General features: G+C 40.0%; 3 protein-coding genes across 5 annotated transcripts in view; 2 read left to right on the top strand and 1 right to left on the bottom strand.

Annotated features, from left to right (window-relative positions):
• Positions 1 to 7,896, top strand: part of cpsf2 (cleavage and polyadenylation specific factor 2) — a 7,927-nt gene extending 31 nt beyond the window's left edge. The window contains exons 1-14 of the mRNA XM_008397459.2: positions 1 to 578; positions 978 to 1,137; positions 1,228 to 1,333; positions 1,417 to 1,546; positions 1,639 to 1,754; positions 1,886 to 2,073; positions 3,123 to 3,413; positions 3,516 to 3,616; positions 3,903 to 4,106; positions 4,191 to 4,343; positions 4,438 to 4,660; positions 5,440 to 5,754; positions 6,003 to 6,137; positions 7,480 to 7,896. The exon at positions 1 to 578 is cut by the window's left edge and continues 31 nt beyond it. Coding sequence (XP_008395681.1) covers positions 430 to 578; positions 978 to 1,137; positions 1,228 to 1,333; positions 1,417 to 1,546; positions 1,639 to 1,754; positions 1,886 to 2,073; positions 3,123 to 3,413; positions 3,516 to 3,616; positions 3,903 to 4,106; positions 4,191 to 4,343; positions 4,438 to 4,660; positions 5,440 to 5,754; positions 6,003 to 6,137; positions 7,480 to 7,572 — 2,364 coding nt within the window. The 5' untranslated portion in view covers positions 1 to 429 and the 3' untranslated portion in view covers positions 7,573 to 7,896. The remainder of the gene's footprint in view (positions 579 to 977; positions 1,138 to 1,227; positions 1,334 to 1,416; positions 1,547 to 1,638; positions 1,755 to 1,885; positions 2,074 to 3,122; positions 3,414 to 3,515; positions 3,617 to 3,902; positions 4,107 to 4,190; positions 4,344 to 4,437; positions 4,661 to 5,439; positions 5,755 to 6,002; positions 6,138 to 7,479) is intronic.
• Positions 7,897 to 21,060: 13,164 nt separating this feature from the next.
• Positions 21,061 to 56,243, top strand: slc24a4b (solute carrier family 24 member 4b). 3 transcript variants are annotated; one of them, XM_008397465.2, is made up of 18 exons: positions 21,065 to 21,237; positions 21,552 to 21,856; positions 29,001 to 29,108; positions 41,858 to 41,934; positions 43,127 to 43,201; positions 43,290 to 43,374; positions 43,490 to 43,593; positions 44,509 to 44,583; positions 44,673 to 44,698; positions 45,225 to 45,278; positions 48,564 to 48,655; positions 49,983 to 50,152; positions 50,312 to 50,453; positions 51,105 to 51,271; positions 52,059 to 52,173; positions 52,694 to 52,806; positions 52,910 to 52,975; positions 53,259 to 56,243. In XM_008397465.2, exons 2-18 carry the CDS (start codon positions 21,694 to 21,696, stop codon positions 53,406 to 53,408), a joined length of 1,782 nt encoding a protein of 593 aa, XP_008395687.1. In that variant the 5' UTR covers positions 21,065 to 21,237; positions 21,552 to 21,693; the 3' UTR covers positions 53,409 to 56,243. The 3 variants fall into 3 exon arrangements, with proteins under 3 accessions (XP_008395688.1, XP_008395687.1, XP_008395686.1); XM_008397464.2 differs by having other exon boundaries at positions 21,065 to 21,427; XM_008397466.2 differs by having other exon boundaries at positions 21,061 to 21,856; positions 50,318 to 50,453.
• Positions 56,244 to 67,825: 11,582 nt separating this feature from the next.
• Positions 67,826 to 71,521, bottom strand: part of tmem121ab (transmembrane protein 121Ab) — a 61,876-nt gene continuing 58,180 nt past the window's right edge. Inside the window, exon 2 of the mRNA XM_008397467.2 lies at positions 67,826 to 70,605. Within this exon, the coding sequence (XP_008395689.1) occupies positions 68,819 to 69,763 (945 nt within the window). The 5' untranslated portion in view covers positions 69,764 to 70,605 and the 3' untranslated portion in view covers positions 67,826 to 68,818. The remainder of the gene's footprint in view (positions 70,606 to 71,521) is intronic.

The raw sequence follows: 71,521 nt of genomic DNA, 5'->3' as shown, positions 1-71,521 counted from the left end.
AAACCCGCTAACAGAAAAGTCTTGATTTTCAAGTAATAATAAATAATAACTTTAAGGTTACTTTCTTATATTCAAAAGAAGGATATATTTATTTAACGTTATATTCTGTCGCTCTTTTGACGTTTTCAGCTTTCTTTTAGTTATCTACCTAGCATGTAGCTAGCATGCTAAATAGCCGTTGCCCGGTAAACGGCTAACAATCGTTGTCAAAGCCAAACTGGATTAATGTTTTATCTTGCTACATACATTTACGTTTATTCTCATGCAGCTCACGTTGTATTCCATTTTGTGGAATTAAGCTTTTAAAAAAAACACTTTTGCTTGCCTTTGAATGACTCGTTATAGTTGGCCTTTGTTATAGAGACCCAACAATTAAAGTTGGATTGATGAAGACGGGTTTGTGCTTTTGTTGAGAAAAGTAAAGGAAAAATGACTTCCATTATCAAGCTGACAGCCGTGTCAGGGGTCCAGGAGGAATCGGCTCTTTGCTACCTGCTGCAGGTGGATGAATTTCGCTTCCTCCTGGACTGTGGATGGGACGAGAACTTCTCAATGGACATTATTGATGCCATGAAGCGGTGAGTATGATTACAGATGTCAAAGTTTTATTTATGTATTGCATTTCGACTTTAATAGAACACAGAAAGTTGTTGCGTTCTTTTATTTTCAGTGGGTTAGATCATTGTTCTCGTACATGTTTTGGATGATATAAAAACTAAATCTGGAAGGTGCATCTGATCCAGAAGGCTGTTGCCAGAGTTCTGAACGATACGTGGAAAATGGGTCAGATTACACCAGACCTGGAATCTCACTGCTCATAAAAGGACAGGATTCAAAATCTTGTTCCTCAAAAAATAAATCACCCTAAAAAATGTTTTAAATGTTATATATATAACTTTCAAGAGCTAAATCAAAATTGTTTGTAGAAAGCTTCTAACTTTTTTTTTGTTATCTCTGTATTGCGTTTTTGCTGTCAGATATGTTCACCAGGTTGATGCAGTCCTGCTGTCTCACCCTGACCCCATTCACCTGGGAGCCCTGCCCTACGCTGTGGGCAAACTGGGTCTGAACTGCACCATCTACGCCACCATTCCTGTCTACAAAATGGGTCAGATGTTCATGTATGATCTATATCAGGTACAGTACTGCAAGTTAAGGTTTAAGGTAAATAAATGTCATATTTGCAAGAATAGGACTGATTCCTTGAATGCTTATTTCTTGTTCTAGTCGAGAAACAACAGTGAAGATTTCACGCTCTTCACCCTGGATGACGTGGACAGTGCTTTTGATAAAATCCAGCAGCTGAAATACTCACAGATTGTCAATCTGAAAGGTGAGACGAAAATCAAGTGCCTCGTTTTCTATAACCTTTCATAAGAAGATGATTTTATAAAAGTTATTTTCTTTTCGTTGCAGGAAAGGGGCACGGTCTGTCGATCACTCCTCTCCCAGCCGGACACATGATCGGAGGCACCATTTGGAAAATTGTCAAGGACGGGGAGGAGGAAATAGTTTATGCAGTGGACTTCAATCATAAGAGAGAAATGTAAACGGACACAAAAACATAGTTGTGTAAGCAAGATCTTAAGCCGTACATCAGTTGCTAATTTGCGTGCTCTTCTACTCTGTCTGTTCCAGCCACCTTAACGGCTGCACACTGGAGAGCATTAGTCGACCGTCTTTACTCATTACAGATTCCTTCAATGCTGCTTATGTACAGCCACGCCGCAAACAAAGAGACGAGCAGCTGCTTAGTGAGTAATACGCACAGAAGTCTTTACAGTAAAAAGCACCTTCGGTTCAGTAAGCATGAAACTATATAGAAAACTCTGTCTGTGCCTTTACTAATGGGCTGTATCATCATCCTCCTTTAATACCCACAAAGCGAACGTAATGGAGACCCTCCGTGGTAATGGTAATGTCCTTATTGCCGTGGATACGGCCGGCCGCGTGCTGGAGCTGGCACAGCTCCTCGACCAAATTTGGAGGACGAAGGACGCTGGGCTCGGCGTTTACCCGCTAGCGCTGCTCAACAACGTCAGCTACAATGTGGTGGAGTTCTCCAAGTCCCAGGTACCAATCAGTATCACACTTTCATACAATTAAATTTTGGTTTTAATGAAGTCCAAAAGATATTAAGTATTTCAGTTGTAGCACAGATATGAGCATGAATGTTGTTGTGATCAGTTTTCTTCCTTAGATTTACAACAAGTAGTTTATAACAAATAGTGATTAAAAAAATTAAACAAAACATGGCTGCAAAATGAAAGCTGAAGCAAAATAGCTAAACAGCTGAAAGTAAAATATTCCCAATAAAACGATGCACACAGATATTGGATAAAGCTATTCAGTTAAAAACATTTTTAAACTCAAATCGAAAGCCATATGCTTATTTAAAAATTGCAGAATAATAAATTGTGTATTTTAAGATCTCAGAAAAATTCTAAGTTGAAAAAAAAAAGTGTCTTCAATTTGCTTTTAAGAACCTTCTGTCTTCCTCTGTATGTTATGTAAAGATGTTCCAGAGCTTCCATATGCTTTACTTATAACTACTGGAATATTTAATAAACGGCTACAAAGAGATACGAGTATTTCTGGAAGCTGAGCCTAATATACTTCGTAGTGTAAGTGAGATCTTCTAAGACCATTAAGAGCGTTGCAAACAAGAAAAATGGTTTCAAATTAATTGCTGAGTTTAACAGGTAACCATAGCAGAACTGAACTTTTAAGTATTGCAACTTTGTAATTGTTTTTTGCAGACAAAGGAGCAGAGCAGGGATCCAATCTGCGAGTAACAAAAGCATGGATTAATAACTCTGTTGTCTGTATTGGCTTGAGAGAAAATTGGCCTTCCTCTGAAAATGTTTTCCTAGTAATAAAATCCAGTTCTGGTTAATGATTTAGTGCGTCTTGAAACTGAGGTTCAAATTAAAAATGTCTTCTTGTTTGCAGGAGTGTTTTAGGGTCTTTCTATCATCTTTATTGTAAGATTTTTTTCAAGCTTTTCCACACTTAGAAAACAATTGCGTTGTTTTCATTCCATTACTATTCATTATGTTGTCTTTCTATCTGTTTATTCTTTTTTTTTTTTTTTCTTGTAAAAACCAAACCCGTCTCTGTAGGTGGAATGGATGAGTGACAAACTCATGAGGTGTTTTGAGGACAAAAGGAACAATCCGTTCCAGTTCCGACACTTGAACCTTTGCCACAGTCTGGCAGACCTGGCCCGGGTACCCAGCCCCAAGGTGGTGCTTTGCAGCCAACCGGACCTTGAGTCTGGCTTCTCCAGGGAGCTCTTCACCCAGTGGTGCCAAAATGCTAAAAATTCCATCATCCTTACCTACCGCACCACGCCTGGCACCCTGGCCCGCTATCTCATCGACAATCCTGGAGAAAAGATGCTGGATTTGGAGGTGAGAGGGGTTTTCGTGCAGAATCTTCCCTGAAAAATGCTGCCATTTGTGCCGATGTTCCAGCATCCCAGAGTCATGATTAACTTCTTCTATGCACATCAGGTCAGGAAACGAGTAAAACTGGAAGGGAAGGAGCTGGACGAGTATGTTGAAAAGGAGAAAGTAAAGAAGGAAGCGGCTAAAAAAATGGAACAAGCCAAAGAGTAAGTTTGAATAATCTCTGAATCTTTAAAGTATGGTTACAGGTTGTTTTTTGTTTTTTTGTTTTAACATGGAATGTAATTATTAAGTAAAATATCTGTGAAAGTTGTTAATTATTGTGTTTAAAGAGGGACTAGTAAAGTCCATAATGTATACTTTTTGATCTAGTAAAAGTACTAGAAACTCAAAAATGGGCCCCTGATTACAAATGGAAAAATGTCGTATGATGTACGAGCTATAAGAAAGAACTTTAGATGGAATTAAGGTGTTTTTTATGGCTTTTTTCAGGGTGGATGTGGATTCGAGCGATGAGAGCGACATGGAAGACGATCTGGATCAGCCGGCTGCGGTGAAAACCAAGCATCATGACCTGATGATGAAGGGCGAGGGGAGCCGCAAAGGAAGTTTCTTCAAACAGGCCAAAAAGTCATACCCCATGTTCCCGGTGCACGAGGAGAGAATCAAATGGGACGAGTATGGAGAAATCATCAGGTGCTGAAGTCTGAATGCAAATCGAAGGAAGTAGAGATTTTTTTTTTTCACCAAGTAACCCATTGTGGGGTTTTTTTCTTAAAGGATTGAAGACTTTTTGGTTCCTGAACTGCAAGCCACAGAAGAGGAGAAGAACAAACTGGAATCTGGGCTGACAAATGGCGACGAACCCATGGACCAGGATTTGTCTGTCGTTCCTACAAAATGTGTCTCAAGTGTTGAGAATTTTGAAATAAAGTGGGTGATTACTCACAAAGTGAACCACACCAGTATAATCTCCATATCTATAAAACTCTTACAATGACCCTGTGTTTCTTCCTCTATGTTATAGAGCGAGGGTGACGTACATAGACTACGAAGGTCGCTCCGATGGCGACTCCATAAAGAAGATCATAAATCAGATGAAGCCCAGACAGCTTGTGATCGTTCACGGGCCACCAGAAGCAAGTCTAGACCTGGCCGAGTCCTGCAAGGCTTTCAGCAAAGACATCAAAGTTTACACACCCAAACTGCAGGAGACTGTGGACGCCACCAGCGAGACGCACATCTACCAGGTCAGTCTCAGGAAACTCTGCTTTTAAAGATGCCCACTGGAGAACCTTTACTGTGGTTTGTTGATTAGGTTTGATAGTCTATCAGGTCAAATCCACATAATGTTTGAGATTAGACTGTGACAAAAGGTAGAGGAGTTGAACTATGAGTTGTGTGTTTCTTCTGCTGTGAAACAAATTCAATTAAGTTGCATTTGTTTTTTCATTAACGCAGCTTCTTTTGTGTAGCTGTGTAACCTTCTCAATCGCCGCAGTGTCTTTCCAAGTCTTAAATTAATGTATCTGAAATTAAGACCTGCCTCAAAATGTCTTGCCTTCTTTGTAAAATATGTATGTTTACCTTAAATACAGTAATCTCTGGACTTTTTGTTGTGGCAGGACTATTTAAACTTGCATATTTTATGTAGTTCATTTTTCTCGTGGGACTTTTCTGTCAGACCACAAGCTTGATTGCTTACATTCTGTGACTCCAGGTGGTTGAGGCTACCGCTAACTAGATGCTAATAGATTCTTACCAGCTAGCTAGATAGCTTTTTGTAAACCATTGCCAATTGGCTGGATGATGTATGGCTCATTTCTGTTTCCAACCTGTGTGATTCTACATGCATTCTGTGCAAAGAATCTTGTGATTATTACTTTATAAAATGTGCAATTTTCCTTTTGTACATCTCTGTCATGATACAAGTCTTACATTTTATTCATTATGGTCTTAAAAGTCCTAAATTTGAGTTGGTGAAACCTGCAGAAACCCTGTAATCCTCTCCCTTCATCTCAACTTAAAGGTGCGGCTGAAAGATTCCCTGGTGAGCTCTCTGCAGTTCTGCAAGGCCAAAGACACGGAGCTGGCCTGGATCGACGGCGTGCTGGACATGCGCGTGGCCAAGGTGGACACTGGCGTGATGCTGGAGGAGGGCGTGAAAGAGGAGACGGAGGACAGCGAGGTTCCCATGGACACCGAACCCGAGCTTGGCATCGACCACAACGCCACGGCCGTGGCGGCGCAGCGCGCCATGAAGAACCTGTTTGGAGAGGACGAGAAGGAGATGTCGGAGGAGAGCGACGTCATTCCCACTCTGGAGCCGCTGCCTCTCACTGAGGTGGGCAGCTGTGGTTTTTCTGTTAGGAAAGCTTCTAGTACACAGCACTGAGTACATTCTGTAAATTCAACATTAACATTTGCATTTATTAAGTCTAAATATTTCTTTCCGACCAAAACAAAAACAAAAAACGGACAGTTGACTTGCATCTTTGAGAAGATATTTTCTTGTGATTTTAATTGTACATGTTCAGAATAGTCTATTAAAAGTTCAGTCTAACTGAGTCAGCTATTTCCTCCTCTCCTCAGATTTCAGGCCATCAGTCTGTGTTCATCAACGAGCCTCGGCTGTCTGACTTCAAGCAGGTCTTGCTGAGAGAGGGCATCCAGGCTGAATTTGTGGGTGGAGTTCTGGTGTGCAACAATGTGGTGGCCGTCCGCAGGGTGAGCGTCCAAACCCCTCTGTCCGTATCCTCTTTTTGATCATGCGGGCGGTCAGTCAGCGTACAGAAGACATTCAGCACGACAGATGTCATTTGACGCAGCTTGTCAGCCTTTTCCTTTTGATCATCACTGTTCATTTCATGAAGCATTGAGTTTGAGCACAACGGGCTACTGTTATGGAAAGTAGCCTGAGTTGTTGGTGATGAAGAAGAAGTTGACATGAGAAATAATTGTTGTAATTCTTGGATAAGGATATTAAAACAAAGTGGAGGAGAGAAATTCCTGGAGTTCCTGGATTTCCAGGAATCAGTTTCTGGATCCCTGCATCTGGTGATCAACCAATTTATTTTGTCCATCAATTTTTTTTTATCCGTAGTTTTTTTTTCCATGCACTGCCCCCATAAAATATAGAAGTTTACATACAGTGAATAAAAAAAACGTGTTTTTTTTTCCTTCACTGTATGAAGTTTAATCGGAACAAATTTCTCGTTTTAGATCAGTTAAAATGACCAAAATTATATCTGTTTTCTAATTGCCACAATAATGAGAGAACAAAAATGTCGGTAATTTCTTTTTCAGTGTCTTCTTGTGTGGCCATTATTTCTTTTCCCCATCTGTTCATTATTATTTCATCTGTTTTTCCATCATTCCACCTATTTTTAAATCCATCTATAATCCATCTTCCCTTCCTTTTTAATTGTTCTTTTTGCAGATCCCATATTCAGACTTTTATGACTTGAAAATATCTCTTCATTCTTTTTCTGGAATTTTGTATTTCAACTTTAGGAACTGGCTCAAAAGGAAAATTAATTATGAAAGTTGCATAGGAAGCCTTTTTTTAAGACTTCATGTTGACACCAGACTTGTTATAAGACACTTTCATTAAGCCCGTACAGTTATAATGAGTTATCTTAAGAGACAGAGGAGCAGAGATTACCTAAGTAGAATATAAAATACCCAGTGGCACATGAAGATATCTCACCTTAGGTGAAAGATCAGTCAGGATTTAACCAGAGTACAAGCTGAAGCCAGGATGCTAACAACAAACTGCATAATTGACAAGAACCTAAAATAGATGCAACACAGAAAATGAAATCAAAGAGAGCTGTGACCAGTAACAAAGCTTTTTCGGATGCTATTTAAATGGGAAATCTTGATCTGAATTCATGAGACACTTCCAAAAAAAAACAAACGTCTGCACAAAAGAATAGCGAACAAACCGTAAAGATGTTTTTCTCTGCAGCGATCTGCTGCACAAGGTTTGTTTATCTCTGCTGAGAGATGCAACCTCGTTGCTTCAGGGCTGAGGTGACCTGTGAATCTTTCTGTTCTTTTTGCTCAGACGGAGCCTGGACGCATCGGCCTAGAAGGCTGCCTGTGTGACGACTACTATAAGATCCGGGAGCTGCTGTATCAGCAGTACGCTGTTGTGTAGCAGCAGCAGAAGAAGAAGAAGAAAAAGACCCCCATGGATGCAGAAAACGGCATCTTTGTACACAAACTTTAGAAGGACTTTAATACAGTCTATGCCCTGTGGATTGTTCCATCCTCACTGTAAAACCTTTTGTATATTTCCCCTTTTATACATTAGTTCCAGACGTTTTTTTTATTGTTTACATTTATAAAGTGAAAGGCAGATTGTGTACCTTTATGGACTTCTTCATATGAACACCTGTGAAATTGTCACATTTCTATGAATCCACCCCCTGGGAAGCTATTTTCCACTTACTGTCAGTAAATTGTTTGTCCTGCAAACGGATCATTGTGTGTTTGTCTCTATTATATGTGTTCAGCCAATTTTATTGTGGTAATTTGAACAATATTGTCACTAATATACACTTTGAACAGTACTGTCCCTCTTTATTGTAAAGATGGTAAAGTAATTATTGCAGCAACTTATGGTCACGCTGAAATTTTGTCATAAAAGAAAAAAACATGCATTTTATGCACATAAAAAAAAAATCAAGAAAAAAATGTTTTATAAAGTAACCATTGCAGCAAATATTGATACTCTCAATGAGCCTATAAACAGTAAATGTAACACTTTTCTTAGTTTAATTTACTTGTTTAAGTTTATGAGTATCTAGGTAGATATTGTTACTAGTATTTCATAACCTGTTTCCCAGAAGTATAGATATAATAACACTCGGATTGATTCCTTTTAGAAAATAGCTAAAGAAAATGTTAAGGGCGTAGAAAGAAATATCTTGGCGTCAACAAGTTCACCCAATCATTAGGTGATGTCTGCATACCATTCAGATGCTTGGGAGTCGGTAAAAAGTCTTTTCTGTCCCACCATCATAAATGTAAACATGTGAAGTTTGCAGAACTTTAACTAAATCCCTGTGCTTCAATCCAATAAAAGTTTGGTTTCTAAGAAACAAACACTTCAAGTGGGTTTATGGTGAAACAAAGGGTTAATATGTAAAAAGTAACAAGTACGGTGGAGGTGCCGTTACACTGTGGGTCTGTTTTTATTTTTTCAAAGTCCTGGTGACCTTTTTAGACTGTGTGCTAACAGGAACTCCTTTTAGTATCCCACAAAACGTAAAACATTAGTATACCCTGTAAAATGGGCATTTGGTTGCATTTGATCTTCCCACAGGATAATAATTAAAAAAATAAAGCCAAATTAACAGAAAAAAGGGTTCACCAGACATAAGATCAAGCTTCATTCATAGCCATTTCAGTCCACAGATGTACAAAAGAAGAAGAAGGAAAAAAAAACTGGAGTGATCTGAAGAGAGAGCATATGAGAGGATTCAGGACTCTGGGGAGATTATGCAAAGAGGAAAGAGCAAAGACCTTTCTGTCTGCTCAAACCTTGTGAAGTTAGAGGAAGTACAAGTGCTGCTCCTGGTTGAAGGTGATTGCTTAAGCGACAGCTGTACATAAAGCTTATATTGAAGGTACTGGTGTGGATGAGATCTTTCCACAGTAGAACTTTTCTTGCACGTTTTGTTGAAAGTCTTCTTCTGAAGCCCTCTCTCGTTGAGTCCCTCAAGGCTCTGTTCTTGTGTCCTTACTATTCTTACTCTGTATGATTATTCTGGGCAGTGTTTTAAGAACTACACAATAAGAAAATGTTTAAATTCGCTTTCTCGTGAGCCATTTTTTTTGTCATGTTGAAATCAAATCCTCAACAAAAGAGCAATAGTCATCTTTGATCCTAATTAGTTCTCACAAAAGCACTCAATCCTAAGCAGTTGAGTAATATTTTATTATTGAACCCTATTATTTAAAGCTAATCATTTTAATTCACCTTAGCATAGTTGCTGAGCATCAGGATTCAAACCGACGGGCACACTTTGGCAGGCCCCTTTTAAATTTCTTCAGAAACGTTCAAGAATTTTATTACTGTGCACGTTTTAAAATATGTCCTTTCATTTTTCTAATTAACTTGTATTATTACTGTGTACAAGCTTTTTCTTTGGGGACTTTATGCACAGGATGTTTACGGCTGTTTAAATATGTGCAATAAACAGAAGCTTGATCTGACTTTATTCGAGCTTCACGTCCTAACCAGGTGAACTAGTTGCTGCAGCAACAGCAGATGGAGACATTTTTCAAAGACATCGAACCAGCTTCTGAATACCCCTATCAAATGCAGCCAGGCCATCTGTAGCTACAGTGATGGGATGGCATTGTCACTAAAGTCATAACCAGGATTGGATTTAATTGAGCCTGCTGTTGAGAGCCGGGATTAACATGTAATTCATGAAATGTTTTAGCAAAGGAAAATAAATAGGTAATAACTTGAATTCCCCTGACTGTTTGTCTCTTATATCTTCTAGAATGCGCCTCGTCTGAGCTGCTGTGAGGTGTAGCAGATTAGAAAGTTGGTTTGCTGAGGATGGAGGTTGGCTGGCGTGATGTGTCCTCTGCAGCAGCAGTGGTGGTGGTGGTACAGTGACTCGGCTGATTACCTTCGCAGCCTACTGTGAATCCCTGGAGTGGATCCTTACCGCGGGCAGCTGTGGAATACCTCTTTCATGGATACACCAAAAACAAACCTCTTTCCTTCCCCCCTCACCTCAGCCTCTCACATCATCACACACACACACACACGCTTGCAACAGGATATGATAGCATATGAAGTAATCACAGGGATGGGGAGGGAGGATACACATACCCACACACACACACTTGAGTAGTGAAAGGAATTGTATGGGAGTGTGTATGTGTGTGGTTGAATGAGTTAGGCTCAAGCACGGCTGACTGGATGACGTGCAGCCCTGGTTTTATACAGTTGCATAAGGCACAGTTTTGCACTTTAGAAACATTAAAATTTAAATGCTCTTTTTTTCTTTTTTTTTTTTTTAATCCCCGGCTCGCTCAGAGACGCACAACAAAAACTTCCGTGTTCAGGAGAGCGCCCATGATGCTATTGTTTATTTGCCCCCACCTCCCCTGAACCCAAGTAACCTGTGACAGACTGGAGCAGAGAGAGAGAGAGAGAGAGAGAGAGTGCAGATGAGGAGGAGCTCTTTGTGCCACAGAGCATGCCATCCTCTGCCCAGTCACCGCTTTTCATTTTGATAATTGACCGCCAACGCCAGAAATGTCCATCAGCTAATCCTCTTAGCTTTCATAATGCTGACTCCGTCACAGAAGCCCCTGTTTTAATGTAACAAGCAGCTAAGCCCGCAGCACAGGGCAGAAACGCCTTGGGGGCACAGAGGCTACTCTGCCCCCTGGAGGCCACCGAGAGACCCGCTTTCAGCTCCACAAGTGCGCTGTCAATCTGTCGGACTGAGTCAAATCATGATTCCGTAACCTGGCTCCAGGGTGAACACACCACTGTGCCTTTCACACTGTACACGTTGGCACAAAGCTGCACTCAAACAGAAAGCATCCAGTTCCTGAATGTCCATTCATCTGCGCATGTTGGAGAATGAATGAGAAAACGAATGAAGTCAATCCCGTTATGAGTTGCACGTCTCTCTTCTCTAAGCAGACCACGTCATACCGGTGACATCAGTGTGGAAATGTGAATAGGGGACAAAGTCCCCAAAAACCGCACAGCTTTCAAAAGAGACATAAGGCACAAAAATCCCATGATGCGGTGCTAAAAAAAAAAAATGAAGCTGTCACTTTGCCCAAATGGACATCATGAAGATTTTATTATTATTTTTGGGTTTAAAACAATAAGCAAGAGTCAGAAATTAACAGCAGGCCTATGACGCTTTGAGAATTGAAAAACATACTTACAATGGACTTAAAACTCCCCAGCTTAGTTTATTAAAAAAAAAAAAAAATCAGAAATGTGTCTTTGAGAAGGATGCTAATAGAAATACATTCTTAGAAAGATTTTCAGTCAGGAAATCTGAAATAAGTCATTTTGGTTGTGATTCTCTTAAGCAAGTGGCTTTTCACACTTAGACACACAGCAGGAATACTCATGAGAACAAATACATAAAGACACTTGCTTTCCAGATTATCTACAGCCCACAAAACGACAGTTGCCATGTTGCCTTTTGATAAAACAATGGTCTTTGTTGGATGCATTCATGACTAGGACTGATCCTGTCTGAGTCCCTTGCTGAGACATGTGCTTGTCTCAATGATTATGCGTATGTGGCTAGATATTTAGGACAGATCACATGAGACTGTTTTGCCCAGCCAAGGTACAAGCAGCACATTCTCTTCCTCTCAGAGCAAAACGAACCAGTCGGTCGTCCGTAACTTGAGGTGATGCAAGCCATAGGATCAGGAAAAGCGTTTTTTTATTTTTTTTTATTGGACAAGGGCAGCATCGGCCTCTTAGCGAGCTGCACACAGCCTGACGAGTGGTCACAGCCAGTCAGCAGAATGCAACCTGGTCAGCCTGCTCTTTCCACTCAGCACATCAGAGCGACCCGGCTTGATCTGATGTGACACACATGACACCACCTTGAGAGCTGCGAGGAGACCCTGCCGATGATTAATTCCAGCTCAGACACCACAATGGAGATCAGCTTCCCCGTGTTTACCCTCGGAGACGCCTCTGCCAAACTCAGGACTCCGGCCTACACTACAGGCTGAGTAAAGCCAGGCCGTGAATCATTTTGCACCGAGAGACGTGGATACGAAAACAAGCAGTGTCCAGAGTGAGGAGCGTGAATCCGGAGAAGTGACTCAGCTCTGTAACAGTTTATCTGAAAGAAGCTCAGTTTAGATCCAATGCAATGGTTGTGAGCAGACCCAGAATAGGTAAAGCTAAAACTTCCCTGGTTTGTTTAAATTGTAAAAGGGAAGTTCGGCCGTTGTTTTAATTAGCCTATCCCAACATTTCCACAGTTTTGTTGTCCAAATATGCCAAAAAAAAATATTTATTCCTTTTCTATCTTCGGTCTGGCCTTGAATGTTTTTCTTAGTGAGCAAAGGTTTCCTCCTTGCACAACTTTCTCTGCAGTCTCTTTGTGACGTTACAGATATTCAATTTCAAATCTATCAGTTATGCATGCTGCAAACCTGACATATGGAAGAGTGGGAAGAATAAATGATAACTGAAATTAAGTCATGTAATTGACAGCAAATATGTTGAATGAGGTGTGTGAAGGAAAACTAACACATCTCTAGAGTGAAACACAGTGGAGGGAGCGTCATGCTGTGGAGGCGCTTTCTTTAGCAGAGAAAGGACGAAGTTTAGATAAAGCTACGTAGGGCAAATAATTTTAGTCTTTTAGAGAGCAAAAAACACTTAAAATGAATCCAGAGATTGGATCAAAGCATATGTCGGCGATCGAATGGCCCAATCAAAGTCCATCCCGGAATCTAACTTTCCAATCAGTTCCAATCATTTTTGCAAAGAATGCAAATGATTGCCACACTTTTGTATTTGTCAAAAAAAAAAAGTTTTAAACCAGGCTTCCTTTTCCTTCCGTTTCACAATTATGTAATACTTTGTGTTTGTCTGTCACATAACATCCCAATAACACACTATGTAGAGGTATGTAAGTGTTATAAAAATACTTTTGGAAGATTTGACCACAGAGCTTGTGATGGTGCTGGGGATCATTGTCAGTAGACAACAGTTCCTTTGCCAGCGACTTTGCCAACCCCAACTATGACATTGGTACTAACAACCTGATCCCCTCCTACTGGTTGTAAAATGATCAACAGTCAATTCCCTTTCTCGTCACAACATGGAGAACATTGTGAGCGGTGCTGACCGAGAGCGCTGTTACGTATGCGCTCAAAGCAACCAGCAGCACAGAACTGCGCAATTTAACACACGGTAGCCTACGGGGTGTTATGAATGTCATGATCCAGGCCGAAACTGACTCAGACTCTCAGCTAAAAATGTCATCATATGTCCTCCGCAGTGTGGAAGAAAAATAACTCATATTTGCAAAACTACATGGAGAGTTTCAGAGCCGCAGAAAAAAAAAAAAAAAATTAAAGACGCATGCAAAGCTCGCACTCACAAATAGACAGATGAACTCAATATTCAACTAGAAACTCTTTTTAAAAAGTCACTCTCCATGCCTGCTTATGAATATTTAGACTTTGACATTAACAACTCCTACTCATCGCCCTCCTACACTGCAACTAAAACTTTTGTGTCCAATATGTAGCTTGCACAGGGTGATGAAAATCACACAGCAGGGAAATCTACAGGCCGTTCTGATTTTATTGCATGCCCCCCTTCAGCTTCAAGAGATTGCTTTGTAAGGACTTACTTTCACTTGTCCTCTGTTTCAGAGAACAGCTTCCTACATTAATATAGACTTTGTGGCCTGTCTTCGCGGTACTGATCCTATCTTTTCAGAATGAATGGCCAGCATGTTCTGAAGTGAGTCTGAATGGGGCTCTCCACTCTACATTTCCAAGGGGAAAAGGTTGCTCTTTGCCTGTCTACCCATCCCTTTCTGCCCTGCAGAGAAAAGAATAATGAAGTTATTTATGTGCTGCTCATTACAAAAGGTTAAGTCTCTTTAAGATATAACCAGGATTTTTTTTTTCAGTCATATGGCCGATGCCTTAAGAATCGCCGAATGACTTAATTCCTTTTACGTTTCCTAAACTGAATAAAAGCATTCAGGAAAACTGAACTGATGTCTGAAAGAATGAAGCTGATTATCTTAAGTGAAAATAGTTTATTGTATAAATTTTCTGTATAGATAAACAATTATTTAGTTTATCTAGGACAGAGATAATCTGTTAAACGCTAAAATAATATTCCGATCAGAGGTATTTGCTAGTTATGTAGTAATGATATATAAATTGTTGCATAGCAGCAGCAATGGAAAGGGCTCCACAAAGGAAAGATGAACAGCCAGGGGTCATGCCATTTGATTTGTTGAACTCAGTTTATACCCAGAATTTTATGTGGCACATAATAGTCTTCCTCAGAAGATGGAAAAGCCTCTAAAAGAGCCTTAAAAAACCAAGATATATTTATTTGTGAAATCTTTTTAATAATCTGTGAAAAAGATCACTTGATAAATCCGTCAAAAGCTGTTTTGAATACTATAGAACATATATGTTTGACAAGATGTGCTTTGCAGGGAAGCTTTACACAAACGTTACCAATGGCAAACTATTTCTTCAACAGGACGCTAAATGAAAGGTATATCCTAGCAGGACTTTATAAATGAGCAATGCTAACCAAGCAAGTTTTTTTCAAATGCTAGGCAGCAGGGGTGTATGTTAGCAAATGACATGCTAATTGTCCTAACTAATAGGTAACTGCAAGGCCATTTAACACTACATAGGAAATAGGTGAGTTATTATATTTTTGTTTATTACTAAAATACCTTAAGATGATGAAATTGAGAGAACATATATTTGTATATATACATTTCTTTTCTTTTTTAAAATTGTTTAATATATATTTTAGCATCCTAGTCCACACTCCATTCCAGTAGATGGCAGTAATGCACATCTAAACGTTGCTTGCCAAAAACCACAAAAAAGGAGAAGAAGAAGTGAGTTATTGGCTAAATTAAAAGCTAACTATATGTGTGTCAACTGGAAGTTATAGCTGCATGTTAACTTCCCTAATTATTAACTATTTGCAACTTAGTTTATTTGCTACATTCAAACTGTATACTAAGTGCTCTAAGCATTGGTCAGTTGCAAGCTACTTCCTAGCTTGGCAAGTTATTTTATTGAATGTAATGTGGTTACAGGCCTGCCTATTATATATTCAACCTAATGTAATTGCTAGCTAGGAAAGTTGTTTAATTAAATTCAAGCTTGATGTTAAGTGGGCCAGCTATTTTCTAATTGCAAGCTTGTCAAATCATTCAGTTTTTCTTCTCTGGTTAGACCCAAAGTTCTTTGTGGCATGTTACAGTCTTCCTCAGAGATGAAGAATCCGTTAAATTGAGCCTTACACAATCTGATTTATTTGTAATACCCTCTGATTTGGGACTTTGTTTATCACCACATTCTGCTGCTGAATTACTTTCACAAAAAAAAAAAAAAAATCTAATGAAAGGTTTTCTTCAGTATTAAAAATAAGTCAGGAGCCACCTACTGCACTCTATTTCAATGCCCATTTTGTGTTATGTAACAGATTTTTCAAGAGCTAAAGCAACTCAGCAGGCATGAAAATCACATAAACGATCAATTTGCTCCCTTGCAAGCATATGACACTGCATTGCATACATTAAAAAGCAGTGAGCTTTGGGGGTTGTCTGACTTGCCTCATATCAGCAGTCAGAAGGGTGAGTTTTCATGTTTTGACAGATCAAGAGGGTAATAGAGAGATAACTGTTGCAGCCAACAGTACACAGACAGAACTGACTGTTGCTCGATTCTGCCCTGTTTACTCTTCACACCTGAGCAGGCATACAAATAAACCTGAGGTGGTGCCGTGAAATGCTCAACACTCATGATGAATATTTCATGTGTTCTGCAGCTGACTGAGACGCTTTTACAAGGAGTAAAAATTGGCATTTTTTTTTATCTTGCTAAAAAAAAAAATCTACATTTTTTAAAATAAGAAAGGCTTCTTTTGCCAGCTTGAACAGCGACCTGTTTTAATCCAAAATGATCTTAACAATAGTTGGCAGATTGAGACAAGAAAAAGCTTCTGAAAAAGGGATATGCTCCTCTCCATCTGTCTAGAAGCTTCTGATGATTAATAAAATATTTTTTTTTGCCTGGACTATCGATGTAAAATTTCTTTTATGGGCCCTGTGTCGCACCGTTTAGCTATGATTTTGTGTTTACGATGTTTTCAGCAGATGGAGTTTGATTAGAATAGAACGGCAGTGGTCTAAGCTAAACAATACAATTCTGACTCGATTAGTATTTGTTCTGAAAAATCCAACATGTTGACTTCCCATTAGTTTTGCAAATATCCTTATTTTTGGTACATAGTTTTTTTTTTTGGTTTGTTTTTTCTCCACAACAAAACTAAGTGAGCAGACTGACAGAAACAAGGTCAGTCAAAAATATTACACTTGATTTACTGGGGTGGGGTTTTAAGATCCTCTTAAAAAAAAGATAACATTTAAAAAATGGGAAATAATAAAGCAAATAATTTTAGGAATGTTATAAAGCAAATAAAACACCACTTATACAAATAAAAAATAGAGAAAAAGTGGTGGTTGGTGCTGCTTTTGGTATCATTTGTTGAAATTACTGTTGAATTCTTAATAGACAGGCTCATGAGCCTCTTTTATTGTTATTTTGGATCAGAAGCTAAAAAGCTTGAGTAGCACTGGCTTAGAGAAAATAGATATAAAATTGTCCAGATGATTTACTAAGTAGGGAAGTTATTGATGACAAAATGCTCTCCTCAAGCTATGTGCTAACTAAGCAACTTCTTTGCTAGTAACAGCAAGAGGTTTTATTGAATGCTAAGAAGTTAGCGAAGAAGCAAGAGAATTATTTCAAACTCACTGAAAAATGAAATGCATGAAGCGCGCTGATTCACAATGGCCTTATTGTCAAAATATCTCCACAACAGCAAAAACAACAGTCGCTTATTAAGACTGGAACATAATCAGTGCAAACCAGCGAATAAACAAGATGAATCATCCCAGCAAAAATGTTGCTGGAGCTGAAGTGAGCAGTTCTGAGTCAAACGGGAATTGTTGTGTGACTATCATTGTTAAGTGCTTCACCTCTAGCCATTAGTCATTTGCACTTCAAGTATATGACACACGTCTTGACATTTATATCAGGACAACACATTAACGTCACTCCAGCTGTTCTTGGGACGTCTCTGAAGATCCATTTATTATCTCTTCTGCAGATCAGTGGCTGTTCTTTCGGACCCACTGTACACACAGAAAGACGTGTAAGTTTGACTAAGGCAGGGAGTCTAAAGCAGTGGCTAAATCTCTGTAAGCAGGCACTGGCACTTCTCCCCAACTGCCTTCCCTACTGTGTGGACAGGGGCCTGCAGGGGACTAATCTCTTGGCACTGGCACGAGTCACACATGTTGTATATGTGCGCAAACGGAAGACCCAGTCTGCTAAAGACGAGTCCTGGCGACGAATTTGGAAAGCTCTGACTAATGACCCGCAACGCCTTCCATGTTCACCCCTCAGACAGCCTCTTGGATGCTTTTTGGAAATGACGGTTAATGATTTTGGAGAGCTGCCTTGCACTGTACTGACAAGGACAGTCCTGATCTTATGTAACTCTTTTCCGCAGAAGATTGTAAAGGTTTTGATCCTTTAAATTTCGTTTTTTTTTTTTTTTTTTTTTCTTTGCTTAAGCGATCAGCAGCGTTGGTGGTGTGAAGTTGACCAATCCATGCGTGGAGCAATATAAGCAGCATGCACATTCCCTGCATGCTGTGCTGGCAAAGCTGGAGGCAGCAGAAGACCTCTGTGCATACATGAAGCACAAGAAAGCCTCACAACCCCCTCACTTGTGTGTTGGTTTAGTTGTGTGACAGTTGTTGTGCTCAATTGCTAAAGTACTGTCTTAAAATTTACATAATGCAGATAATTATTACCCTCATTAGGCTTGTTCTCGCTATGAATCTACAGGCAGCAGGTTAGCTCAGTTCGGCATGAGGAAAACTTACATCCCCTCAAAGAAAGTTGTCTTTTGACCCTTGTTAGATTTAATTAAACTTGGAAAACAAGTTAACATGTTAATTAGCGGGCTTAAAACGAAGTGCGCGTAGGTAAAGTTTATTTATTTGTGTTGCCCAAGAGCAACTTCAGACTTGGTGTTTGCCACTACTTTAAGAATTAAATAAGCCGACGTCTCAGCTAGCTCTCGGCAAAACTGCAAGTAAGCATATTTTCCACATGGTAGATAGTATGCAGTACTTGAAGTTATTAAATGCTACCCTTTGGGAATGGACTCCTTTTTCCAAGAGAGGCCTGATAATTATGGCAATAACAGACAGCTGAGCTAAATGTACGTAACTATTAACGAGAAAGTTGTTTCCAGTTATTTTTAGGCACAGTCTTAAACCTCTGCTTTACTCTGAATGTTGACTACTCAGTAGATTCCAAAAAAGAAGCCCAATTGCTTTGTTTAGTTAAAACCCTGCAATTCAAGCTCGTGCCATCTAACGCCACATAACAGTTCCCCCTCACCATTTGCATTTGGCTCACTGGACTCTGCAGAGTCCTCAGCTTGACTGTATTGGTGACACACTTGAGAGAGTGCCAACTACTAAACAGTAGTACAGTAGTCAGAGGGGGAGCATTGATGCCAAATTGAACTTGAATCTGCTTCAGCAGCTTTTTCACCCATTTATTTATTTTTTTGTCCAGTTTTTTTTTATATACCTGCACATAATGACATTGTGCAGAATATTATGGTACCTCATTGCAGCTAAAATAACATTTTATGCACATGAAATGGCTTTATTGTTATATTTTTAACAGATTAATACAAAACAAAGTAGCTTAATATCCAATTAAAACAGACTTATTTCCAATGCTGTCTTCTATGTTTGAGTTTCTTGACTTTAAGATGTCTGTATTTATAATAGAAAGGTTGTGACAGATGGATAGTTGGATTTGCAGCTACATGCACACTGTTGTGCTGGAGAACTTGATCCAAAAAGCCTGATTTACCTTTCTATCTGTAATCTAGCGGCTGAAATGTGCTTTCCTCTATAGAGTGGCCAAACTGAGCCGTAGAGATGAGCTGAAGCGGCCCTGCTTCTCTGCATCAAAATGAGTGGCGTAGTTCTTAAGGACGCCTCTTGGGCATCTCCCCTGGGAGGTTTTCCGGTCATGTCTCTCTGATAGGATGCCCAGCTGGAAACTCTGTACTTACTGGATGTACTACATCCTATCTGGCAAGGGAACACCTTGCCATTCCTCAGAAGTATCCGAGGAGAGTTGCTGGACAGAAAGATGTCTGGGTTTTTCCTATTCTGGATCTTTCACATCTGCAACCCGATCTTGGGTAGGTGCAAAAGTCAACAAGCACATGTGGGACGATCGCTCTAAAAGACTCTTGAAAGCAAAAGAAAGAAAAGAGATGACTTAGCGATGATTTCTTTGCAGAGTGGTGAATGTGGTAAAAATTCATATCAAACAGTCAATTTAAATGCATCTTTTTCTTACTGGAAGTATTCACATATTCACGGTCTTCAGCTAGTCTGCAGCTTCTTGCAGCGACTCCGTTGCAATATAAATTTTTTGCATGCTCAGTTCCAACAGATCTCTCCATATAAACCAATGAAAAGCAACTAGAATAAGCCCTTTTTTTTTATCACGGCAGTTAAAACCTTGAGGCCATGAAAAAAAAAAAACATCTCCTTTTAGATTTGTGGGGTAATGGAAGCATTGATGCTTCTGAGCTAGAGGATCTACAACCTCAATTATTCAGATTTATATCAAAATGGGGATTGCAGGTGACTTGCAGGCCAGTTATTAAAAGGGGATATGCTCAGGGACCCAGAAAGATATTGGATTTGGTTTCATAATGCAGCTGTAAAGAGATACGGATGATTTTGTCATTAGCGGCACTGCGAAGCTCCGGCGGTGTGAAAGATCACCATGTTCTGGGCTGATCAATGGCGAGCAGCGCGGCGCTTTCAGTGCAGACAAGCAAGAGCTGAATTTGTAAAAACTTTTCCTGCACACATAGTTTTTAAAGGCAGTTCAAAGAGTCGAGTCTGAACACAGATAACACGACTCTCCGAAGTCTGAGGTTGTACAGGACAATGTGCAGATATTTATTTGGAAACATAATTATTTCAGACCCATAACCTTTAAGACATGAAGGTTTTCCTTAATATCCACCTGTCAGCATACCCCCTTTGAGAATATAATTTCTCTTGAGGCCCTGGATGTTTTTTGAGTCACCTCCAGATTTGATAACGAGGGAAGAAATAAATAACGCAAATTGAAACCTCAATTAAGTCCCCATGAGAATCCCAATCCTTTTATTGAGGTTTTCTTCTCGATTACGTTTTTTTTCCCCACCGTGAATAGAAGCAAAGGCGACCAGCAATCGAATCAGGTTGGAGGGATTTTATCCAGCTTATCTCATTAAGGGGATCTGAAGCTTATTTGCTTAATCTATAAAAGTAATACTGAAAATATATGCTGCTTACCTATGACAAGTAAACATGAAATGAATGAATGAATGAATAAATGAAGTACAAATTCTAAAAAACCTTGATGCTTTCAGTTTGAAAGACTAAAATCTGACTCCTGCAGGAAATAAATTGTAATAATATAGTATAATAATATAGATAGTTTAAAGTTTTTTGAAAAGAAGTCTAGCAGATGAGTGGCTCAGCAGCATTCACCTTAAATAAAACCTTTCGGTGATGATTCGTAATTCACGTTCTTTAAAAAATTAAGAAGAGAGCTGGTACGCCATCTTCTGTAGCACTTTATTTGTTTGATTACATGAAAAATGGTGCTGTTATTGTTAAGAATATCCAACTATTCCTGAGCTGGCTCTCCAGTATCTGGGAATCCTAACAGTCGCTTGTCCTCAGCAGTCGCAAAGTTCGCTTGTACTTAAGGCGTGCTCTGCTCGGTCGGCTCTCGTCGCCCGCCCGGTTGTTTTGCACGGAGAGGGAGTTCATACGCGGGGAGGGGTGGAGGCGCACGGCACGACTGCTGCCCGATTTGAACAATTATCCCTGATGAGCGCAGATTGGTTTCACTTAACAGGCGCAGGTGCGGAGGATTTGCGATGCGGCGCAGCTGAACGTTTTTCCAGGTTTGTGACTGAACACTGGCGCATCTTATGTTGAACGTTAACTCTTCAGCGGACACGGACTTTATTTCCCCCCCCCCCCTCTCCACCCTCCTTCGGGACAGGATGCGTGCTACAAAATGACACCCCGTCCAGTCTGGCACACTCGAGCCGAATTCAGGAGCATCGCTGAATAAATTTTGGACCCACGCTGGTAAAAAATTTGACCGCGCTGTCATTGCTCTGTCCAGCCTAAAAGGCTCATCGGAAGCTGCGGGGGGGGAGGAAAAGGGGAAAAAAAAAAAACAAAAAAAAACTATTCGCTTCACTACTCTTAGGTCTGCGCACTTGGACGACTTGAAATGAGGACCACATCCCGGCTGTACTCCGTGTGAAGAGACGAGCCGGGCGGCAGCTTTCCCTTCCGCTCTCAAGGACGCGCCAGAATAAAGTGGCCCCCGGCCGAGCGAGCTGCGGAGCATGGAGCGGGACGACTCCGAAACCGTGTGCCCGTCCAAAAAGACGATAATCGCGAAGATCTTCAAAGTTCGCAAGAGGAGGGAGATGCTGTTCGTTCAGGTCTGCTTCATCTGCAGTGTCCTCTTCGTGGCATGGAGCATGTCGGCGCTGTTAACTAAGACAGGTGAGTGTGTGTGTGTGTGTGTGTGTGTGTGTGTGGGTGACAAGAGGGGGATGCACCGGGGGCGAAAGGGGAGCATCAGACATCTGCAGAGTGATCATGCTTGGCCGTATCCATAAAAAAAATGTATCATTTTTGCTTTAATTTCAAGGACAAATAATGAAAAAGATTCGTTTCTTTCCCTTTAGGAACACTCTGTCCAACCTGTGCATGCAGTTCATCTAAATGACGTGTCATTCAAATAACTGTTTAGAGTTTCTGAAGCTGCACATGCTGTCGGCTCTCAGCTTTTTAATGAAAGTACATTCTGTGTGCCGCAGTGTGCGCGGCGGCACGTTTTTAAACTGACAGGCACGTTTGTAATTACAGCATGCTCCTCACCCACGTGAAGATTTTTTTTTTTTGTACTTAAAATGTTAATTTGCATTTCGACCTCATTTTATTATCATTTTTTTTTGTCTTGCCTTTTTCTTTAATGCGTATCAGATTGTACCGTTTCCAGGCGCGTCATCTGTGGAGCGTCAAGATCATGGTTAATGCTGGCATCATCGCGTCTGGCCCGGGGCTTCACGCAGACACACGCACATTTTGCACACACTGGTTCACGAAGATGATCATGCTCCTTTTGCTTCCGCATGCTGATTTTTACGCAGAGGCCACCGACGATCACTAGGATGGGGGCGGGAAAGGAGGGAGGGACGTAGAGAAGGGGTTTGCGATTTCTTAGGATTTTTTTTTTTTTCTTCATTGGCGAGCACACTGAGGAGAAGGATTCCGACGGTGGTGATGATGATGATCATGTCTCGTGTGCGTGCGCGAGCGCAACCCAAACATGCCCTCTCGTGTACAGGAACTCTCGCGGCAGGCTCGTGCAGAGCATCCCACTCAGCCCTCACGCGGTTATGTAATCTGATGGTCAACCTTGACATTTTTGCTGGTGAAAGAATGAGACGCAACTGGGATTTAAGGTTAACTACACAATAGCCATCCCTAGGGAAACTGATCGTATGATCTCCTGGATTTGTGGCAGGAATTTTGACAGCAGTCGATTTATTTGTGTTTTTTCTTGTACTTGGGGTTTCGATGAGAGCATCTAGCTGTAGCCGTCTTATTTTAGGGAAACCTTTCAGATATGATGAACAGTAGGAACTTCTAATTCTCCCAAATGCTCTCGGGTCCCTCAGAGTCATGGACTATATCTAAAATATGCTTTTCCATAAGCTTTTGTCCTACTTCTTGTTGGCATGAAAATATCTCATCTGAAGACCAGAACATGCTAAATGGACTTCATGTCACTCTGATCATAGGTGTTTGCGATACAAAACATATTTGATTTTCTGAGCTTTTTTTAAGTGATTTATATCCTGCATTTAAGTGAAACCTTAAGAATAAAAAAAATGCAGTATCCTAGTTGCAAGTGTGGATATCCTTTGCATAAACCCTTTAGTTTATGCATGTATTACATAAACAAAAGGTTTGCAAAACCACCTTTTCAATTAAAGTCCAACATTGTCCTTTGGAGTATAACCTCTATTGCCTAGAACCAGATCTGACAAAACATGATCTTATTGTACATTTGTCAGTAATTTAACACTGAGGGGAGTGTTTACCTAATGGTTTGTGACCTCAATCAACCTCCTGCATTCTTTGTAAATCTGGCCTAAAAGGTATTGAAAGATGGATAGAATCACCCTAAATTATTGGCTTAAATACAAGATTTGCCACAAGAACAAGACTCTCCAAAAGAACGCAACTTCTATTGTTGTGCATGGTGTTGGCAGCATTATGATCTGAGGTACTAGATTAAGTGAATTAAATTGTGTGAACGGTTCCAGCCAGTTTTGGTTTAATCCTTATGTCTGCCAGACTGATGAAGACCATTTTTTATTTAATTTTTTTTCCCACCGTGTCTCAGTGAGTCATGGCATGCATCTAAATCAGCAAAGAATGAGTTTAACATTTGAAGTTGTGAAATGACACACAGAGTTAAAAGCTGGAAAAACCAGCATAGACTTATTATGGGGTGCTGAACTGAATCAAAAAAGGGGGTTGAATTAAATAATGTGAAATATTGTGGATTTTTATTTATTGAATTTCCCAAAATTAGTTTTTAGTTAAATTGGACAGGTAATATTAAAATATTTGCTCACATAGCTTTATTTAATTTCTTTTGTAGATTAGAAAAATCCTGGTGTATTAAAAGGGGCGTGTACATTTGAGGGCTACTAACCCACGGTTAAAACAAAGGCCACTTTAAACTTTAAGAACCACTGAAACTGTAAAATTACAAGCACAGAAATGAAATCTTGAGTGACGTGAATTTTTGTTCTGGTCCTTGTCAAACGTGAGATTTGCTTAGAGTATTTCAATAATGTATGGAGTCCTCTAGGGAACATGGAGATTAAAAAAAAAAAAGTTTTCTCTTGCGTTGGACTATTTCTGAGTTATTATCACGGGGTAATAAAGTCATCTGACAGTTTTAATTGGTTCTCTCTTGTGTTGGTCTGAATGATTTAAAGGACTGTTTTTAATGCGCAGTTCCTTCTCAACCTTACAGTGAATAAATCGATTTTCAATCGATTTTTTGCAATAACGAGTTGACTGTAAACACATTTTCACAGAGGCTCTTTATTTGAAATTTCAAATTGACATTTGTGACTGTATACAAAATAGACCAGCAAATATTGCAGTAAGTATATTGCAAGGAAATATACTTGCAATATACAAGTATATTTGTATATTAGAGGCGGCGGATTCCATTCGCCGCCTCTAATGGAATCCAGAGGCGGCGAAGAATAAATGTTCTGGGTTTGGTGCAATGGTTGTATTGTTGGTGCTCTAAGCAAGACACTGTTAATCGGTTATGCTTGTAAATATCCATGACAAAATTTTTTAGATTGTATCAAAATGGCATAAAGGTTCTTAACATCTCTTGACGGTTTCACAATGCTTAAGACTGACTACTTTGTTTTGGTTGCAATGTGGAAAATGTTTTTACCCATATCTTGGATCAGGTTAGAAAGGGCATCTGATGGTCCCGTCTCATCGGGAGACATGCCTGTTTAAAGCTGGGGATGATTCACATAACTGTGAAAACTTGATTTCAGGGGTGGCATGTATAAATTAAGAGCGGGACATGGACTTGAGCCTTGGGGGGGAAAAAAACATGGATTTTGTTTATTGCTCAAAGATGTAACTGCAATGCCTAAAAAAATAGAACTTGCTGGTTAAGGCTCTAGATGAGAACCTGATGTGCTTTCTGTTGGTCCTTTTAGCCCCTACTGCTCGGCAGTTCTGGGCTAAAGGCATTCAAACACTTGGTGTACCTGATTTCGGACCCTTAAGGCAGGGGTCACAAACTCCAGTCCTCAAAGGCTACACCATCCTGCAACTTTTTGACTCGACTCTGCTCCAAAATGTCTGAATTTCCTCACCAGCATTCATTCCTCTCTGCAATAGGCTGGAAATGAGCAGTTTATTTGATCCAGGTGTGTTTGAGCAGAGACGCATCTAAAAGTTGCAGGACGGTAGCCCTTGAGGACTGGAGTTGGTGACCCTTGCCGTAAGGGATTACCACAAGTGTTTTGTTAATTACACTAGAAACAAGAGGCTTAAAAGATTATTCTGAAATTATATTATGGATTACAGTGGAATGAATCCCCTATGGTTTGTTCTAGAAGCCGTTGTTGAGGCCCTATGTTTTCGTTTGATCTTCTGACTCTGGACCACACAAAGCTGAGCATGAGCGCCTTTTTGACGCTGACCGATTGGACTTCCAACCTTTAGAGAGGATTTGGGATGGACAATGAAGCCATGGTGGCAGTTTACCATGGACCAGCTGTACCAATGTTTTAAAACCAGTTTTCATTTTACCATTTTTTTGTAGTAATGTTTTATTGAGATTGCAGTTATGAGAGGGGGATTTTTTTTCTTATCGTATGAGACAGTTGAGCAGTGCTGCCCCTCCTCTACTTGTTGCTGCACACTCCCATGACTAAAAACACCTCCCACATTTTTCTCTTAAAAGGGGGGGGCGAAGTTTCCCATTTCCCGCCACCAAAAATGGACATCCACTATGTAAGCTAAAGGTGATCACTACATAATTTTAATGAAGCTTTGTTGTTTTTTTTTTTAGATGCTCGCCAATAAATCCAATCTAAGAATTTTTGGGTCTAACACAAAAAAAATAAAAATAATCAAATATTACCTTTGTCCCTACTTGTGACTGGTGGCAAATGATTTGCCGACTGGCCCAGATGGACAGGATGTGCTGTACTGCCTCTGGGTCGCATCTTCGTGGAGCAGGGGTGGGGCTCAACATGCTGTCACTCCCGCTGATCGCCGCGTGCATATGCACATGTAGCAGACCTGCACGCGGGTGGCAGGAACAGGTGTGTTGAGCAGCGGGGCATTGCTCTGACGGGTAGCTGTGGCAGGTTGACTGTCTGAGCAAAAAAAAATTATGGTAGCAAAAAAATGAGGTGTGCTTGTTCACATCGTGACTTTTGATGGATGGTTGACCTTGGTTTATCTACCTCCTGGGCTTTTCAGACAGCGAGAGGATGTTATTAAACCATTACTGGCTGCGTCGGATGTTCAGTATTGTCAACCGCAGGCAAATTCACAGATTTTTCTCAAAGTGGGTTTAGACTACTGAATATTATTATTTTTTTTTTTGCATGGCAGTCTTTGGTCATTTTAGGTTTGCATTATATGAACACGTCTCACACGATGGAGGTATGCTTGACCTCACTTTTTGTTGTCGTATAATCTTGCACTTGAAACGTTTTCTAGAATATATTTATTCAGTGGGGTGGGGGATCCCATGGTAAAGATCTTCATGTTGGGTAAATTTCCCCTTGGTCTTATTACATTTTAAATAGTGGGTTTTGTCTATACAGGCCATATTGAATCCTTTATTACTCTTATCCTCCCAACTGCCCTCTCAAAGGCTTTACATTATTTAGTTTTTCAGTTTTTGGGTATAAAAGCACCACAGTTACAATTTCCTGGTTTAAAGTGTGCATGATCATGATTCTGTGAATATAAACAAATGAAAACACTGTCTGTAGGAGATCTGATGTTGCATAAGGCAGCAGTGTCACACAACTGGCTATAGCTCGTATTATAGCGCCGACTCCCTCTCTGTCTGCCCAGAGGTGCTGACAGGATCACATCCTTAAATGAATGCAACTTGGTGGTGAACTGGACAGCTCAAACTGTCACCCTGCGTTGACGCTTTAAGTGGAAACGTCATAGTTGTGAGCATGTGGTTTCACAAGTAACTGGTATGGAAAACTGCAATTTGATGAACTGTTTTACTAAATGTAAAATTACTGTGTATGTCTAATCCAGTTTTCTAATGTCACACACACACAGGCCACATTATTTACTATAAACTGGGCTAGTGATAAGATATAAAATTTAGATGGCTTTCAATTGAACATCTGATCAAGAAGGGGGAGGCCAGAGATGTCAGACCAGCCAAATGACTTGACTGGTGAAAATGGGTTAAACTGACAGCCGGAGGGTTTGGTCTTGGAAAGCAGCAAATTGTGGGAAGCGGTAGCGTCTCATCAAATGTAATTTGATTTAGTGGCTTCTGAAATACTTTTGGATTGGTCTTTGAATCTAGAAAAAACTATTTGTGGCAAGTTGAGCACTGCTGTTCTTGTCTGATGCCTGGAAATGAGGATTTAATTCTATAATACTGAACATTTTTTTAGACGCTTTTTGAGACGGGGTTATACCTCGAGCAGAATTTGATTTGGGAGTCAAACTATTAAACAGCAATCCCCTGCATAATAATTGATTTATGGTATGTTTTAACCAATGAGCCAAAGAATACAGAATCAAATGTATTGTGAAACTTGGATATCAGGTACTTAAAAAACTACCAGTCTTGTCAAAAGCCTAATCAATTTTGTAACCTGTATCTTTTTTTTTTTTATAATTTTTTATTTTTCAGAAAGTTTAGTACTGGAGTCATGCACGAGTTGTGTATGTGTGTATTAAAATCGATACAGAAAATCTAATGGGGTGACTTATCCTCTGTAGGTTGATTTGCGATTAATTCCCCTTTTGTTTTGTCGGTACACCATTTTGTGGCCATCTTGGCTGTTCTGACTTCTTGCATGACAAAAATGTCATTTTAGTATGTCAATCACTAAGTGGAACGTTTCTCAAAAAATAAGTTTTGAGAAACTTATTTGTGCAGTTGTACATATGTGTAGATGCCTTTCAACCTTCAGGAAACTTAATTTGTGGAAAGATATTTTTTTGTAGAATTCAGGTGGTTATACCATTGGATTATCTTTGAGACAAACCAGGAGATTTTGGGGCGGGGGGAAATGACATTGGCTGCAGGCAAAGAAATGTTGAGCAATAAAATTTGTAGATGGGTCCAAGTTCTGAAATGTGTAATCTTGTTTTTAAAAATGGAATTTATGCAATTCAGCTTGGAGCTGGAAATATCTACATACATTATGTGTATTGTATAGTTTTTGTTTAATAATCCATGAGTTGAAGCTAGACAGAAGCAGCAAGATTGATTGGCTAAGCTCTGGATGAATTAAACACTGCCTTATTAGTTGTCTATATTCCCTTGTGAGCAGTACAAATGTGCACACAGCATCACTGTTTCATCATCTTGTGCCACAGTCCAGCATTGGCTTTGCATCACAGCGTTTTATGAAAATTGCAACTTTAAAGTGATGCTCGGTGCGTTTGAATGACTTTACATAATAGGTTTGAGATTTTTTTTTCTCCCCCTCTTGTCCTCATTAGAGGCTTAAAAGCAGTTTTATTTGTATATATATAAAAAAAGCCTCCACCCCTAAAACATAATGGCACAGCTGTATTTTGACGTCGTGTTGGTGCTGGATAAAAATTCCGCATCTACGTAAATGAGAACTTTTAAAGGATTAAGTGAAAATAAACCTTGGTTGGATTAATGAGCATGATCATGGATTCCTGCGCATGAAATGTGCTGTAAAACATCAGCTGTGTTAATTTTTTGTTTGCAGAATTGAGTTAAGGTTTCTTTAAAACTACAGGTTCTACAGTTAACTTTTAAATGCATGACATGCTGCAAGAATTGAATGTGTATCTGCTACTGTTGGCTAATCAGTTCTGTCTCTTTTTTAAGGGCATGGGATGATTGTGGAGGGACATCCAGACCTCGAACACTGGGGTAGAAGACTAATGGCTTCCAGATCTGAAAATGACACGGAGCCAAAGAACTGTTCAGAGCCAGGTACGTTCTTAAAGTTTCAAATACATGAACTTCATTTGGCTACATTTCAGCCATAGGTGGAAACAGATCAAGCTTGACGGAGAAAGTGATTGCATAATGCTGGCCCTGTTGACTGGCTTATGGAGAGCCAATGTTGCTTCAAGCTAGGCTGCTCTGAAACCATAATCATATGTTTTAAGCACAGATAAGGATGGATGTATAACATTATCACACCCCTATAATCTTTATTCTAATCTAAACAAGGATATTTTTCTTTCTCTTAAACGGCCGTATTTCATCTCTTTCTCCATGTGGGTAGTAGTTGGATAGTCTAGATAATTCCGATGTGCTGTTTCCATTTCATATTTTATACTTCCAGTAACTCATAATTTTGTGCCAACAAAGTTGACATTTTCAAATGGAAATGAGGTCTCAAAGCTGACCCGTATTTAGGTGTAAATGCTACTAAAATGGGCAAGAGAAATCAACTAATGAGCACTTTTGATCCTCATGGCCATTTTGCATGACTGCAACTAGAGTTGCGAAATCACTGAATATCTGAATTGCTGTTGGACATTTCTTAACTTTTCATGAATGACATGAAAAGAACTCGAATGTGCAGATAAACGCTCTGAAGTTGTATTTACTTTGACTCAGAGTGCAGCTCTTCTGACCTTTCTGTAAATGTGGATATTTTGGGAACTCGTGCGCTTCACTGCCTGCTGACCTGCTTAAACGTTCGTTTCCTAATTGGGACTCGAACATGGCTAGAATTTTCTCCTTATTTTCATTTTAACCAATGAGTTCATGGATTTTCTTGGTCACTTGGATCGACTCAGTCTGGCAAACTTGTGTTTTCCTCAGACCCTGAGTCACATGTGCTCTGTGACCCCTGCGTGATTCAGTAGAAAGAGAATGGCAAAGCTGCCAGGCATAGAAGTTAAGTCCCAGCTAACTACTTATTTTATAAAGATTTCTATAAATAACACCCATCCTGTAGCACAACTCAACAGGCTGAAGAGGATTTGGAGACGACTGTGAAATAACCTTCAGACCTGTTTTATTACAGATGAATTAAAATCCACAGGATGATTATTCTGCATGATGCATCTCAACAGGTACTTGTGTCGACCTGCGACGCTGATGAGCCTGTGGCAGAACGCTCTGGGCCATGGATAATTCGGAAGCAATTTCAGATGTTTCATTTACTCACTTGGTGAAGTTTACCAGGTTATTATTTCATTACTGTTCATAGGAGGCAGGATATTGAAGAGATTATAGAAATGTTTCCTGCTGTTGATGTGTGACGGAGCAAAAATGGCATTTCTTTATCACCGTTAAACAATAAAAATGTGTAAATGTTTTTCATTTTTTTCCTTTAAGGCCACACGGTCTGAAAACTTTAATCACAAGACTCTTAAGTTTTGCGCACGTCGACTTTCCCGACTCCTTAGCACAAGGGGCACCGGCTGGGCCGTGACATTCCTCAAATTTCTCCTCTCATCCCACCGCCGCCCTGCCTTGTCGGTTTAAAGCTGGTCATATGACTTTTATTCCTGTCTCGTGAATAATCCTGTTAAAGTTGCAGTAAAATTAAAGCGCAACCACTGTTCTCATTTGTGCAGTTGCGTGAAAGCAAGACGTGCATTTTCGTCTGGCGTTGTGCCATCGGCCTGTTCTTGCGTTCATGTGTTTGTCCTGAACTGTTGATGCAACTATCACTTTTGGGAAAATGCAGTCAATGAATAAATCTACAGGCAATCGATATTCATCCACTAGAAAATATGAGCTTTTATTGCCTTGTGGTAATGGCCACAACAGAAGCTGAATGGATGAAGATAATTTCTAAAGCTGTCCACCATAATGGAAATGGGGGGCTGTTGGTAATGCATGCAGATGTTTTAAAGACTTGGCTGCTTGTTAATAACATTCTGTGCACAAATTGAAGTTCACAATTTTTACTTGAGTATAAAATAACACGATGATGTTGATGGTTCGCTGACATTGTCGCAGTTGAGGATTGAAGATGCAGTGTTTAGGCAGGTAGTTTTCCAACCTTCAGCATCAACCTTTTAACAGCTTCACTTCTGGCATTGTAGCGACTTAAAAAAAAAAAAAAAGAAAAATTCTTCCCATAGTTTTTTTTTTTCCCCCTACCCTCTGTTGGGAGCAGAAATGAGGTCACGCTGAGAACAGCTACTGCAAAAAGGGTTTGCTTTAAACTCAGATGAAAGGGGTTAGAGTCAACATCTTGAACTACACCACCTTGGTGCCCAGCATGCCATTACTAAAACTGTTATCTTGAATTTGAGTTTTCCAAAAGGTTGTCAACATTTCAAAAGGGGGCATATTCCAGGAGTGGTTAAAAGCGCCCAAAAAAAAAAAAAATAGAACACATTGTTCTACTTTTGAACGCAACTTTGCCGTTTTGGTGAAGTCTGCTCTAGTTCGTCTTTATTTGCCAGATTGAATTATCCCAAGCTTGATACAAATCGACATTCTGTGGTGTAAGATGAGCTAAGCAAAAGTGCAAAAATATGAAATGACAAGCCTCAAGTGTTCCCATGTTTTTGTCTATACATATAAAAATGCTTTACTGAATACTGCTGCACCTTATTACAGCAATATGTAGTAATATTGAAGAATTTTGAGTATTGGTCTTTCTACTTGAGCTCTATGCTGAACATTAGGCCCAGATAATGAGTGGTTTATTAGCGACGGAGGGGAAAAATGCAAAATTGGTTGGCTTGACACCAAACCCTTCATCTTTCAAATTAGCCAGCTTTGTAGTGAATCTCTAGTTTCATCCATGCAAATAATCAATCTACTCCAACAAAGGTTGGAGTAATGTATGTTTTTTTTTATTTTTTTTTTTTAACACTTTTGTCCCAGATGTATTGCGCATCTTAAATTCAGTATAATGAGGCATTGGTTTGAAGACTTGCATAGATTTCCCAGAGCTATCTTGGGTTTCAGCTACTTCCTCATCGTTATTTCTGATCAGCAGGGGAGCCTTTTCCGGGGTTCCTGGTGTGCTAATGTTTTTTCTTGCTATTCCTAAGACTCGGTCTGCTAAGGCAGCCATTTATCGTAAGTGCCTCTTTATATAGGTCACTGAGTAATCACTCCTGGAAAACAAAGTGCTATACTAACTGCTTTTTGGGCTCTTGCTTTATAAGTGCACGCTTCCACAGACCTGTCAGATTGAAATGATTACATTGTAAGTTTCTCCAAGCCAGAGGTTGGGATGATTGTAAACCAGAGAAGCCTGGCTAACTTCCTATGAGGAAACAATCAATACTTGATGTCCTCTTTAAACCCGTGTAAGATTTATGTGAAGTTTTAAAATTGCAGCCATAATGTTGGACTTCCTGGAGATCTTCTCTGCTAAAAACAAATTTTATTGCTTGGGGTTGAATGAAGTGGGAAGGTCGGGGTGTTTAAGTGTTCAAGTATGAACGTTGAGTGTCCATGTCGCTGCCGGACGACCAGGCTTATTTCCCTCCACCTGCCCTTGAGAGGATCCTCCTTTCTATCTGCGTCTGCTTTATAGTCCTTCATTGCTTGATTTAAAGCCACTAAAGGCAAAATCTTAAATAATGGACATTTTAATGCCGTTTAAAAAAAAAAGAAAAAGCCTTCCCAATACTTTACTGATGAAATAATGCAACACAGCTAAAGTTGTCTAACATGCTAAAATGTGAAATCATGGTTATTCCCTATTGTGGCTACATGTTAAATATAATCTGTGCTGCTCTCCTGAGCTCATTCTAGAGCAGTGCTTCTCACTGCTCTAGAATGTGAGAAACACTGCTCACATTCTAGAGCAGGGCCAGCACCCCCCCAGCCTTTCTCCAGGTCCCTCACCGCCCCCCACCAAAGAATTTGTAGGCTACTTTGCACTGACTATTTTATTATTATTACTATCACTATTGTAGATGTTTTGATTTTTATGCTTGTTTCTGTATTTATCATCAAAAATAATTTCCCAGAGAACAAAAAAGCCATAGGAATAGAAATTATTTTCACAGGCGTCTACGAAAAAAGCAATTAACATTCAAGTTAAACTTGGTAGGCCTAACAGCAGCCAATCAGAGTGGAAAAATATTCTTATTCTGTGCCATTTTCTAGTTGTTAAATATTCCACAAAATAACCAGATAAAAGATGTACAACATGCCAGTTTAAACTTTGAACTATTTGCAAAACGACTGAGCTCTGCAACATTAAAACATGGATAGAACTGTAACTACATTAATCATGGCTCTTCTTCTCTTCAGTGTTTCTGTCGGTTTCTGGTAGTGCAGCTTTGTGCTGCCTTCAGGAGAATGGGACATCAGAGTATCATCCATAAAATTTGCATTTATTGTGCAAACCAGAGCTTTCAGTGGAAAAACAAAAGTTCCAGGTCCTTTTAATGCCATACAAATATAAGACAGAAGCATGGATTATATCTGATTTATAGATTAATAGTTTCACTGGACAGAAATTACAAAGAACAAATCTGGTTCTTAATCAAATCCTAATGAGTCAAATTGAAAGTGTCATGGAGTCAACAGCCTCATGACATTAACACTGACATGAAAAATAATATTGAAGAAGTAAATACGTATATCAAATCTAATTAAAAACATAAATAAGTGATCAGTACTGTTATGGTCTGTAAGATACATTTATTCTCAGTACTAGATGTGGTCTCAACAAACCCATGACATTTCAACAATATTTTACCTTTTATCTGGAAACGGTGCCTGTTTATTCTTGCCATACAGTTCTATGTATTAAGTTTTGATCAAAAGGTCTTGCCATATCAGTTTATTCCTCTGTATTTACTTTAGTTTCTTAGTTTATTTTTGCATTTTGTTGTTCATTCATTTCCATTTAGTTTCATACAAAGTCAGGGTATCGTGATTTTAGCATGTTTATAAGAGCGATTTTCTGTTGTTCTTCCATGGAAGGGGACAGCTTTCAAACGGAAATAAAACACTTTTTAATACAAGTTTCTGCTTAACATGATCACAGAACTGCCAAAACATATGTACAAAAATACCAGACAAAGTGAATCACATCAACGTCATCAGCCGGTGTAACGCTGAACTGATGTGGTAAAGTGAAGAGTAGCAGGAGCGGAGCGGAGCCAAGAAGCTAACAAACACTGAATAGAAGAAGAGCTGCCATCGATACAGTTGCAGCCAAGCATGGTTTAATGTTACACAATACAGTTTTACCAAGTTGCTCAAAGTCTAAACTGGCATTGTTGTGCATTTAAGGTGTAAAGTTTACCTTTGACTAAACGCCCTCCAAAGGAATCCCAGCACCCCCCTTTTGTAAAAATGTCCGCCAGCGCCCCCTGCCATCCTCTGAACGCCCCCTGGGGGCGGTACCGCCCATGTTGAGAACCGCTATTCTAGACAGTTTCTAACTCTACAATCTGGTGTTAAAATGTAGAGATGCATGTTTTCAAAAATGCTTTTCCGTGATTGTGTTAAAAAAAAAGTATTTGACTGAGATGAGCATTTATTATTCACTGGAATTTAAATGAGCAAAATTAGTGTGGTAAAATCCCAATGGCCAATATAAAGACAATTTTAATTTTAGCTATCGTGTTGCTCCATTTCCAAAACTGTTGAACAAATTCTGTTCAGTTCTGGTTTCTTCCTCTTTACTCTAAAGTGGATGAGAAGATTGACTCGGTGGTCTATAGATTGTTAAAGTTGCTAGTAAAACTGTGGGTTTAAAACCATTGCATGCAGCTCTTGAGTCACGCCACCTCATCAGATGCTTGCCTGTAGCAATCCCATGACGAATGGAACAAACACACTTTCATCTGTTACCCAAGGAAGGCAACTAGCAGGATATCTGGAACAATGTTTTTATTTTGGGATCCGAATGTTTTATGGGTTCTTCCAGGCGGTGTGGGCAACATGATGCATGCTCGCTGGGAAATGACTTGTGGCTTACTTGGGACTATTGGATTACTTTCTCACATGCATCCCCTTCCTGTGTAGATGTTGTTGCAAAGCGCACAAGATTGGAAAAGGAGGATGGAACCACATCTGCTAATGTGCTGGAGGAATGATTTGCATTCAATAAACTGTTAAAACCAGATTAAACTCCCACACCAGTAGCATAATAGCCCTGGTTAAGGTACAATGTAAAGGCAAACAAAGCAAAGCATCTTGGATTGTTTTGTTGGCTGTACATGTAGGCTGGTGATGCATATTTCATGAGATCGAGGAGGAACTGATTGTGACATGAAAAAGTAGACCTGGCTTGAAAAAGCTGCTGCTAATGTCTGTTGTGTGCAATAAGACAAAAAGTTCCCTCAGTTAAACTAAAGGTGGAAACCAGCAGCAAGTTTTTTTAGCTGTTCGAAGGTGGAGGCTTGCCCATGTTCAAATGTGCATTTCTCAACTCCAGGGAGCGCACCAGAAAGCATTTTGAAAGGGAATTATGCAGGGTGGGATTATGCTGCCGTGCATAATGCAGACTGACCTGACTTTTTCCATTGTTGGCTGGCAAACGAGAAGCAATGATGCAGCAGAGGAGCAGGAACAAACACCTGCAGAAAAGTTTTCTGTGCAGAACTCTCCGAGCATGCCTGACCTCCTTATGCATTTATACACCCTTCAACGCATTGTGTCCCGTTCCACTTTTAGCAAGGTGCTAATGAACATGCTTTCGTTGCCGCTGCAGCTCACCCTGAAGGGAAAAGTGTACTTCTAAAGCTCTACAGCAGTCTTATTCAACATGGAGTCCTTTTGGTCCAGAAACAACTGTAACCATAACGTCCCATTTGACTTTGTGAAACTGTTGAACTTAATGGTGTATCAAAAAATTGGACTGAGCAACTCGATGAAGGTCAGATTTGGTACATGGAGATCTTTCAAGTCTGTCTGCCCTGATGAAGGATTACAGATGGAAGTTTATCAAGTTCGATGTCATGACAAACGTTTATCAAGAATTCTTAAAGCGCTTCATTTTTCTCTCTGCTGATGAGCTTCATTTCCCCCCATCCAAACTTGGCACCTGTCCATCTAGTTTAAAGTACCAATACCTGAGTAATGACTACAGGAGCTAAACTCCACAGAAAAGCTATGTAGTATTCCAGTAAATGATGCAGCACTGGACCTGCCCGGCAAATCTGGAAGAGCTTAATGTTGCTATTGAAGCAACAAGGGCTTTCTGAACATCATAGGAAGTCCATGTTGCACTGCAATGTAATTAACAGAAAAAGGAGTCAAAGTATTCAGTGTGCTTACTGTACAGTACCTGGGCATATTTTCTGTAAGCTCATTCTTCCTTGAGTAACTTCAGTCTTTTGACAAACATCATTTTGCATTATTGGCTGTAAAATGAATGAATCTCAATGTATCAAGGTGTATGAACTCTGAAATTAAAAGTAAAACTCAAAGCGATTCTAATGTTAATCATACAGGTTAAGGTGCTCATGAGGCCCTACATGCATTTGTTTTACGTAAATGTTTTGATGGCAGACTCAGTTTGACATTCTCGATGGATTTCCAGAAGTTGAATCATAATTGCATGTTTGCAAGAACGGCTGATCAGTGAATCTACATTACGCTGCTCATTGATGCCTTCTGGAGCAAGCTAATTATCTAATGGGCTAATAATGACCCAGAGGAAGAGCTCCCTCTCAAGAGTCTCTTGACTGCTGTAGTGGATTGTCAGTTGTATTTAGTTAATGACCTGGCTGGTCTGTGGGTCAGAGCAGGCTTTGGCAGAGGGCAACACCGGGCATTCTGCCGAATAACATTTTACTCATGTCACATTTTTCATTTTTTTATTTGGTTGTATAATATTTGAGACTTGTGCTTGTCTCGCTCTCCCGGGAAGATCCGTTTAGCCTCATCACTTAGTTTGATGGAGCCATACGGGCAAAAAGGTCCACTTCATAACCTCGCTTGAGTCATAAGGTTTTGTTCATAGACCACCAGAAGTGCGGAGGGAACACTTGCACGCATTCATGCACATTCCTGCCAGGGTTTTTTTTTTGTTTTTTTTTTTTGCTCTCCCTCTGGTGCAGCAGGAGGTACCAGATGCTGAAGGCCATCATGTAACTGAGCCATAATGTTTGTGATTTGGCCAGATTATGAAATAACTGCCAAAAAGTGTAAAAAAAAATAAAAAGTGTCCGGCATGCTTTGCCACTCATATCGACATTGGTTATGTATGCAATTCATGAGGCATACATGTTTACTTTATGCCTTATGAATTGGTGTTAAAAACAAAAATACAGCTGGGGAAAAAAAAATCTGATTTGCAGCAGTTTGAAGCTAATCCAATCTCAAAATTGACCATTTACTACTCGACCACTTCTTTCATAACTCTTAAACTAATCATCACAGTTACATCTGTCTTGGTCATATTTAATCATTTACTATATTTAAAGTCATCAGCTGCTTTTGTATGAAGCAAATGGCTCTTTCAGTGGGGTTTCTTTGTGCAAGAGGTGATTTTAAAATTAAAGCGTTTAACGTCATTCAATTAATGCGATTGCATTTTAAACGGTGACGTTTTTGGTGTTGACCGGATTAATTTGCTTAACCTTTTTGCTTGTTATCCATGTCTACTGAGCCTTTTTGGAGCAGACATGAAATGTTTCTTGAGGCTACAACTCTAGTTATTGCTCCAAAGGAGGAAACGCAAACATTACTTTAGAAGAAGTCTTCTATTGCAAAGATCTCGCTTGTGGTAAAAGAACAGCTCAATTTATTTTAGTCGGATCCCTCTAAACTGCAGTTGGAATCAACAACATGTTTTATCCTCTTAAAAACATCCTAATTGATACGGTTTTCCCTGAGGTGTGCTTTCCTCTTGCAAATTAGATTAGGGATTTCTATTGCACTACACCAGCTGGAGCAATAAATTCCTGTCATGACACTTTAGGAAATCTTAAAACTGATGGTATGCATTATGGATTTTCTTGGAATTTATAAATGAATAGGTGATTTTAACAACTTTGAAACATTTATTGCCCACTTGTCGAAACAAATCTGAAGGACTTGTAGCTTTTAATCACAAAGCATTAATGTATTACCAGTGAAATTTTTAACCAGTGTGGCACAGAATGAAGACAGTATATTTAACATTCATCAGTGTAGTAAATGTGGACATCTTAAAAGCTGCAAGTTGTAATCGATTCTTTGACCTTAATTGGCTGTATTCTTTAAAAAAAAAAAAACAACTGGTTGCTCTTATGCAGAGTGAGGTCTATTAAAATTTTATGTTGTGTGGGACTGGAAATGTAAATCAAACGGTATTAAAAAAACTTGATGTTAAAATTCTTTTTACAGCTGATTAAAACTTGACTGGTTTGTTGCACATTAATAATCCTAAAAGGGACACTTCCCGTTAATTTCTTGGTGTCAAATGTTTTGATTTGCCTCGGTCTGTGTGCACACCATGTCCTGTCCTTGTGAGGGAATTGGCTGTGAAAGCAATGTTCATGTCTGGTTTGACCTCTGTTGGCAGCAGACGGTGGCGAACCCCATAGACTCTGTCTGATTGAATGTTTACGAGGCTGAGCGCTGACCTCCCGCCTGCCTGTCATCGCTGTGCAGTCTTGGCGCTTACACCCTTTTTTAGGTTCACCTTTCTGCTGTCGTTCAGTGACGATTACAGCAGCAAGCCGGGATTGGGTAAAGCTTTCAGCTGGCTAACCTGCAGGCACGCTGGAATCCCAACTGAACATGTAGGGAGGATAAATCAACTCTTTTGATTTCATTTTATTTTTTGCATGCCGTTTTAATCTAAAATGCATGTTTAGAGAGCTATTTGCTGCTTATAAATCCTGTAATTGATTTTGCAGGCAGCCATCTGACACTTGAGTAAATAAACCTATCGGATATGAAAAGATGTAAAGCTGCCTGGCACAATCAATACTGTTGTAAGATCTATGTTGGTGCTCTGGTACTTCATTACAAATTAAAATAACGGTGCTTGTTTGTACTGAGATTTTTTTTTTTTTCTTGAAGTTTTACTGTCGGCACCTGTAAGTGCGCATTAATTTAAAATTGGTGCGTATTTCTGCCATGATTTTAATTTTGTGACAAAGTGGATGTTTGATACTACATGTCAGTCAGTGCAGCATTTGAAAGCGGTAAATTCAGTTTCATGTCACTGTACTTCAGACTGATGCAGAAATGGATGCAGAGTTCTCCCCTTTAAAGTACCGTATCTCTAGGCCCCAACTGTGGTAGTGTTTTTCAGTTTAATATTCCATTTTTTTTTTTTTCTTAGACATGTTTGAGTCATGCACATTTCACTTGATGGCCAGACGACTTGAGTAGGAATGTTGTTTCTGTTAGACCAGACAAAGCGCTTTGTAATGGAATTCAAGGGGTTTTGAATACCTATTTTTTCAGGATTTAATGCAAAACACCTACCATATTTTCCGCACTATAAGGCGCACCTAAAAACCTTCAATTTCCTCAAAAATCGACAGTGCGCCTTATAATCCGGTGCGCCTTATATATGGACCAATATTGAGCCACAACAGGTCTAGCAACTACGGTAAGCAGCCGCTGACTTCATTTTCCCCATAGACGAAGCACGCGGTGCATGCTGGGATAGTTGTCAGAACTATCCCACCACTTCATTAACTGGTTTGTTAATAAAGTTTGATAATACATTTAAAGCCGGGGGAAGGGGCGGGGGAAGAGACTGCGACGGCAGGGTGTCGGTTGGTCTGTTACCCAGAAAGCAGTCGGGCACAATATTGCAACACCAACACCGTGAGTGAAACGACTGGGGCAGACTACTATATAAAGCACTCAGGGACCACTTCTTTACAAATGTAGATGTGTAATAATAGAGTACAGAACAAATTGGCAACCCAAACTGTAGCATCTATTCTATGCACCTTATAATCCGGTGCGCCTTATAGTGCAGAAAATACGGTACTCATAATTGTGCAGAGAAACAAAATTAATTCCTTTTTTTTTCTTTTTCTCAAGAATAAAACTCAAACAGAATTTTATTTTCAGATTTGATTGGAAAAGTTGTAGAATCACTACTTTTATCCAAGTGTTGGAGATTTTTTTTTGTCCATCTTCTGTTAGATTAGATCAAGAAAGATGATGATTTTTAAAGTGTTCAATCGTTGCTCTGGCTGTAGGTTCAGGGTTGTCATCCTGCTGGAAGGTGAACCTCCATCAATCTAATACCTTATGGAGTCTTGGTTTTGATCTAGTTCCTCTTTTTTTTTTTTTTTGGAGAAAAGCATCCCTGCATCATGCTGCCACCTCCATGCTTCATGCTGGACATGATGCAGACAGGGTGGATCCTGCTTTATACTTGATGTTTTATCTCTAGAATGTTCCACTAATGCTCTAACAAACCCCACAGGTTCACTGAACAGGTGCATTTGGAGTTTAAATTTAAGATGGTGGGCTTACTTGTGCATTAGCTGACTTTTATAGACAATTGTTTGCGCTGGATTTGGCACATATTCTGTATTTCCACTTGTAAAAAAAAAAAAAAAAAAAGTAAAATTCTGTATCGTTTTTAATTGTATTTTGTTAGCCTGTTAAACTCCAATAAGCATTAAAGTTGTGACAAAATGTAGTTGGAAGGAAACCAGTTTGAAGCATTAACTATTGCTGGCATGCACGCTGGCTGTTAATTGACAACCTGCTGAAAGCGCAAACGATTTCATTCTGAGATTTGATGCCATATGGAGCTCACTGGGTGAAAGCCACCAAGTCTGAATCTGATGTAGACATATGGTTCTCGCTGGCAGCTCGTCTGCTTTACTTGGAAACTTCAGTCCACAACATTTAATACATTTGCTTAAATTTCAGGTTAATCTAAAATATATCTAACATGGCTACAAGGCCCAGGTTCTGCATAGGAATATTGGCTTTTCAGATTAGTTGCCACATCACCTGAATTTGTTCCAGTGCAAACAAATAAAACAAACCACTAGTCGGTAAATGGTTGCCACTTGTAAAATACTTTGAAATGGATTCGTCAGTCTCTGTCCCGATCATAACACTGTCCTTTAAAAAAAAAAAAAAAAAAAAAGCTCTTTAGACCTCAGGCAAGTTGCTGACACACTCCAGCTCTGAGGTTTACATAAGATCCTCCTCGCTCCCTGAGGCAGTTTTCTCTGTCCTGTTTCTCGGGGTACCTTGTTTTTTGTTTTTGTGTTTTTGTTTAGATGCTTAAATTTCAAGCTGTTAATCTTTTTTGCAATAATCCAGCAGCATCCTAAAGTTATTGGAGTTTTTTTTTTTCTCTCTTTTGATCCATCAGTTCTAGTTCAGCAGAATCAGATCAGTCACAGATGTTGCTCTCATCAGGGAAATGACCTGCCTCCGTCTCCAGCCAGAGGCAATATAATTGTGACTCCAGAGATCTGAGCTGTGATCACTCTGGACTGAAGCTGGAACACCTGATGAACCTTGGCGTGTTCCTTCTGCCTGGTTGCTTTAATTCTGATTTCACACTCGAGATTTTTCTCAGTCAGAACGTCTGGCTGTTTTGTATTGATTAAGATGTGTGACATGCTGCAGCTTAAGTTGAGATTTTGAGCAGATCCTATGAGGGTCCTTCCCCGCACCCTTTCTTCCTCCAACACAAGAATAGATCAGAGTGCGAACTAAAAACTAAACGCCCCCAGGCCTCTGCCTCCCAGACGGATAGCCGTCATGAAGTCACCAAGTCCTGTTGGGGTGGGCTGGGTACATGAATACCTCACAGTCATGCTGCTGATGTGTTGTGACCGTGACATTTCCTCTCTTCTCAGCAATACACGAGTTCCCCGATGACCTTTTCACCAACGACGAACGAAAGAGCGGAGCCGTCCTGCTGCACATCGCAGCGGTAAGGGAGTTCTCAGCCGACGGGAGGCATACGCACTCGGTGTTTCTTGTTGTTTAAGTAACCTTTATTGTCCTTTTGTTTTTAGTTTCTGTGCAGAAGTAGTGGGATTTAGAACAAATTGGAATAAACTGAATGAAATTGCTTGGCCTAAAGTAAATTGTCAAGCCCGAGTTTGCCGTGTGAACCTTTTTGAAACGGGCTTGATTTAATTTGATCAAATCCATTTCAACACAGGCAAGATTATTCTTTCAAGCTTTATGTCTAAACATTAGAACATAATGCAATCTACTATTTTCCTTAGATTAAAAAAAAAAACAATTAAAGAGCTTTAGTAGAATGAAACGGATTTTTTTTTTTTTTTAAATATGTACAGTGCCTTGAGATGATGTGATGTGTATTGGAGACGGATTTGAATATACTTTAATTTTAACTCCTTTAAGGGTATGCATAACCTTAAGCATATGGTACATTTTAAAAGCATTTTGAGTGTTATTGTTTTTAAAACCATATTAAGGAAAGCATTGCCATTTATCAACAGAGGATTGAAAAATGTTTCATTTGGTTTTGAGGGTAAAAACCTGAGATGTAGAATATGTGACGGACCTCCAGCTCAAAGCTGGAATCGGCCGTTGCTGAAATTGCAATAATTGTCAGGCCTCTGAGACTTTAACAACGTTGCTTCTATTTTTAGATTAAATGCACTGGTCATTCTTCTGACTTGGTTTGATGTTGTACTGGCCTCACTGATCAGCAGGATAGCCCTGAGTGTGAAAGTTTGGAGTGCTGCAGTCCTGCAGTGCCCCCTGTGGACAGCATAGAGCAGAGCATTTCTATGAGAGCTGATCAGCCTTGATGGTGTCACGACTGATCTATAATTTATAGATCTCTTCTCCGCTGCTGAAACGGGCTGAATCTCTCCCTTCCTTCTCACTGTGGGAGTATAAAGATCCTGTCAGTTTTTCTCATTGTAAGGGGATACGTTACCACTGAACTGACATTGGAATTTAATGCAGATAGTGTTTTTTTTTTTTGTAATCTTGTACCATGGTTTGTTGTTCCCCTTTCCTTGTCCTTTAGCAGCAGCACTAGCAGGCAGTTCTGATCTATATAAAAAAAAATTCAGGTCAAGAAAAATGGATTCGTACATGTATTTTCTACACCTTATATGGATTTATCCGACTTCTCCTTCCAGACTCTTTACATGTTTCTGGCACTCGCCATAACTTGTGATGAATACTTTGTGACGTCACTGGAGAAGATCTGTGAGGTACCGTGAGGGCTTTAATCCTTTTTTATTTATTTTTTATTCTTCCTAAATATTACGTAACAAATTCACAATACTTTTCATATTGCAGAAACTAGACCTCAGTGAAGATGTTGCTGGAGCTACCTTCATGGCAGCTGGCAGTTCTGCGCCAGAGCTCTTTGCATCTGTCATCGGTACACACTCACACACACACACACACACACACACACGCACGCAGGTCGTGCATACAGATGGTCCCAGATGGTCTGTGTCACTGCTGGTTCTGAGACGCTCCCTCCCTGTGCGCAGGTGTCTTCATCACCCATGGAGACGTGGGGGTGGGGACCATCGTCGGCTCAGCAGTTTTCAACATCCTATGCATCATCGGTGTGTGTGGAATCTTCGCCGGACAGGTGCGTGAGTCAGAGCGGGGGACTTACTGCTGTGGCTGCATCATCTTGTTTATTTATAAACTGTAGAGCAGCACATGTGCTGCCCCTCCTCTCTCCCCCCCGCCCTTTGAGGAGAAACCAAAGCTTCTGAAATTGAGGACTGATTTAGTCATTGGCTTCAGAAGACGACAAAAAGCCAAAGTTTTAGCAATGAGAAATGGTTCTAGAGAGCAAAGATTGAAAGTTTTCTGCAATTGTTTCCATAATCTGTTCATATTTCATGCATATATTTGACCCAAAAGCCTGAAATACTTCACACATAACTTAAAATCACTGATTTAATGTTACAATGTCTGCTAATGTGAACAGGCATCATTTGTGTGATGGGTGCAATTTTTGTGCTTTTCTTTTTTTAGGACAGTACTCTTGTAGATTACGACTGCAATTATCCAAGTTCCACTTTTAAAATAAAACTTGCATCCTAAATCTTAAAATTTAGAAATTAAATTCAAAGATTTAAGAAATAAAACTTTTGAATTTAAAGATTTTACTAAAAACTATAACTGGCAAACAGTAGCACTGTGATGAAAACGTGTTTTCTTAAGATTGAACGTCTTGACCTTCACAATTGTTCTTGAATTAAATGTTGCCTGATTAGGCATTTAGCCCTTCAGACCTCACGTTTTTTCCTGTTATCTTTACCATTTACATTTTCAGTTCAGATCGTCGTCAAATAAATGCACTTGTACAACATCAGATTCAGAATAGTTGAATAAAATGCTACCCGGAATTTGCAGCGTCTTGATTTAGAAGGGCTTTGCTGCATGTAGTTGAAGCCTTTTGATAATTACACAATATTTTTTTTTTTTTTTTTTGCGGTTTTCTGAAATCAAACACTTGGTACCATAACAAATGTTTCTACTTGTAAATTCTCAGGTGGTGTTGCTGACCTGGTGGGCTGTTTTCAGGGACTCCTTCTACTACATCCTGTCTGTTGTAGCTTTGATTGCAGTAAGTTAACATTAGCAGTCAATACATGCGCATTTTTGTACTTGGATTTTAGGTTATACTAATCTGTTCCTTTTTTTTTTTTTCTGCAGTTCATCTACGATGAGAAGATAGTTTGGTGAGAAGATTTTCCTATTCAGCTTTAAATGCAACTTATTCAGAGTTTAGTTCAGGTTGACTTGTATTCACAAAAAAATTCAAACAAGTCAACAACATGATGCAGCTTTAGCTAAAATTGAATAGCAATACTAAAATTTGACGAGCTACACCTGAATGAGTTTAATTTAGTAGTTTAAGTGCTTCTGACACAGATCGGATTTACCTTAAAGTGCTCGGTGTTGCTCACCATAACTGGAAATATTTCTACTTATGAAAAACACAAACGGCTAAGTGTGTGAAGTATTAACCTTTCACTGAGCTCACCAGTTCACAGGAACAGGTGGAACTCTGGTACTTTTACTACAGACAAATTAAAAACTTGCTTTTACATGTTAAAGATATTGTAGAAATGACAATGTTAAGAAGTTAACCCAGCTATATCTTGAGGCCAGTAACTCTTTTTGAAATGATTCATCTTTTCAATATTCTATGTTAAGAATTGGAATCTGTTTGAACCTATTTTTTGTTATTATTCTCTTCTACAGGTGGGAGAGTTTGGTGCTCGTCGTCATGTATGCAGGCTACATCTTGGTCATGAAGTGAGTTCTGCCCTTTTTCACAAACAGTTCTTGTTGGATTGGGGTTTATTGGACTGATAAAGTTCTGCTTCATCCCTGTACATCTGTGAGCTGATGAGTATAAACGACTGCGCTCTCACAAGAGGGCAGGAATTTTTCCAGCTGGAGGGGAGTGTCCCCATTTCTGTCCCCTGCCCAGATGGCGCACATTTTCCTCTGTATGGATATGATATGCTGCTGCTTGCACTATAAAATTGTTTCCTTTTAATTAAACAATGTGACACGTTTCTCGTATTTTGCAGTTTGTAAGTGGAAACGTGTTTAAATCCTAATTTTAACTCTTTAACACAGCAGCCATGTGTTGGCCTGCAGAGAACTTTTTTATTTTTTTTTTCTAAACATAGATCTATGCGTTTATGACCATAAGTGCACTCCATTAGGCCACATTTGTCTTTACAGTCCAGACTCGATAATACCAACCATGCTGTCCTGTGCTGCTGTCTCTGTCCAGCTGGTAATCTGCGCTACACTCAGCGGCAGCCTGCTCACTCGCTGCCATAAGAGTTTAATCTTTTTCCCTCTGCAGTGGCTAAGAGCACCAGGCTTAACCGGATCATTCCCCTCCTTTCTCATTTGGAGGAATAAATGCTTACAGTAGGACATGCTGTCATGTCTCCCTTAACCCAAAATATCTGTGGAGCATTTTGGGGCCGTTCAAGTCCAAATGGAGCAGAGTGCGTTTAACGCGGACCGTCTGGGTCTCTGATTTGAGATAATACTCCGCCCCCTCCCTCGTCAAATGCGCCGAGATGAAAGCTGAAGTGGAGGAAAAAAAAAAAAAATGTTGCCATAAATTATAAGCTGTACATCTCATCTCTTGAGCATTTTATGTTTGTTCTCTAAATCTAATCCTGTAACTGACAAAATGCACTCGTAATACCATTATATGCACACTGACGTTGAGTCTTTGGGATCAAAATGAGGGCTGCACAGCGGCTGTTTTGGCAAACCTGAGGGGGGGGGGGGAAATACAGGAAAGATTTTCTTCTGTTTGTTTGACAGCTTAACTTTATCAACCTTTTGTAGGAAGGAATTAATTGTTTTGGGTTTTTGTATCTAAACTTATCCTGCTCTTTGGGGTCATTTGCTGTTGTGCGAACAGGGCCTCTTAAATATGATGGCTTATATTTGGCATTAATGCTGCATCACAATATCATAACCAATTATACCAATTATAATAGTTTCTTGCTGAAATCCACAGAATATCTTTTTTTGCAATGTCTCTGTTCCTTGACCCATGATAAAAAAAATTCACTATCATAAAATAACTTTGTATTATAATGAAGTGCTGGACAAAAGTCTGCACATATTTTGGGTTTAGAGAATCCGAAATGCACAAGAACCTTTCCACTGCTAGATACCTGAATAATCTACAAAAGGTTGTCCTGTGCTTAATCCAAGCATTACTTGAAGGATGAGAGGGGAAACGATGACAGAGATTTACTTGTGATCATTGTAGGGGTGTGTAATATCAATTTTGCGATGCATATCGATATTTTCTTAGGAAAAAAAAATCGATATTCATCCGCAAGTATCGTAACATCCGACTGTCACCTGGCTCACTCACTGCTTGCTTCACTGGGAGAGTGATTCGGTCATCAGGCTTAGAGTGATTTCTTCAGATGTTAAGTGTCGAGGTTAAAAAGGTATCAAACTATTCAGAGCAGGTACTTGGTGAACTTTATTTACTTTACAAATGCATGTAAGCTACAGTTTGTACTGTTTCAATTAAACATGTCTTTTCACCACTTCTTTGATTCATTTTGTCCAGCTGTCGACTTTAAGTCTGTGTCCATGTCCAACCAGAGCCAGGTATTGTGTAGTTGGTGCTTTTAATCAGTTTTCAGTTAAATTAATTCAGTCCAACTCTATAACAGTCACAAAATATCACGAAAATCACCCTGTCCCTCTAAAATCTTTCAGAAAATCGCAAGTGTATTGAGTTGTATCGTTTGCTAAATATCGCTATATATCGTATCGTGAGCAGAATATCGCGCATCGTATCGTGAGATTATCGTATCACTACAGCCCTAGATCATAACCTTAAGAGCTTGTGAAGCCAAAGAAATTCGAGAATTCAAGATATTGATTTTTTGTATAAAAACAATCTCCCCTAAGCCACAGATTTAAGTCTCACCTGGGCTAAAACAAGACTGGACAGCTGCTCAGGGCTCAAGTTATGTTTAGATTAAATAAAATCTTTCACTTAGAAATGAAAGGTCTAGAGAGTCTGGGGGGAAAAGGTGAGGAGGCACAGAACATTCTCTAGATCTAATAGAAATGTTCTATTTGTTGTTTTGGAGAGGAATGTCTGCTGGTGTTGGTGTTCCAGGTGTTGGCCAACCCGGTTCAACACCTCTGCAACCCCAATGCGATAATTCATCCAAAAGTTGCCCTGATTACAGAATTTACAGTCCACACATGTTGTGGTTAGTCCTTGGATGTGACTTTTTCTTCCATTCAAATTTCCTTCAAAATGCATGAATACAGTAATTTGAACAGCAAACGTCTGTAGCAATTTGAGAAGCTTCCTGTGCATTTTAGACCTTATGAAACAAATAGAAAAGCAGGTTCAAGACCGTTTGGCAGATGAGCAATTTATCTGAAATTGACTTTATTTCGGGCATTTCAAGTGTTCAAGGTGTATGCAAATATCCACATGTTTAACAGTAAAGCAACAGAAGTCATATGAACAGTCTTTTCACATTGAATATGCACTGTGTAGAATAAAAGTAATTTTCCCCAATGAATCAAAATTCTGTTTTAGGAGGGGAAAAAAACCTCAAATACTGACACAGAATCTGGTCTGTCTTCGTTCTCTGCTCTTATCAGGCGTTTTTTTTTTTTATATATAGTTGTAATGTTCTTTGAAGATGCTGAGGGCAGAGAACAGCTCTTAACACTCCAGCTATTACCTCTGCATACTTTATGTTCAAAGGCAGCTGTAGTTCCTTCAGTGTTTGATCCGTTTTTATGTAATGGCACTGAAATGGTCTCACTGAAAATGTGTGGCTAAGAGCCTTTGATTGCCTTTTGGGAACATTTCTTTTTGGCTTTCTTTTCTGCCTCAGTACAGAGCAGCGTAGCTCAGCCATTTTCCATAACATTGTTAATGTGGCCTTGAAAATTGGGCCCTTGACAATTTTGCATAATGAAAAATAGACATTTTAAGACGCTGTTATGCTTCACCTGCCCAGCTTTTTATTATTTTTTTAATTGGATATTTTTCCCCTCCTTCCTCCCTAGATTTAACTCCAGCATGCAGCGGTTTTTCATGGGGAAGTCTAACAAAAATGTGGCCAATGGTAACGCTGCAACCAGCAGCGAGATGGAGGACGGTAATGCTTGTTTTGACTATGTTTGGGACGACGACCCGTCGTCACCTTTGCTCTCGGCAGGTAAGGTTAATCAGACAGGCCGGGTCCCAGCTGAGTGGTTGAGTCCGATTCTCTGGACGTCTGAAGACTACTTGCTGGAGTTTTTTTTCTTCTCCTGAGGGATCTGTGGCTTTGCTTTCTGCTCAACTAACGCAGCCAGTGCTTTTTTGTTGTTGTTAATGCTAATGACTTGATATGAATATTAGAAATGTTTGTTAAGGTAGAATGATGTGATCTCTGATCCATCTTGATTTGTGTTGATTAGCCAATACAAATCACTCATCAGGCTCATGATGTGCTTCCAAGCCACAGTCCTCTCTCTATTCTGCTCTTAATCTTTAAATAATATTTAAAAAAATAACCCGTTTCAGAAATGTAACTCTTCCAAGTCTGACTGCATTACTGCTAACATGCCTGTCTGTTTAGCCTTACTAAACCTACTCTCACTTTGTCAGTGTTGTGCCGCTCTGCCAGTTTTTCTGCTTGCATCCTGCTTTTTCTCCTGCCAGTCTCTGGAGCGTAGACCTGCTCACTCCTGAAGTGGTAATGAATTTCGCAAGAGGAACTGTTTACACCAGCTCTGTTTACGCTGCTAATTTATGTGCATTGGTGCATGCATAAGTAGTCAAATTAAGGCTGGGTTGAACTAATAAGTGTTACTGCCTTATTCCCTGTGCGTGCAATCTAAAAGCTTCCTTTTCAGCGAATGAAAAGATATGAAGTTTCACTTGAATTAATTACTTTTTAAGGATACGATCTAAAAGTCAAGTCAAACTTTCAGTGTTGCAAGTTTTGAAATCGGTTCTGTTTTTGTATTTATGCAGCACATCAGTGAGCTGCTAACCAAACTATAGCACTTTGGATGAAAATGTGCCAAAAACATGATCAGCAGAGATCTTCACTGAAGAGCAGCTTGTCCTTTGCTGATGAAATTTTGACTTCACTTAAAATTTTTTTTATTAAAATGTACAAGTTGAGCCTTGACAGATTGAAAGTTAAGTTTGGGGGAATATGAATGCTAGCTACAATGTTCTTCATCTCAGCATTGATTAAACTCCACATCATTTTTGTTCCAGGTTTATAGCTAATATTTCTGGTATAGATGGGATAAACTCCAATGTGATAAATTCTGTATCTTGGCCTAAGGTTCTGAAATAAATTGTCCATGTCCTTTGTTGAGTTCCTCATAGGTCTTATAAAATTTAAGTTTGCATTTTGGGTGTAATAACTTCAGTTGTATAGATTGTTTTTGCCTCACAAACGTCAATATGTGCCTTCATCCCTTCAGTCAAGCCGAGCAAGGCTTACAGCCGCGGCTCAGTGGTGATGGTGGATGAGATGATGAATGCCAGCCCATCAAAGTTCCGCTTTCCTGAGGCGGGACTCCGCGTCATGGTCACCAGCCACTTCGGGCCCAAAACCCGCCTTCGCATGGCCAGTCGGCTCATCATTACAGAGGTACAGCGGGCCGTTGTTGCCGGATTCAGTTTGGTGACTTTGAGCAGAGAGCTTTCCTTGCTGTCCGTATTTGTCTGCGGAAGTGAGCTCTGTTCGAAAATGTTTTGTAGCAGCGAGTCTGCCTGTGTGCCCTTTGACTAAGTTTCTTTTTTCTGAAAGCGCCAGAAGTTGGTGCAGGCGTCCAATGGTGTGGAGACGCAAGTGATTGATGGGAAGGTGGAAATCGAGAACGGAAACGTACCAGAGGACAAACCCAAGGAGGCAGAAGAAAACGACACAATTTCACCGTTTCATATTCCAAGTATGTGATTTATAAACTTGCATAAATGTCTGATCCAGTATGTTTTGAGACGGTGTAAAAGATCTAATTTGTACGTTCATAATTTAAGATATATTCTCTGAGGCGGTGATATAAATAAGTTATTGAAGTTCTTAGTTGGACATCTTGAATTGTTTTGCTGGCGTCTCTTTTAAAATGAGTTTGCGCCATCTGATGGATGAACTAATGATAATCAGATGGCTCAAAGCAAGGCTGCCCTTCTGTCTCTACTGATGTGAAGAGGGTCCAATTTATCATTAAACTCATCTATTATTGAAGTGTTTATGCACTTACAAGGTTCAAAAGGAAGTGAAAAGGGAAAATATTTGCTTCTATTGGTTTAAAAATTTTAAGGAGATAGTGTCATATTAAACTGTCAATACTCAAATATTATGGTCATCCTATTTTATGTTTTGTTTTGTTGCATTTTTTTATCTAAATGCATTCAAATTGGAAATTATTCACACTTGATCAGAAACATTTCCGGACAGGGAAAAGGCAAAACTGGAATAAAATATTTCACTTTGTATATGTAATGTAATGTTGTCATTAATGATTCCAATGTTTTCAAGTTGACTTTAATCTTCTGCTCCTGGATGTCAGTCGTTTTCACCTTCCGTCTTCCTCCTGCAGGGGGCGTGGGCAGCAAGATCAAGTGGCTGATCTCATGGCCGCTGCTCCTGCTGCTGTTCTTCACCGTCCCGAACTGTGCCAAGCCTCGCTGGGAGAAATTCTTCATGGTCTCCTTCATTCTGTCCACTGTCTGGATTGCAGTCTTCTCGTACTTGATGGTCTGGATGGTGAGTTTATTTTGCTGTGATTCTGCTGCGGTGGAATTGATTTCTGAATAAAACCCGGTGTGCAAACTGGTGTCTTGATTTCTGTTGCATAAAGTGTCTTTTAAACCTGTGCCACTGAACGTTTCCACCTATATCGACACCTATAGAAATGCTCCCAATCAAAATTTATGGCATTTACTTTAAGAAAAGCTACATCAGTAAGACGATGAATATTTTCTTATGAATTCATGTTTTATTTCTCAGAGAAATTGTGATTTAACTGTGCTTAGATCACATCACTGAGGAAAGCTCGTCCCACTCTGCACAATATTTCTTCCCCATTTTAAGTGAATAAATGTTGAGTGTCCCAATTTCTCATTTGAAACTTATTTCGGCTTCTGAAAATTACTTCTTGTTTCATTCCGATTGTTACAAACGGGCCAGGAAGGAATTACGTAACTTATTTACACCATTTAAATGAAAAGCAGAAATCCGTTTCCACTGTTGGATAAATGAGGAGTAAAAGGGTAATTCTATTGGTGGAAGCTTCAGCAGTAATAAAGTGTAGCAACGGTATTTGAGGACAACGTTTCCTGAAAAGTAATTCACTTCAACATTGATTTATGTATATTGGGTCTGTTTGTTGTCACCTCAAGCTACAAGCAACACACATTTTGATTAAGACAATCAATCAAACGCTGAAATCATGCTAAAGATTTATTGTCTTAAAGCTGTTTACATTAAGGATCCACTCAAACACTTTTGATGGGAACCTGCAGATAACCTGGCCTTACCTGTGCCTCTTTAGGTCACTATAATCGGCTACACCTTGGGCATCCCGGATGTTATCATGGGCATCACGTTCCTGGCTGCTGGCACGAGCGTTCCAGACTGCATAGCTAGTCTCATTGTGGCGCGACAAGGTATTGCTTTACCTTCTGGGAATAATTTACTTTTAGAAGATATTTTCAGGTTTGCTGGTGCAGGAACGGAGTTCCATGTGGATCTCTTTACATAAATGGGAAGGCTGATTAGAGCTGTGTAGGGTTATTTGGTTCAATGGAAATTCGGATGCTTAATGGCTGGCCATCCATTTTATTTTTTTATGTTTTTGGATCTGTTCTTGGGGAACTGAAATTTTAACCAGTTAATGGCATGTCAAGGGTGTTATCTGATGCAAATATTGTTCCAGAAGATTTTATGATTAATTTTCTTTTTTACTTTCAACTTATGTGGTTCAAAAAATACTATAATTTAAAAATAATTCTTTACTTGAATGACGGGGGAAAAACGCTTGAACTGAACTTACAGTTGAACTTGTGTCTTTCCAAGAGGATGTTCTTTTCATGGCGTTCATAAATATACTTTTGCCATGATCTATGTATATAAAAATACTGTAAAAGAAAGCTTTGATCTGTGCTATAATAACTTTTTTTTTTTCAGGTTTGGGAGATATGGCGGTGTCTAATACAATTGGCAGTAATGTCTTTGACATCTTGGTGGGACTCGGAGTTCCCTGGGCGATGCAGACGATGTGTGTGAACTATGGATCAGAGGTTGGTTTACATCTGGTCAAGAATACAGTTTTTGATCGGTTTATTCAAGAATGTAATTTATTAACAGAGGATCTATTAGCCAGCTACTCGTCTTTTGTTCCAGGTGATGATCAACAGTCGGGGACTGTTGTATTCAGTGGTACTTTTGCTGGGGTCTGTGGCACTCACGGTGAGCATTAAATGCTAATCGCACATTAAGTCAGACAATTTTTGCTTTGAAAAGAACTTTAGGGGTTATAAAGTTTTGCTCAGCATCTCAGATGTTGTCCCACCGCAACGAATTTCAATGTATTTTGAGGTTTATGTCGATGCTAAACAACGTACTGCTGAATTGTCTTGGAAGGATGCACATTGTTTTTTTTTTGTTTTCTTTTGTATACAGTGTCAGCCTGACTTTTTGCCCATTTGAAGTTGCGCAGATCTTTATGATGTTTGTCTTTCTACATGTGCAGGTGTTGGGCATCCACATAAACAAGTGGCAGCTGGATCTCAAGCTGGGCATCTATGTTCTTGTCCTGTACGCCGTGTTCCTCTGCTTCTCCATCATGATCGAGTACAACGTCTTCACCTTTGTCAACTTGCCCATGTGCATGGAGGATTAGAGCGCAGCAGCATGCAACGATTACCAAAACCTCAAAAACCCACTTTGGCAACCTGAGTTTTTTTTTTTTCTTTTTTTCTCAATAAACTGAACCTATCTGGCGACTTTTTGTTTCCCCCCTTTGCTTGCAGTCTTTATTTGTAAGTGTTTAATAGAAATCTCATTTTCTTATAAGGCAGTGCTTTGTAGCTGTGAACTCTACGTTTCCAAATTGTCCAGTCATCGCACAGCACTGGTCCTTTCTGCTCGTTCTTTCAGACACTCGTCAGCGTCATGGTTTCTCTGTACGCCTGCTAACTTTCCACCCATCAAGCATGCCTTTAGATGTCGTGGACCTCCAGAATCAGAAGTGCCCCTTTTTGATTTCACCGTTCTCACTTTAGCGTTTTCAGATCAGAACAATCAGTTCCCACATCAAGCTCTTACTAAACCCAAACTTTATCAAATGTAAAGCCATTCTTAAACGATTCGTGAAATTACTACGGTCAGGATTTTTTCCCCCCTCTCTAACCAAGAAAAGAGGGAAGGTCTTGCGCTGGCATCTCCCCTCCTTTAGCTTGGACCCCTCCCACGCCCCAGCATGGCTTTAGGCAACAGGGAGCTGATGCTGTTAGTGCTTTACTCCACTCTGACCCTCGCCTGCTTTCCTAATCTGCTTTCCTAAAGACCTTTTTGTCAGGACACTTTAATTCAACATGTCACAGTCCAGATCTAGTGACTGTGATGGTGTTATGCATCTGCACCAGTGCACAATGTAAATTTGTAAACACTTTTTTTGTATTTATTTTTTCAAAAAAAAAAAAGGTTTTGTTTAGTTTGAAATATAGAAACGAGCTTGTTGCAAATGTCAGACATTGTTTGTCTTTCACTGAAAGCTAATTGCACATCGAAAATGCTTTTCTTGCTCTTTGTGTTGAGATTGAAACCTCGGATGTGAGATGTACCCTGGCTGATTGACAGCCCAGCTTCAGCCTTTCCGTTTGTCCTTCTGCACAAATCAAGATTGGGAGGGGGAAAAAAAAAATCTCAATCTGTCTGATGCATCTTTTAGTCTTCATCAAATGATTCTCATTCAAAGATGGCTGCAGAAGGATGGTAGTTGTGCTTGTTGCAGTGATGCATTCTGGCCTGTAGGGGCCACTGCAGCCCCTCTATTAGTCCAGAGCGGGCAGTCAGTTCCACCAGTTATCAGGGAAACTAAGATGGACAGCTCCTGGAGATGGAGATGATGATCTTGCTTTTTTGTTCTTTTTTTTTTTTCTTGCGTTGTATGTAGATATTGCACTTTAACAGCCGTCCTCTCATTCTGAATCAACTAGTGCTTCCTTCTGTGCGTTTGTACTTTCAGTGTATACATGTCCGTGTGACTGTGTGTGAAAGAAACAGTGTGTGTGTGTGCGCGCGTGAGTGTGTACGTGCTCATTCTGGGCTCGCGTCAACTTTCTCAAACTGACTGGTTCCTCTTTAACAATTTGAGCACACCTGTATCTGTCTGCAGTGCATGCTGGGACACGAAAACAAAGCTCCTCCACAGCACAGCAAAAGGTCGAGGGCTTCCGGGCAGTTTCTATGGCTACTGCCTGGCCCACTTTACACAAAAAAAAATGGCAGCTAAGAGCACTGCAATCCAGACAATTTTGACACAATGCAAAAATGCCTGTAAAGAGTCCAGGAGTGGGGGGTGCAGAGACTATTAAAGCGTACGTGTGTATGAAATGTTTTGTGTTGAATAATCCTCCTCGGCCACATTGTTGGCAGAGGGCACTTGTATATGCAATCTAAATGTAAAGAATTTATGTGACAAAGGCCCCTGCAAGGTTGCCATATAATGACGGGGCATCCTGTGGAGATTTGATGTCAGTTTGTCTAGTAATCCTTAATGTGTGAGCTCACAGGTGTGTGTGAAAGCTGGAGAACTGTGCACAGAAAACGGACATGTCTGGAGCAGTGGCTTTGTGGAAACGCTCATATTCTCCCGCTTTTTATTGTTTTTTTTTCTTCCTGTGGCTTTCCACTCTGGTACCAGGGCATTAACTCCTCGCCAGCCCCAGCGGAAGGAGCAGCGGGGCAGGATGCGGCACGCATTTGGCTGCCCCCAGGACTCTTTATTGTACACGGCAGACTAAGGAAAATACAAAATACTGGACCCCTCCTTAGGCTGCCTTTCTGCTGGGGTTCATGTGGCTTTGTGACCCCACAGGGTCTACAAACTCCTCCTCCTCTGTACAAGACCTCTGGAGCTTAATTTATTTTTTAATGCTTTCTCAGACTGCATGGCAGTGCTGTCAGAGTTGATCTGAATTGTGTTGCTCTATTTGATTATGTACCGATTGTCAGGACAGAGCAGTAATGGTTTAAGAACTTTTTATTTTATTTTTTTTTTTATTTTTTTTTTGTCCTAACTTAGTGTTTTAAATGGCTGGCATTTTTACTCCAAAATCAATTGTATTGGGGAGAGAAGGTCAAAAGAAAGTTGGATGTCATGTTTGTAACTTTGCATAAACCAAGATTGTACGGACATGTTGTGTACAAAATACGCCCACGCACTTGAGGAAGCACATTAGAGAAGGCAATTTGACACTAGAGGACTGGTATCTATTGACCGAATGCGACCTAATGCACTGTGAGCTCAATGTGATGTGGGAGTTGTTTGTCAAGAAAAAAAAAAAAGATAAATATATTTAATGTAAAGTTAGTTACTATTAAAATATTACTGAGGACATCTGTATAACTTATATGAATGTATTGTCTTGCTATACTGGACATATCCAACCAATGCATTTTACTGTAAAGCAATAATGTGAAGAAAAAAAATAAAATGACAAAATGACTCCTACACATTTCTCACGATTTGCCTTGCATTCTGGGATTGTCGATGTAACTATTGAGGTTTTTTTTTTGTTTGTTTTTTTGCTATATTGAAAAATTCAGACTTGAGTGGGGCTTTTGTTTTCTAAGAGTTGATATGTAAGTTTAAGTGCTTGTGCCCCTTTGGAATAATGGGATGCTTTGGCTGGAGACTGCAGCTCTGAGGAGGCGCATTGAGAGAGCAACCCTTGAGGTCCCCGATTGCTCAGACATGCATGAAGGAATCAAAGCAACACTCCAGGTACGTTTTTGATGAGGGAATAACATGACATGATATGCTCGGTTGATTTTTACATAATCCTTCCCCTCCAAGTTCTGATAAAGAAGGCAACGATTAATCCACATCCATGATGTACAAAGTTTCCAAGAAAAATCAAGCTACTCTTCACTCAAGTACAGCCATTTAACATTAGCAAACCTTTAAAAGTAAATAAGCGTCTGATTGCCTAAAATGCTGCACTGCTCCTTGTGCATGCAAATTCTCCTCTTGTGATTTAGTTTAATGTATATTTTAATTGGCTACAACTAACGCCACTGGAGGACAACTTCAGACTTGCTGACTCTCGAATTGTTCTTGATGCAAGCAATTTGAAATGCGTAATGGATGTTCCTTGATGAGAAAGCCTCAAGGTAAAGTTAATGAGTTGGATGGACTCATCATGCTTGCATTTATGCAATATCCATAATTTTAACATTTCTATTTCAACTGACTGGAGATTCGGTTTCTCTCCCTTTTTTTTTTTTTTTTTTTAGTTATGCAATAAAATAACCTATTTGCATGATATTTACAAATCAATTTGAGGTCTATGAAAAAGACATTTGGCTTAATGGCTACAGTAGCCTTTTCTAATGGGGGGGGATTTGTTTGCAAAGCTAAAGTCCAGTTGTAACATTTCGGGGCTTTTTTTTCTCTCTCTCCATTAAGCATTCTGGACACTTTGTTTTTTCCCCCAGCAGGGGGCAATGTTGCAGCATGTTTCATTTGTCGTCTTCAAGAAACTTTGGAACTGAAAATGGAGCTCATGTACCTCAGAGTACGAATCCTCCACTCTGATGTAAAGTTAACAAAGTGCAACTAAAATGAAAACTGACAACTGGAGTGATTTTTTTTTATTTATTTTTTTTACATAATTTCATCTGCACAAAGTGCGACAAACATGATCTGCTAATAATGGCTGCTCACGTCCTTCATCAGTCAGACAGGCAGCCATCTGGTGAGACCAGCCTGGTCTGTGCCGGCTACTGGTGCTTCTCCTTAATGAGCCACCCTCTTGGCTAGCTTTGCTGAAGTTAACAAGCCTCGCTGTCAGCCGTGATCTCTTGCACTGACGAGTTCCCTTTCTGCCCCCTAACAAGCCCGTTTGGGCGGGAACTGCTCGTCTCCTGTGAATGCTGGCCCGGCTCCCACATTTGTTGTACCACTTTCAGAGACGAGGCCCACGCACGCTGGTCTTGACGTATCCAGTTGCAGAATTCCACTTTCAAAAGTTGTTTATCTTTTCACCCACCGCCTCCACAGTCGTATAGTTTGGGGATATTTTCTTTCCTTATTTGTGTGTTGCCAGTATTTTTGACAACTACTTCGCTGTTTGGGTAAATTGCTGTGCTTCAGTGATGGATGATGGGGAAACTGACTTGCTGCAGTCCTTGTGCATGGAATGTTTTGGATTGCCCTCAGCTCTCCATAGGACGAAGTTTGTATTTTCTCCATTAGGTAGTAAATGGGTTTTATGTTGCAAAGTTCTTCTGCCTCTCAGCATCCCAAATAACACTTTTGTTCGAGGCGCTGTTTTCTGGCTCAATGTGTAACCCAAAGCACATACTAAAAAATAAAATATAGAGTGTTGTTCACCCAAGTCTAGAAACTGACCTGCATATAATTTTCTGAAAGGCATTGTTGAAAGAAATTGCCAGTAATTGCAACTTGTCTGCCACAAGCCAGAGGCCACAGACATGTGGAGGTTGAATACATTTTCTATTTTTTGGAGTCTGTGTGATGGGAAAAGTACCTTGAACCACCTTGAACACCCCATTTCTGGAGTAAAAGGAAAAACAGTTGCAAAGATACAGAGTAATCCTGGAAAAAATATGTTGTTAGAACCTGCAAAAGACTCGGCTGGGTCAGAGAGTCACCTTCCAGAAAGACAGCAACTCTAAATACAGCCAGAGTTAATACGCTTTTAGATCAAAGGGTCTTGGAGCAGCTCAGCCAGTCTAGACCTAAATTCATCTGAATCCCAATAAAATATATATTCTAGTTTCTAAACTATGAAAATTATTCCCATGAAATGGCATTTGTTACAAATATTTAAGCTTGCTATGCTCACATCTCGTGCTCTATTAATGTCTTTGACATAAACAATCATTTCTAATGTAGTCAAATAAGTATAGGAACAAAATGGTCGACTTTAAAATCATTCCTTTTTGGCGAAAGTTTTATTGATTTTTTTTTTTTTTTTTTTTTTTAACCTAACCTTAAATTTGAATTAGTTGAAGAATCTCAAGACTCGAAAGATGGCGATATTATTCACTGTCAATGCCTTCTTATGCTTTTCCGGGTTTCTTAAGTTTATCAGGTTATTGATCAGAATCCTTGATTTCCTCGTCTTTCTGTGAAAACACCTACAACCATGAAATGCACTGGGTCCATTTATCATAAAACCTTTTCACAAAAAGCCCTAAGCGATGCGTTTCTGCTGTTTTCCATTATCCCCTCATAACCTTTGTGGTATTAACTTGCACAGTAACAGTAAAATAAGTAGAAATGAATCCGAAGGGAATTAGCCTGAAACACAATGACATTTACATTATCAGAGCTGCAACCTGTGAACACTAGTTCCTTTCTTTTTTTTTTGCATACCCTTTTTAACGAAGTCACTTTTAAAACGGCATACACATAAAGCTGCTAACCCAAAGGTATTCCACACCGAACTGTGCATCTTTCACTCGCAATGCTCTCTCGGATTTGAATTCTGCTCATCTTTTTATGAAAGCTTCCACAGCTGTGGATTGTAGATCCGCAATTAATCCATCGTTCGCAGTCCATGAAGGCAGCACACCTTATCAATGTGTTTATGAATACTAAATAGTCATCCATGATGAATTTAGGAGAGTGCAATGAAAACAGATGGTTGTGATAAAAACGTAACGTGCTCTTAAAACTTTGTCACTAAAAAAGACAATTTAAGCTCTCCTCCTGACAGAGGAAGTGAGGTGCTGCTTGGTTACACAAATGAGAAACAAATTTAAGACAAGTGCTCAAATGCTAATTTCTGTTTATTTAAAGTAGCATAGCTGCACCATGAATGAAATCAGGATGATTTTGCCGATATTTCTGTTTTAATAAATATGTCATAGCAATTATTTTTACTCTACTATACTTTCCAGTAAATTGCTTTGACACATTGAAATAACATTGCTACCAAAAGCATTGACCTTGTCAGGGATGTTGGTCCCGCTATCGCTTTGGACAAAACACCATGTTGTAATCACTGCGCCCATCTGTTCCTTTGGTCAAATGTTCTTTTTTTTTTAAATATGGTTTTTCAGGAACGCTATTTGTCTGACAATAATATTGTTTCTTAACTTCCCAAAGTCAGCATTGCAATCAGTAACCAGTTATTTTAATTTTATTTTTTTTATGTGCAAAATTTTGATCAACATTTGTATTTTACTGTTCATATAGTTCCCTACTCTTGTTCACTTGTCAACAGATGTTTCCCCAATGTACATTGAAATTCCATTGCTTGTCATGTCATGTAGATTTCTACTGAGAGAAAAATATGCAAATCCTTTCCAGTCTTTCTTTTACGTACGTTACTTTAAAAAAACAAAAAAAAAAAAATCTGTCATTTTCTCACATTTGCTGACCAACTGGACCGAAACCTTTTTGAGCCTTGTTGCAAGCCTAAAATTCAAAAATGAATTATTAAAATGATCGTGGGACACAACATGAAATACCCAGTGGTAACAGTGTCAGCAATAAAGTAAAAGTCAAAGAAGGTAAATTATTCATCAGTTTCTCACATATAGGTCTGTAGTGGGGAAGGAAAAGACAGACAGAAAGAAATAAACCTACTAAATGTTGATTTATATAAAGTCATGGTTCTAGGTGACCGTTTTCAGTCATGTTTTTTTACTGGTACTTTTTCATCAAAATGGTTTACTGTTTCATGTCCTATAAAAATAAAGTAAAGGATGTTTTTAAGCTGCTAAAACCACATTGTAGAAACTGCTTTTCCCCCCGGCAGCGTATGAACCGACTTTGGCTCGCCATGGTCACATTAAACAACATTCTTTGTGATACTGAACAAACAACTTTTAGAATACTCCAATAATTTTCTTCCTGAGGGCAAGTCGTGGCTGACTGCTGTATGCACACTGTGTCGGTCAGGAGATCATGTGTGCTTAATACGTCTATGGAGACATTTTATTCATTGACTCTATGGCTTTTGTCCATCCATTTTAAGCTAATGGGTCAACAATCTAATGCCTGAAGCTACAGGTGCATCTCAAAAACAGTCATTTTGAGATGCAAGAAGCCAAAATAAACTTCTGAGAATTTCTTTAATGAGAAATTTTACAAAAAAAAGACAAAACATGCAACACTGAGCCAGCAGACTGGCATTAAGAATGACCATTTTTGTGCAAAAAGGAGAGTAAATTAAGTTCTTCTGATGTCAAGAAAGGGAAAAGAAGAATGACGCAACAAAGTGTTTTTCGTGATTTTTACCGTTATTACTAAGGGAAAGTCTTTGTTGTCCAGTGAAGATTAAATGTGCAGCTCTTGTATGATCTTTCTAGAGAAGGATTTCCATATAGATGACTTTGTGCATGGAGGTATATGGGGTGAAGGGTTGAGTAGAGACCAAAGTCATCCATAGGAAAAAGAAAAAAAGCTATTGACTGAAAATGGTGAGCAAAGAATGGACAAGTCAGCACACGACATGCATGTTAAAAGTCCGTCATAACTTGAAATGTCACTTTCCTCTTATAGGCTCTCAATTGACGTTAGCAAAGACTAATTGCTTCAGGAAGTCATGGATAGACATTAAATCACGTGCAGACAGAGAAAGTCCGTTTACTGAGTTATTACATATGGAGGGAACACAATTACATTCCTGATGCGCAGCGCTGTTGATTTATGGATGAGTCCGTCGCACAGAGGGTCTTGGAAAGGTGATCTGCTGCAGAGGCAGCCACAGGTAATTTATTCTTATTCCCAAGTTTGCCATTTACTCTCCCCCTCCTCGTCAAGCACTTGTGCTGACGAGATTTATTCAAACATTTGTGGCACGGCACTGCGCGCTTAACTGTGACTTGTGATCCAGGCCGCAGCGAAGCCTCGACTCGGGGGTCATGGACATAAAGTTACTGATCAGTACCTGTAATGGTTGCGAAGCTCATTTTCGTGAAGGATTTCTTTAATTAAGCGCGGAACCTGCTCCTTGCTTCCGACGGACGTATTTTGCTGAAACTACTGCTCGGGCGGCATTAAAGAGGCTCAATAATGTGAATTCAGCTGCAGCAGAGAGCCAGCTGGGCCATCATCATCATCTGCTGAAATAGGCACCAAATTCTTAGACATTTTATCCCCTCGCAATAATCCATCTTAGAATTAGAGAATAACACTGGTTCCATTTCAATTTTCAGAGCTGTAGCATATCTCTAACCCCAAATCATTTAGCCGTGCATGAGGTGTGTAATTAGATTTTTTTTTTTTTTTAATCTACTTGTTTATCTTGAACAGCGTCAAATTTAGATTAACAGCTGTCCTTGCTAACAAGGATGCCCCTAATAGGGAGGCCTGGGTGTGACAGCAGAATGCACAAGGTGACAGGATTTTGAAGGGTAGTTTATTTAGGATGAGTTATATCCTCTTGCAGGTGACAGATGACGGACAGTAAACGGTGTAATGCAGTGTGTGCATTGAGGCGCAGAGACCAGCTAACAGAATCTAATTGCTCTCGAATGTCCAACAGCATATAATGTAATGACACAACTGAGATAAGATCCACTGTAGGACAGGGGGAATTAATTAAATAGACCAAGTCAAGAGCAGTTCGTCCAGGTGTAGTCATTTAGGGCTTTATACTGTTGTAGAGCAGTTAGGTATTACTTATCGTCCACAGACAGTTTTGGTTAAATAAAATAAAATAAAATGCCTACAGGCACTAATTATCATCAGGACTACATTATAGCTTTGGGCTTTTAAAGATTTGTTTAACTGTTCAGTTTCAAAGTTGAATTATAATTTATCATGCAAACTGATTTTTTGTTTTTTAAGGAACTAAATTTATTTGATTTTTCTCTAAGTCACAAAAGGTTAAAAACAGCCATGAAAACATATTAGGAGTATCAATGACACTAATAAGGGTCCGAGCATGTTGAGTCCATCCTGTTGGACGTAGCTGGTGACATGGTGGATGGTACTTACCGGCATGGCAACGGAGGTTCGGAGGTGAGTCATGGTCTTCCTGGTAACCGGGTGATTGTATTGGAGGTCGAGGAGATGTGGTGTTGGTCTGAGCCGTGCTCACGTTTATGACGAAGCCGGGAGAGTCTGGTTCAGATGCCAGCCTGGTCTCCTTCACTTCACCGGTGGTGAATTAGCACCACCGGTGAATTTAAGAGCACAGAAATTAGCGAGCACTCCAAAAGGCAAGGCATCCTGTGCCGGAGGGCCACAGTATGCTGGAGGGTTGGTTCATCGGCTGGTGCTGGTCCCGATTCTCCATGCTCTTCTCCTCGGATGGTGCATGCCAAAGTGGACTCCCCTGCGGCGAATCAGCCGGAAGCAGATAGAGGCGAGGAGTCCTGACTGGAAGGAAGCTGGAGGGGCCGGCCGGACGGAGGTTCTCTCTTCCTCCGCCCCAAGCATCTAAGCAGAAGAGTCCATCCTCCTCCAGGTTGATGGTGGGGACCAGAGGTGGCCCGGAGCTCGGCCACAAGCTGCAGGATCCGTCTCCACTGCAGTCGCCTCTTCGCCTGGTGCCTGTCCACCTTGGGGCCCGAGTAAATGCATTGGCGAACGGGGCAAAGCATGGCCCCTGACGCTGACCCTTCTAGCTTACCCTAACCCAACAATGTCAAATTTAATTTTCATATTACTAAGGTTCCTAATTAACTTGTTTCTCTGAAGCAGATCATTCCTACACCTCAAAATAACATGTTCCACTGCCTCATCTTCCACACAGTCACATTTCCCTGTCTGATGATTCCCTATCAAAAATAGTGATCTATTCAATACGGTGTGTCCGATTCTAAGTCCAATTATCCATTTCCCCCTTTCGACAGTTCATAAAGGCCTGCCCTACGAGGGGCTAGGCTGTGCTAACTTTAATTCACCTTCTCTTCCTGAGATAAAAAGAGATTAAACCAAAAGATGTAAACTTTTAATTAAAGAACTGCATATTTGGAAATATTCCCTATTTTCTGCACACGCATTTTGTCATTTAACCCGAATATGTTGCTATTTTTTTTTATGTTTAGTGAACAACAGCAGGTCGACATCAGATGAAAAGAAAATGCTGCTGAGATATAAATGATTAGTTTTCTTCTTGGATTCCTAAATATCCTGAGCAAAGCATGATAATCCACCGCAAACCCCAATGCATATTTTAGATATTTTGCAAAAAAAAAAAAAAAAGAACATGTGCTTAGGTTGCAAACTCCTCCAAGCAGTCCTAGATTTTCCTATTTGCAAGATGATTTGTTGCAAAGCAGACAAAATACATGCAAAAGCAGATTCATTATTTCTCATGCCCATTTTATTTATTGATTTATCCTCATCTAACGGCCAATCGGAACAGAATGAGCAGCATCAGTTTTCTACCTCTGGTCTCTGTGCAATCCGACAGTCTCTTTCCCTCGGAATCTCCTCTATAGAAACATATTGATTGTTCAGGCTGGTGAAGTATTAAATACTTAGGGGACATGGACTAGTTCTTTGTGTTTGTCAGTTTTCAGTCCGGTTCTCCATCGTTAAAACCGTGATAAATGTAATGGTAAAGCTACGCTGCATCACTGGAAATTTCATATTTTATAGTTTGGATTATTGTTTATTGTCTTTATTACAAACCTCTGCGAAATTCTTTTTGCAACTCATGAAAACATTAGTAAAATCTTGAATAAATAAAAAAAAAAGAAAAGAAAATGTGGTCACACAATATATGAGGTGGTAAAGAAACACCAGGACAGTGGATGTATTTGTGGGGAAAACAAACAAACAAAAAAAAAGCTCTTTTGCCAGGAGAAGCTGTTTACACAGAGAAGTGCAATTATTTCCACCGGACAGCCTGGGCTACAGGCAGCCCGGTTATTCAGCCAGGATTTCACAGCGAAGCGCCGGGCGAACTTTGATCTCGATTGTGCTTACCTCCACAGCATACTTCTGGAGCGATCCAGTGCTGACAGGAGGCCAAAGAGAGGCATACAATGGTGGAAAAAGTATTGTAGCGCATCTTAGAGTACAGTTAACTGACCGTAGCTTTTTTTTTTTTGGAACAGCAATAGTTACAGAATGTGATGAAGCAAGTTTGGTTTTTCTTGACAATCGGCTTCACTGTACATCTGATGATTTGCACTCAGAGATTTACATGCACTCACACATAAATGTCTTATTCATTTGGCGTTTCATTGGAACTGTTCCACATAGATCTTGAAATTTAAAAACAACAACAACAACAAAACCTGGATGAAGAAATCTCAATTATTGTAAATGTTTGTGTTAAAAAAATACATGTAGAGGCCAGGAAGATCTAGAGCTTCTAGATCTACTTATCTTTACAATACAAACAACTGAGACACACTCACTGTACTCAGGTGATCTCCGTTCAACTTAATGTGAGATTAGTAATGGCTGGATGTCTGCTGAATATTTATGAAATCACTTGTTTTATGTTTAGTTTTTTAAAATTGTTATTTGATAGAAATCAGTTTTCTAAGGTTTTTTTTTCTGCAATTCTTCTTGTCAAAAAGCCCAATTTTTGTTATGATTGATTTACAAAAGCAATAAAAAAAAGTTAAAGCATCCAAGTGGGGGGGCGTATGTTTCATAGGCACTGTCTATACACACTCAGAAATGTTTGGATTAATATTTCTTAGCAAGTTGCAAAGAAGTAACTCTGTTCCCATTAGCAAACCTTTGGCACAATTACAGCTTGATATTAAATCGCTCTCCTTTAAAAAAAAAAAACAATTTTGAAAATGTTTTATCCAATAATTGGCTGAGTAAATTCGGGCTGAAGATGCACCTGTGTGCCACATGTTGCTGCCAGGAAACTGAATAATCTTTGATTTTGTGTGCTGGTCTGGTTCTGATTGCTTTTTTTTTGTGCAAAATTGATTATCTTGTGAACTTTTGTAATTACCGCTACCTTATAACGTCAAGCACTTAAATCAGCACTATTTTAAATGCAGATATTTGTTATTCATTGCCTTGATTCAGCAGCAGAAGGATCCACTAATGATGCCTTTGTGCTGGATTAAGTGTATCAGACCCACGGAAAAGATGCAGGCACACAACACACCCTGATTTTGAAAAAAAAAAAACAACAAAAAAACATTCAGGAAGTGGCCAGGTTTTCCAGCTGCAGAGTAGAAAACAGGATGCATCTGTCAGCCTGTCAGATGAAAGGATTCGGGTTTCTTCTACCCGACGATGATGGGAAAAATGAGACAAGCAGCAGCTGAAAAGGGCGCGGGTTTATAATATCCTCAGAGTTAGGAAGAGTTTAGGTTCGCTCAGGAGTTGCAGCTACGCCACGACAGCTTCCAGGTATACTTCACACCGAGTCGGAAGAAACTTGACAGGCGCGTGGCGTTTTGGGAAGAGTTGCAGTGAGACTCATGAAAAATAAAAAACTAACTTCAGGCAGCAGAAGCTCACAGCGCTCGGATCAGTATGATTATGTATGCACACCCTCACTGTATACCTCGGAATGTTTGGATTGCTCTCTAAGTTTGGATGCTCACCCTCTGATCACAGAAAGCCGCAACGCCCCACATGAATGCTCTATGAGAGCATGAGCATGCACAGTGACTTGGAAAAGTGTTCATAACTTTTTCCACATTTTACAATACAAAGTAATGGATAACAGAGCAGTGCAACCAGTTGCCTTCTGAAGTCCTCGTAATGAGTAAATAGAGTTGACATTCGGGTAATTTAATCTCACTATTAGTGTGAAGGGAGAGCAGTACTCTGAGAAGCAGCTTGGACGGCATGTTTAAGTCTGGGAGAGCTGGACTGAACAGATACACTCCACAAATCTGGCTTTTGTGGAAGAGAGAGAAAAGAAAAAACTGTTTAAAAAAAATCAGTGGAAAGTTCAAGTTCATGTTTCCCAGGGACAAAGCAAACATGTGTACAAATGTTCTCAGGTCAAATGAGACCAAATTGAACCTTTATGACTTTGTATGCAAAAAGCAATCTGACTGGGCTTGAGGTATTTTCAGAGAGTAAATAGTATGATAAACTTTCAGTCTTTAGATGTGTAAATATTCAGCAGATATACTTAAAAATTGCGTCTTTAATTGTAAAAAAAAAAAAAAAGAAACATTAGTTCAGGTGGCTGAGATATACATTTTTAAACAAAATATTTTTGCATCCTTTCTCTCTCACATCACAGATTTAATTTGTGTTGGTGTGTCATATAACATCCCAATCAAGACTATTGTAACAGAGGTTTGTGTTGAGACGAAATGTGAAAAAGTTTGCAAAGCACTTTAATGAAAACTAGAAGAAAATTAGCATTTAGAACAAGTTGGGTTTTTGTTTTTTCAAGGGACTGCCTGTTTTTTCCCTTTCAATTGCATGTTTTTCCTCTGACCCGTGTTGTTAATAGAGGCGGCTCCTTCAGCATCTGACAGCTTCTCTTTGAGCTGAGATCAACAATTAACTTTTGTTTCTCTCGTTTCTGATGGCTGCAAAGTGGTTTCCCTCGTGTGACTGACCTCTCTGCCTCCTTCTAGGATGTTATTTCAAAACTCTGTGAAAATCTGGAGGCAACTCATTCCCTGGGGAACAAAGGGAGGGGGGAAAAAAAGTTAGATTTGATACGGAGACAGAACAGAGAAGATTACTGTTAACAGAATAACAAAGCAACTGGGAAGGTGATAATGAGAACTGGGACAAAAAAGGGGGACAAAGCGAGGAAAGGTTCATGCATTTTTATCTAATTTTAAACATGAATTTGTTGCCTCCGTTCTGAAAATATTAAGCCTCAGGCAGAGAGAAATAACCCTGAAGAAAGCTGCTGCGGCTAAATATTTATGCACCGGGAGGGGGAGGCTTTTGTGCAAAGCAGATCGATTATTGGTTGTATTGCTGTTGGTGAAGTTGTTACTTAGAACAAAAACAATTAATTATAATAGAGAGTCAGATAGAGAAGACGAAACAATTCTGTTATTATTAATATTATTTTATTTATATTTTTATTAAAACATTATTGGCCTCCAACATGTAAAGAATGTACATACTATAATAATAATAATAATAATAATAATAATAATAATAATAATAATAATAATGAACTGAAAAACTTCTTCAGTTTCTTTTTCTACATTGTTAAATTTTCTTTTTATCTCTTCTTTCTCTGAGTTCTGCTCTGTCAGCCTTCAAAACTTGAAATACTTTTTTTTTTTTTTTGAGGAATGTACAGTACAGAAAACAACCAAAAAAAAAAAAAGAAAAAAAAAACGAGAGTAATCTTTACCGCTGTCATTTTGTTCTCTTTTTGACATCAACATATCTCATTTCATCTGCAGATAACGACACCCAGCAACAGCTTTCCACTTAAAGTTCCGGCGCGTTTCCGTCAGATGTGCCCGCACTTTAACGCTCGCTCTGCTAAATACGTTTGGTGTTACGTCGCCGAGTGCTGCTGTTCTCATCAGACGTGTGACTGTAAAGCACCTAAATGGCTGCCTTTACATAGCTCTGTTTTTTTGTTGTTGTTTTTTTTTCCTGCTGAAGAAAACACAGAAAGCCGCTGACCTTGCGCGTGCACGCTGCAGAGAGCGCATCATGACAGATTTTTTTTTGTCACTTTCTGCTCTTCCTCTCCATCTCTGCTTCACACTGAGTGCTTTGTCCTTTGCTGGAATATAAAGGAAATGCCACAGATGCACTGTCAAAAAAAGTGACATAAAAGAAAAGAAAAAAAATACAAGCTACTCACTGAAAGGGAACCAACTGTCCGTTTCACAGAACAAAATGCCACAGGGCTGCACAGTTTGGAGATGTCTTCTTAGTAAAGTTAGAACTTTTAAAATATGTTAGACAGTTAAAAACACAACGGCACAATTTAAAAATGTTCTGATTTAGTCTGCGAGCTTCACTTAAGAGTCAAGTGTAGGTTCACAGAATTTTCTGACAGGCAGGTGTTGCTAAAAATCTCTTTTCTTGATTCACTGCGGTTGAGAAGAGCTTGACAAGGAGCAGAACTTCATCCTGTCATGCAGCTGATTTCTCCATCCCCCTGCTCTCCTTCCCCGCTGAAGCTCTCAGTCTGTTTCTAAGGGGACGAGATCTGGCACTGGCGGTCATGTGTCTATAACGTCCTGCGCCGGTGAAGGTTCGTGCGGCAGACTCGTGGCGTTCGGCAGCGTTTGCGTGTGGGCGACGGAGTTCTGCTGCAGCTCCAGAGCCATGGCGTTCTGCGGGTGGGGAAACTCCTTCACCTGTTTGCGGTACTCCAAGAAGGTGGAGGCCTTGGTGGCGATGGCCACCACGTTCTTGCCGACGAAGATGGTGGAGACGCGGCTGTCCTGGAACAGCACCATGTTGACGCCACGTATGAGGATGGTGACGACGTTTATGGTGACCAGGCTGAGGACCGGGTACAGCATCATCTTCTGAGGCGACATGTGCTCGCCCTGCATGCTGATCTCGCTGAGGGACACGCAGGGCAGGATGAGCAGCAGGATGTAGCAGTAGAAGAACATCAGGCCTTCCGCCCAGATGGGCAGACCTGTCCGCTGGGGCTCCCACAGGTTGGCTTGAATGTCCAGCAGGTCCAGCAGGTCCAGAGCAACCCAGAACAACCGGCTTCTCATGTCCTCCTTCTTGCGGAAAGTTCTCACATATTCCATGCTATCCAGAGCCACGAGAACCAAATACAAACCCGGCACGCACACAGATAATAGCAACGTCAAAGCTTTCCGTGCCACTGTCTCCAGACTCTTCCTGTCGGCCTTGCAATTCTGGAAGACAAAGTAGAGTTTGATCTCCAGGACAAAGATGTAGAGAAACCACAGGATCATGGCGTATCCTCGTCGGGCCGTGCGCACCTCAGCGCCGACCCACACCGCCACGTAGCGTAGAACAATGAGGAAACAAACGTCCCCGACCAGCACTATGATGCACACGCCGATCTTCCTGGGACCCTGGTTTTGCTCCACCAGGTAGGCGTCCATGAAGGCCATGCTCGTCATGATGACAATGGTGGTCAGGCACACGTGGCGTTTATCTGGGGGCGGCAAAACCATGGTGAGGGCATCAACTGGCTCTCACCCTCAAGCTACAGCTTTCAAAGGTATTAAAGGAAATAAAGTAGAAGTTGATGTGCACTGTGGAGACTCCAAACCTCACAGGCTGTAGGATAAAAGGTATTTAAGGTGCTTTGACTGAAGCAAACAGTCAAAATAAAGCAGGGCTGAGGATAAAATACCACTTTGAGTGAGTGCCACGGTGGAACATGCAGGACGGTTATTGCGGTTTGGGAGTGGGGCTTTCTGCGGGGATATGCTGGCTGCTGAATCCTCTCAGGCCAAGTGAAAACAGGAGCCTCCTCTCGTCAGTCAGCGCACTTCCATTGATCCGGCCCGGCCTCCCAGCAGCAGCTACACCGAGGGGCTCCACACCCAACTCACCATGACTGATTGTAATCCGCACACAGTCAAATGAGGGACGCTCTCAGAGCTGTCTCGCTCTAATTGACTTGTGATGGGATGTCGGGACACGGTGCCGCAGTGTTGGAACGTTTATGGAGGCGTTTCTTTTTGGATGAAACCGCGTAGGAAAAGGTGGATATGTGGGCACGGCGGCTCTGCATGTATGAGAAATCCCTCTTCGGATGCCCCTGCAGACGGCGGTGCAGTGTGTGTATCTCCTCGTGCTTCTGCAGTGTGTAAGGAGGGAAATGGAGGAGAGAAGGGAGAGGAGGCTGCAGTGGCCAGAAGCCCCCAGCCGCCATAAATCAAGGAGACAGCAGGTCAACGGCCCGTGAGGCCTTGCGTCTGATGCTGGCTTCCCCGGGGGGAGGCTCTCGCTCTGGGCTGAAGATCCATCCTGCCTCCTTCCTCGTGCCACGTGCCTGCCTCTCCACAGCCTACAGGAGGGAGAAATGAGGAAGGGAAAAGGGGGGAGGAGGGAGAAAGAAACCTGTCAGCACTACTGGGCCATATAACACAGTTTCATTGCCAACGGCCCATATATGAGAAGCAAAGTAATGTGTCAGCTCGGCTCAAACGTGGCCTGTTTCACTATTGATGGGACAGAACATATTGCTCACGTAACACTGCTTCAGGATGTCATTACCACTCTATTGTCTGTGATGTGTCATGTGACATCTGGATGCATGGCTTAATAGGCTCCCATGGCAATGGCAATATATTCACTCTAATGCGTTGCCGTTTAATTCCGGCTCTTAAATTAATAGAGGACTTATTAGAGGAACTTACAGGAACCCAATTTTCAAGTCTCATACAGCAGCTAACTACTCAGAACACGTATTTTCCTTTTTCAATATTACTTGGCAGAAAAATGGGTTTCAATGTTGGCCATGTGTTCATTTCCTGATAATATTTTTAGTTAGTCTTGGGCAGCTTCCAATCTGAATATAGGAGACCATAATTGCAGTATGTTCAGTGGCTGCCACGTTTATAGGTACTCATGGCAAAAATTTATTTGTGTTTTATTGCAGTACCATGTTCTCACACTGGGAAAGGGTGAAAAGTAAAACTTTGTATGGTTATTAAGTAGTTGTTTTTAACAAAATCTAAACTCAGACTTATTAAATCTATTTTCCTGTGGTAAACAGAGATTTGTGAACTTTGATGCGTTCATTCTGTTGGTAAAAAAAAAAAGACATTCGGTGCTAAAAAACAAAAATATGGGTTTAAAACTCATATTGAATAAGCATTAAATCAAATGTGGGCTTTCTGTCGCACAATAAAAAATGAGTTTTAATACAAAATATCAAGTTACATTGTTAATTATAGACATAAGGAATGCCATGTAGATTT

This window comes from Poecilia reticulata, linkage group LG21, assembly GCF_000633615.1.
Source record: "Poecilia reticulata strain Guanapo linkage group LG21, Guppy_female_1.0+MT, whole genome shotgun sequence".
NCBI classification, from domain to species: domain Eukaryota; kingdom Metazoa; phylum Chordata; class Actinopteri; order Cyprinodontiformes; family Poeciliidae; genus Poecilia; species Poecilia reticulata.
Note: the sequence above shows the minus strand (reverse complement) of the source record. Positions and strands in the feature narration are given on the sequence as shown.

Bases quoted from the DNA above. Each gene is read 5' to 3' on its own strand.
- slc24a4b (XM_008397465.2), top strand. From the start codon at position 21,694: ATGGAGCGGGACGACTCCGAAACCGTGTGCCCGTCCAAAAAGACGATA. The intron at 50,454-51,104 runs GTATGTGATTTA...TTCCTCCTGCAG, and splicing joins TTCACCGTTTCATATTCCAA to GGGGCGTGGGCAGCAAGATC. The intron at 52,174-52,693 runs GTATTGCTTTAC...TTTTTTTTTCAG, and splicing joins TCTCATTGTGGCGCGACAAG to GTTTGGGAGATATGGCGGTG.